This window comes from Phacochoerus africanus, chromosome 1 (assembly GCF_016906955.1).
Source record: "Phacochoerus africanus isolate WHEZ1 chromosome 1, ROS_Pafr_v1, whole genome shotgun sequence".
NCBI lineage: Eukaryota > Metazoa > Chordata > Mammalia > Artiodactyla > Suidae > Phacochoerus > Phacochoerus africanus.
Genome location: NC_062544.1, coordinates 214,402,199 through 214,473,234, shown reverse-complemented (window position 1 = coordinate 214,473,234; position 71,036 = coordinate 214,402,199). Strand labels below are relative to the sequence as shown.

General features: G+C 49.7%; 1 protein-coding gene across 19 annotated transcripts; it reads right to left on the bottom strand.

Annotated features, from left to right (window-relative positions):
• Positions 1-18,319: 18,319 nt before the first annotated feature.
• Positions 18,320-60,354, bottom strand: TNK2 (tyrosine kinase non receptor 2). Of its 19 annotated transcripts, none has more exons than XM_047790002.1 (16): positions 60,172-60,354; positions 37,460-37,640; positions 36,405-36,475; positions 34,295-34,516; positions 33,044-33,196; positions 32,292-32,569; positions 30,553-30,679; positions 30,034-30,180; positions 29,857-29,951; positions 24,761-24,955; positions 23,305-23,396; positions 22,693-22,737; positions 20,600-21,945; positions 20,405-20,500; positions 20,108-20,235; positions 18,320-19,134 (listed from the first exon to the last, which is right to left on the bottom strand). In XM_047790002.1, exons 2-16 carry the CDS (start codon positions 37,620-37,622, stop codon positions 19,128-19,130), a joined length of 3,165 nt encoding a protein of 1,054 aa, XP_047645958.1. In that variant the 5' UTR covers positions 37,623-37,640; positions 60,172-60,354; the 3' UTR covers positions 18,320-19,127. The 19 variants fall into 19 exon arrangements, with proteins under 19 accessions (XP_047645958.1, XP_047645889.1, XP_047645899.1 ...); XM_047789933.1 differs by lacking the exon at positions 60,172-60,354 and adding an exon at positions 43,858-43,958; XM_047789943.1 differs by lacking the exon at positions 60,172-60,354 and adding an exon at positions 43,858-43,926 and having other exon boundaries at positions 20,085-20,235.
• Positions 60,355-71,036: the final 10,682 nt, after the last annotated feature.

Below are 71,036 nucleotides of genomic sequence, written 5' to 3'. Positions count from 1 at the left end.
ACCTGGCTGGCCCTTTAGAGCTGTCTCAAACTGACAGAGGCGGCTGAGCTGCCATGCTGACTCTGAAGGGTTTGGTTCCCTGTTTGCCTATCCTTTGATTCATCCATTTGCTCATTCATTTATTCATTAAATTCCTACTGAGTGCCTGAACCCACTTGGGGCCTCTTTCCTTCTGTGGCTGTCCCTCTACCATGCCCCCTGCCCCCAGGCCTTCACTGACTCCTTCCTGGGAGAGATGTGCAGAGACCAGGGCCAGGGAGTCTCTGGGTGTCAAGGAAGGGAGGGGCTGGCCCTGAGCAGAAGGCCAAGTGCTCCCTCCACAGCAGCCTTTTCTGCCCGCAGTTGCACTGGCCCTTCCTAGGGGCAGTCCCCACTCAGTCTCAGCCCCAGAGCCCCCAGGAGAACCAGGTGAGGGCCCAGGCTGGGGGACAGAGTAGTTATTTTCTGTACAAAAGGATGTGTGCAAACTTTTCTGCGTTTTTACAACTGGGAACCTGGAAGCCTGGGTTTCCTTCCAGACTCCTCCACTGACCATCTGGGGAATCAGAATCCATCAACCCTGAATAAATAGCCTAACCTGCTAATAACTACAGTTATTGCAAGGGGTCGGTTTCCATAATGGTTGTTTCCCTCTGAGTATAAAATCATATACACATGCATACATGATACAGAAAATCAAAAAACTGAAAAAAATATTAAGAAGAACTTAAGATCACCCATAAATTTTGTTACCCACAGTCAGGCACTGCTAATTCAGCATGGATAACCTGGGTTCTTTTCTCTGCGGAGTCACAGCTGAACTGCGATCAGTAGCCTCTACCATTATGGGTGCCTATTTATTAAGGCCTTAGCATTTATTCAAGGAACATGTGTTTCAGCAGCATTACTTTCCACTGACTAGGAGAGAGAATCCCATTGCAGTGCCCTCTTTTGCATCCCTATTCTCCAGCTTCTTCAACCAGCAAAAGGAGAAACAGCCATCTTTGCCAAGTGCTTTATATTCTTTTTCTCATTGAAGCCTTACAACCACCTTAAAATTTATGTTTTATTATGCCCATTTTATGGATGAAGAAACTAAGGTTCAAACAAACAAAATAATTCACCAGGGGTAGCCAGTAGAGAACCCAAAACTCTGGGTTCCAAAGCTCATGCCCTTTGCACAGCAGCGTGCAGCCTGCTAGAAGGCCTCTGGGACTCTCCAGGCTGGAGAAGAAGAGGCCAAGGGAAGATTCAGGAAACCATGTGGAGGTTTAGTTGGAGGAGCTACTGCCCATGCTGAGAAAAAGGCTGAGCACATGGTCAGAGGCATGGCTGAGCATCCCTCAGTGGCGAGCCGACACTCTTATAATCTAGGATCTGTCCTGGCACACATTTGAGAGTGAAAAGGGATGCTGTTTACACGGGAGCAATGAGCATGAATGGACTGCTCCAGAGAAACCTAGAGGGATGGTCATTTTGCTCAGTGCAGGCAGAGGGTGGCAGAAGGACTCTCTAAGGGGATTTCTCAGAGTGGCCAGAATGTACAAGCTTATCCCTCTGGGCAGCAGGAGAGGTTCTGGGGAGTCACGTGGTTTTGACTCTCACACTCCTCAACCACACTGGGTGTTTATGCAGCTGGTAGCTGTGTGGGATCTGGGGTCACACAGATCAGCATTTGGGTTCCAGTACCATCTCCTTCTATGCCTTTGAGAAAGTTACCTAACCTCTCTGAGCCTCAGTTTCCTTGACTGTAAAATTCTAATAAATTCTAGTCCATTGTATGATACAAGATAAGGTCTGTGAAAGTGCCGACTGCTTAATAGGTGCTCAATAAAAATAGTGCCAGCCTCTGAAGTGGGGTTAGTCTGTGAGTGGGACTGGGGGTGTTAGGGTGATGTTAAAAAAAGTGTCAAGGCCAATAGCACTTTTCTAAGCCAGGGTAAATCTCTATGGTTTTCTCCTTTATGTACACCCTCAGAAGCACTGGCCTTGGAGGCCAATCCTCGTTTTGTTCTGAGGCCTGCGATTTGATACTATAAGTAAATGGGAGCAGGTGGATAGGGAAGAAAACCAGAACCTGGAGTAACATCAAACCAGCAGTGAGTTTTCCTTTTTTCTCCTCTAGCATCTCCAGGCCTGGACTAGGACAGCGGACTTGGATCTGTGGTCAGAAGGAGCGCCAAAGAAGCCCTCTGCTTCTGGTCAAAGAAGCAAAAACGGCTCCTATGGGTTAGAGTGAGTGGAGGATGGTTCCTACATTTTCTGTTGTTTTTTTTTTTTTTTCATTCTCTTCCACCTCAGTTCCCCAACAAACCTGCAGCAGTAGCCACAACAGCTGGATAGGTACCTAAAGCTCCAAGAGAGAGAACTCATCTCTCTGACCAGAGAATCTGCTTTCCCGACCTCTCCTTTTTCTCTGTGCGTGGTCAGAGGCAGTTGCCGTCATAGGAAGTGTAGGGTAGAGCAGGGAAGCTAAAGCCCTTGAAGGCCAGAGAACCTGAAGGGGGCCTCTGGGAACCAGAAAGTACCAAGGAGATTGTGAGGAGGAGGGGGCTCCAGAATTTGATTCTATACAGTTATAAAGGGACTCCTGGGCTCATGTCCAAACTGCGCATGCCCGTATCTGTCCCTAAACAGCACACCAAAGGAAAGGGGCAGTCTGCCAGCCAGGTCCCAAACTGGCCACTGGGTGATGGATGATGCACATATGAGCAGATCTGAACAGCACTAGAAGGCCCTAGCAAAGATTTGAACTGATACTGGAACTGCAGCTCACAGGAGGCAAGCCAGAACTTGCAGTTGTAAATCAGTTGCCTGTTAAAACAAACAAAATATTCTCCGTAGGTCTCACAACATAATATTCAAAACAAAAAATTCACTGGAGGGATACACTAGGAGGGGCCATAGGCCATGGACTCCACAGGCAGCCCAAGATCTCCTCTGGTTCGGAAGACTAGGGGTGGGGCAGTAGAGCCAGTAAGAAACCAAGTGGCTTTGGCTCCAGAACCATCTGTGCTGCCGCCCTGAGGGCTGCATATGTCTAAATCTGTCCAGTCCTTCCTAGACCAGCCACTAGCTCCCACTCAGATCCTGGTTGTGCTTGCCCTCCAGTCCTCCACTATATTTGCTTAACCACCTCCCCTAAGAACCCCCTCCTTGGAGTTCCTGTCGTGGTGCAGTGGTTAACGAATCCGACTAGGAACCATGAGGTTGCAGGTTCCACCCCTGGCCTCGCTCAGTGGGTTAAGGGTCCAGCATTGCCATGAGCTGTGGTGTAGGTTGCAGATGCGGCTCAGACCTGGCATTGCTGTGGCTCTGGCGTAGGCCGGCGGCTACAGCTCCGATTAGACCCCTAGCCTGGGAACCTCCATATGCTGCGGGAGCAGCCCAAGAAATGGCAAAAAGACCAAAAAAAAAAAAAAAAAAAAGAGCCCCCTCCTTGTATAAGCTCCCTGTGGGAAGGGACTGGTGGTTTTCCTCTCTTGATGATGCTCTGCACACAGTGGAAGCACAGGAGGACTTATCTCCAGCTAGGACTCTGCCGGGAGAAGCAAAAGTTAACAGGTAATAAGATCTCAAAGCTGGAACCCCTGACATGTTGACTCCCTCACAATTGCTCACTGCCATTTCAAGATGAGAAACCAATGCTCCTGAGACATTAAAAGCCAGGAATTTATTGAATGTGAGTAGCAGAGCTGAGGTTCAGAGGAGGGCTTCTGCTTATAACCTTCAGCTCTTTAGACAGAGAAAGCAAGAGGGACAAGGAGAGGAACACATACAGCAGCTGTGAGCAGAGTTAAAGCATCTGCCTTCTCCTCCCAGGAACAGAACATAGACTAACAGTTAGGGATGAGGAGCCTCTCAAAGGTGCGCCACTATGAACCCTAGGTTGTAATAGAACTGCATTGATGTGGCTGTGGTACAGGCTGGCAGCTGCAGCTCTGATTTGACCCCTAGCCTGGGAACTTCCATATGCTGCAGGTGTGGCCATAAAAAGAAAAAAAAATGCTGTTATGATTAAATTCCTTGTATACATTTTTTCCAAATTTTTAATTTTTATTTATTTTATTAAAATATGGTTCATTTACAATGTTTCTTCAATTTCTGTTGCAGAGTGATGCAGTCACACACAATTGCCTGTGCTGTACAGTAGGAACCCATTGCCCATCAATTCTAAATGTTAGTTTGTATCCACCAACCCCAAACTTGCTGTCCATCCCGAATTTTTTTTTATTGAAGTATAGTTGATTTACACTGTTGTGCCAGTTTCTGCTGTACAGCAAGTTGATCCAGTTAAACACACACACACACACACACACACACACACACTTTCCCTTTCTTGTACTATATTCTATCATAGTCTGTCCCAAAGACTGGATAGTTCTCTATGCTACACAGTAGGACCTCATTGCTTATCCATTCTAAATGTAATAATTTGCATCTACTAACTCCAAACTTCCTGTCCATGCCACTCCCCCCCTCCTCCCCCTTGGCAACCACAAGTCTGTTTTCTATTTGAGTCTGTTTCTCTTTTGTAGATAGGTTCATTTGTGCCATATTTTATTTTATTATTTTATTTTTGTCTTTTTAGGGTTGCACCTGCAGCATATGGAGGTTTCCAGGCTATGGGTAGAATTGGAGCTGTAGCCACCAGCCTACACCACAGCCACAGCAACATGGGCTCCAAGCCACATCTGCGATCTACACCACAGCTCACGGCAATGCCGGATCCTTGACCCACTGAGCGAGGGCCAGGGATCGAACCCAAAACCTCATGGTTCCTAGTCAGATTTGTTTCCGTTGTGCCTCGACAGGAACTCCTGTGCTGTATTTTAGATTCCACATATAAATGATAGCACATGGTATTTATCTTTCTCTTTCTGATTTACTTCACTTAGTATGAGAGTTTCCAGTTGCATCCATGTTGCTGCAAATGGCATTATTTCATTTTTAATGACTGAGTAGTATTCCATTGCATTTTTATACCAAATTTTTGTTTTTTTAATTTTATAATGATTTTTATTTTTTCCATTATAGCTGGTTTATAGTGTTCTGTCAAATTTCTACTGTACAGCAAGGTTACTCAGTCACACATACACATATACATTCTTTTTCCTCACATTATCCTGCTCTACCATAAGTGACTAGATATAGTTCCCAGTGCTATATATAACAGGATCTCCTTGCTTATCCATTCCAAAGGCAATAGTTTGCATCTGTTAACCCCAAATTCCCAGTCCATCTCACTCCCTCCCCCACCACCTCCCCCACTCCCTCCCCCTTAGCAACCAGAAGTCTGTTCTCCATGTCTATTATTTTCTTTTCTGTGGAAAGGTTCATTTGTGCCATATATTAGATTCCAGATATAAGTGATATCATATCATATAAGTGGTATTTGTCTTTCTCTTTCTGACTTACTTCACTTAGTATGAGAGTTCCTAGTTCCATCCATCAAGTTGCTGCAAATGGCTTTATTTTGTTCTTTACATACCAAATTTTCTTAATCATTCATCTGTTGATGGACATTTAGGTTGCTTCCATGTCTTGGCTATGGTGAATAGTGCTGCTATGAACATAGGGTTGGATGTATCTTTTAGAATTGTGGTTTGTCCGGATATATGCCCAGGAGTGGGATTGCTGGGTCATATGGTAGTTTTATATTGTTTTCCGTGGAACCTCCATACTGTTCTCCATAGTGGTTGTACCAATTTGCATTCCCACAAACAATGTACAGGGGTTCCCTTTTTTCTACACCCTCTCCAGCATTTGTTATTTGCGGACTTGTTAATGATGGCCATTCTGACCGGTGTGAGGTAGTACCTCACGGTAGTTTTGATTCTCATTTCTCTAATGATTAGCAGTGTTGAGCATTTTTTCATGTGCCTACTGGCCATCTGTGTATCTTCTTTGGAGAACTGTCTATTTAGGTCTTTTGCCCATTTTTTGATTGTGTTTTTTTTTTTTCTGTTTCTTTCTTTCTTTCTAGTCATATGAGCTGTTTGTGTATTTTGGGAGATTAAGCTGTTGTTGGTTGCATGGTTTGCAACTATTTTCTCTCATTCCCTAGGTTGTCTTTTCATTGTTTTCTTTTCTTTTTTTTAATGGTTTCCTTTGCTGTGCAAAAACTTGTAAGTTTGTTTAGTCCCATTTATTTATTTGTTTTTATTTCCATTGCCTTGGGAGACTGACCTAAGAAAACATCTGTAAGGTTGATGCCAGAGAATGTTTTGCCTATGTTGTTGTCTAGGAGTTTTATGGTGTCTTGTCTTATGTTTAAGTCTTTAAGCCATTTTGAATTTGTTTTTGTGTGTGCTGTGAGGATGTGTTCTAGTTTCATTGATTTACATGCTGCTGTCCAGTTTTCCAAGTACTGCTTCCTAAAGAGAGTTTTTGTCATTTTATATTCTTGCCTTCTTTGTCAAAGATTAATTGACCCTAGGTGTCTGGGCTTATTTCTGGGTTCTCTGTTCTATTGATCTATATGTCTGTTTTTATATCAGTACCACACTGTCTTGATTACTATAGCTTTGTAATATTTTCTGGAGTCTGGGAGAGTTATGCCTCCTGCTTTGATTTGGTTTTTTCCTTAGGCTTGCTTTGGTAATTCTGGGTCTTTTATGATTCCATATAAAATTTTGAATTATTTGACATAGTTCTATGAAAATATCATAGGTAATTTGATGGGGATCACAGTAAATCTTTAGATTTCTTTGGGTAGTATGCCCATTTTAATAATATTAATTCTTCCAATCCAGGAACATGACATATTTTTCCATTTCTTTGAATCCTCTTTAATTTCCTTGATTAATGTTTTACAGTTCTCAGTTTATAAGACTTTCACCTCTTTGGTCAGGTTTATTCCTAGGTATATTTTTGAGGGTATGGTTTTAAACGGTATTTTTTATATTCCTTTTCTAATATTTCCCTGTTTGTATACAGAAATGCAACCAATTTCTGAATGTTAATTTTGTATCCTGCTACTTTGCTGAATTCATTGATCAATTTGAATAGTTTTTGTGTGGAATCCTTAGGGTTTTCTGTATATACTATCATGTCATCTGTGTAGAGTAACAATTTTACCTCTTCTTTTCCCACTTGGAAACCTTTTATTTCTTTTGTTTGTCTTATTGCTGTGGGTAGAACTTCCAGTGCTGTGTTGAATAAAAGTGGTGAGAGTGGGCATCCTTGTCTTGTTGCAGATTTTAGTGGGAACGCTTTCAACTTTTCTTGTTAAGTCTTAGCTGTGAGTTTGTCATAAATGGCTTTTATTATGTTAAGATATGTTCCCTCCATACCCACTTTGTTAAGAGTTTTTATCATAAACGGATGTTGGATTTTTTTTTTGTCTTTTTGCCTTTTTTCTAGGGGCGCTTCTGCGGCATATGGAGGTTCCCAGGCTAGGGGTCAAATTGGAGCTGTAGCCACTGGCCTACACCAGAGCCACAGCAGTGCGGGATCCGAGCCATGTCTGTGACCTACACCACAGCTCACGCAACGCTGGATCCTTAACCCACTGAGCAAGGCCAGGGATCGAACCCATAACCTCATGGTTCCTAGTCGGATTCGTTAACCACTGTGCCATGATGAGAACTCCGGATGTTGGATTTTTGTCAAATGCCTTCTCTGTATCTATTGAGATGATCATGTGGTTTTTGACTTCTCTTTTGTTAATGTGGTGTATGATGTTGACTGATTTGCATATGTTGAACCATCCTTGTGAACTTGGGATGAATTCCACTAGGTTGTGGTATATGGTCTTTTTGATGTGTTTTTTGATTCGTTAGCTAAACTTTTGTTGAGAATTTTTGCATCTATGTTCATCAAAGATATTGGCCTGTATTTTCCTTTTTGGTAGTAACTTTGTCTGATTTTGGTATTAGGATGATAGTGGCTTCATAGGATGTCTGTGGGAGCGTTCCTTCTTCAGTCTTTTGGAAAAGTTTAAGAAAGATGGATACGGGTATCTTTGTATGCTTGGTAGAATTCACCTGTGAAGCCATCTGATATTGGACTTTTGTTTGTAGGGAGTGTTTTTATGACATTTCATGTCATTCAATTCATTTAATTCAATTTCGTTTCTAGTGATTGGTCTACAGATGATCTATTTCTTCTTGATTCAGTTTTGATGGGCTGTATGTTTCTAGAAGTTGTCCATTTCTTCTAAGTTGTCACATTTGTTGGCATATAATTGTTCTCTTATGGGCTTTTGTATTTCTGCAGTGTCAGTTGAGATTTCTCCTTTTTCATTTCTTTTTTTGTTTATTTGGGTTCTCTCTCTCTTTTTGGTGAGTATGGCCAGAGGTTTTTCAGGTTTTTTTTTACCCTTTCAAAGAACCAGCTCTTGGTTTTATTGATTTTTTTTTTTTTTTCTATTTCTTGGGCCGCTACCACGGCACATGGAGGTTCCCAGGCTAGGGGTCCAGTTGGAGCTGCAGCCACCGGCCTACGCCAGAGCCACAGCAACACAGGATCCAAGCCGCATCTGCAACCTACACCACAGCTCACGGCAATGCCGGATTGTCAACCCACTGAGCAAGGGCAGGGACCGAACCCGCAACCTCATGGTTCCTAGTCGGATTCGTTAACCGCTGCACCACAACAGGAACTCCTGATTTTTTTTTCTAATGTTTTTTCAATCTCTTTTTGATTGATTTCCTTTCTGATATTTATAATTTCCTTCCTTCCACTGACTTTAGGGTTTTTTTGTTCTTCTTCTTCTAATTCTTTTAGGTGGTAGGTTAGATTGTTGATTCGAGGTTTTTCTTATTTTTTGAGGAAGGCCTGTATTTTATAACATCCCATAGATGTTGTATGGTTGTGTTTTCATTATCATTTGTCTCCAGATATTTTGTAATTTCCTTTTTTTGAGGAAGGCCTGTATTTTATGACATCTAGGACCTGTTTTTATGACATCCCATAGATGTTGTGTGGTTATGTTTTCATTATCATTTGTCTCCAGATATTTTGTAATTTTCTTTTTTATTTTCTCTTTGACCCATTGGTTTTTTTAGTAGCATGTTGTTTAGTCTTCATGTAATCAGTTTTTTCTCATTTCTTTTCCTGCAGTTGATTTCTCATTTCATGCCATTGTGGTCAGAGAAGCTGCTTGAAAGTATTTCTATACTCTTAAATTTGTTGAGGTTAGTTTTGGGCCCCAGTATGTAGTCAGTCCTAGAGATTGTTCCCTGTGCACTTGAAAAGAACGTGTATTCTGTTTTTTTTGTATGTAATGTCTTGAAAATATCAGTTAAGTCTAACTGTTTTATTGTGTCATTTAGGATCTCTGTTGCTTTGTTGATTTTCTGTCTGGAATATGGAAGATCTGTCTTCCATTGAAGTGAGTTGGGTGTTAAAGTCTCCTACTATTATTGTATTCCATTATTTTTATAGATATGATTTTTATATACATTATTTTTATATATATGATTTACTGATTTTGATTTTTTTAGGGCTGCACCCACAGCATTCATTTTATTCTCATCAATTTCTCCTTTTATGTCTATTAATATTTCTTGTATGTATTTGAGTGCCCCTATAGTAGGGGCATATATATTGATGAGTTAATAGCCTCTTCTTGAATTGATCCTTTTATCATTAAATAGTGTCCTTCTTTGTCTTTCTTATGGCTTCTTAAAACAGAAGTCTATTTTGTCTGATATGAGTATTGCAACTCCTGCTTTCCTATCATTTCCATTCGCATGAAATATCTTTTCCATCCCTCACTTCAGTTTATATGTGTCCTTTGCCCTCTTATAGGCAGCATATCATAGGCTCTTTTTTTTTTTAATCCAGTTCTGCAACTCTATGTCTTTTGATTGGAGCATTCAGTCCATTGACATTTAAGGTAATTATTGTTAAATATGTATTTACTACCCTTTTAAACCCTGTTTTCCAGTTGATTCTATGTTTCTTCTTTGTTTCTTTCTTTTTCTTTTTTGGTGGGATGATTTCCTTTTATTTTATGCTTGTGTCCTCTTCTTTTTAGTTTTTATGAATGCATTGTTTGGTTTTGATTTGTAATTGCCCTCTTTTTTTCAAGTATATTAACCTTTTCCTATTTCTGCTTGCTTTAGGTTGATAGTCATATAGGCTCAAACACGTTCTAAAAAAGAGGCTAGATTTCTTACTCTCCTTCCCCACATTTTGATGTCCTTTTTTTGTCTTCATGTTTATCCTTTTGCTGTTCCTTGTGTTTATTATTGCTTTCACAAATAGGTGAGCTTTCCCCCTTTTTAATCTGTATACTGGCTAATTTAAGTGATTGCTTTTCAGTTTGTGATTTCCTCCATCTCATATTTTCTTGCTTGTTTCCTATTTAGAGACCTTTCAGTATTTCTTTTAGAGTGAATTTAGTATCAATGTATTCTCTCAGTTTTCTGTTTGTCTGAGAAATTCTTTATTTTTCTTTCTATTTTAAATGATAATCTTGTTGAGTAGAGTAGTCTAGACTGCAAATTTTTCCCTTTTAGAACTTTGAATACATCTTGCCACCATCTTCTGGCCTGTAGCATTTCTGCAGATAAATCAACTGATAGCCTTTTAGGGGTTCCCTTATAATTAAGTCTTTGTTTTTCTCTTGCTGCCTTTAGAATCCTCCTCTTATCTTGAACTTTTGCCATTTTTATTACAATATGTCTTGGTTTCAGCTTGTTTGGGGCCCTCTCTTCTTCCTGTATCTTGATATCTGTTTCCTTCTTTAGATTTGGAAAGTTTTCAGACATAATTTCTTCAAATATATTTTCAATCTCCCTTCTTTTCCATCTCCTCCTGGAATTCCTATTATGTGTAGTTTGGCCCCCTTTATATTATCCCATAGGTCTCTTATATTGCTTTCATTTTTTTTTTATTTTGTTTTCTGTCTGCTGTCCTGATTGGGTGATTTTCATTATTCTATCTTCTAAGTCTCTTATTTGTGATTCCACGTTATTCATTCTGCTCTTCATTGTCTTTAAGTCAGACTTCATCTCTGCAAATGAAATTCCTAATTTTTCTTGGCTCCTCCCTATAGTTTCTAGTCCCCCCCCCTTTTTTTTGCATTTTAGGGCTGCACCCGCAGCATATAGGAGTTCCCAGGCTAGGGGTCATATTGAAGCTACAGCTGCTGGGCTACACCACAGCCACAGCAATGCAGGATCCAAACCACATCTGTGACCTACACCACAGCTCACAGCAATGCTGGGTCCATAACCCACTGAGTGAGGCCAGGGATTGAACCTGCATGCTCATGCATACTAGTTGGATTCAGTTCTACTGCACCACAATGGGAACTCCCTCTGATTTCTTTTTAAAGTAATCTGCATTACTGTTGATATCTGTTCTTAATTCCTTTAGTATTTTCATTACCTCCTTTTTGAACTTGATACCTGTTAGACTGCCGAGGTCTGTTTCCTTGTTTGCTCCTTCAGGGGAATCCTGTTCTTTTAACTGGGAATGGTTCCTATGCTTCTTCATTTTGCTTATATTTTTCTTACTCTGTGAATTTAGGGAAAACAATTATCTACTGTAGTCTTGGAGGGCTATTTATTTACCGGAGTGCTTCTGGGTAGCTTGTGAGGGCTTACTATTTTTTTGCCGTGAGAGCTGCTTTTGGTTTGGATGCTTGCTGTCTCAGTGTGTGCAGACTGTTATCCCCTTAATAGGGGGTGTGCAGATGCATGGCCTGCCTGTGCTGAGGTGGGTGCAGAGGAACGCCCTGCATGTGGTACCTGATTACCACGTCCTTGGCAGTGGTGGGGATCCATGGGGAGGTGGGAGATGCAGGCTGTTCCTGGTTGCAGAGCCCTCTGTGGTGGCAGTGACTCTGAGGGAAGTAGGGCCCACACCCAGAGCCCTTGGTGTGGCCACAGCAGGATGTGTGCATTCACAGGGAGGTGAGAACAACAGTTGGTGTTCGGTTGCAGAGCCCTCCATGGCAGCGACCCCTGAGGTGACTGGGGCTACAGGTGGTGCCTGTTCTTGGGACCCTTAGTGGTGGCAGGCCTTAGCCACCTCTGGAGTTTGAGATGACTGCAGTGGTTTGCACCTACTCCTATAGTCCACATAAGAGGCACCCTGCTGCCTGAGAGCCCGTTTGTGTGTAGAGAAAATTCCCATGCTGGTCCTGCCCCTCTGCCTCTTACCCTCCCAAAAAGTGGTGCCTTGCTTCTCTCATGGTCCCAGGCTTCCTCACACTGTGTCACACCACTCCCTACCCCACTCAGGCTGTTTCCACACAGCTAACTCTAGTCCTCTCCCCGATAGCCCGAGAGTCCCTGCCCAAATGTCTCAAGCTATAGTGTGCTAGGTGGTGGTACAGGTGGTCTCTGCCATTCGCTCTCTGCCTTGCCCTCTTCAGACCTGCTGCTGCTCTTTTCTCTGAGGCGTTGAGCCTCCCCCTCTGTCCCAGCTGATCTCCCTATCAGTTAGGTGGCTTCCCAGGCCCCAGATTTCTTTCCTCTTTAACAGCTCCCTCTTAGGAGTTCTGGTCCTGTCCTGATTCCTTTTTTTTCTCTTTTCTCTTTTCCCCCCTCTTGTTCTACCCAGTTATTTGGAGGGTTTCTTGCCCTTTTGTCTGAGGTCTTAGGCCAGTTCAGTAGATGTTCAGTGAAAATTGTTCCACATGTAGATGGTTATTTTTGATGTGTTTGTGGGAGAAGATGAGCTCCACGTCCTACTCCTCCACCATCCTGACCCTGCTCCCTGTGTTTATTTGTATTGAAGTATAGTTGATTTACAGTGTGTATTAATTTCTGCTGTACACCAAAGTGATCCCATTATATTTATGTGTATACACACACTCTTTTTAAAATGTCCTTTTCCATTATGATTTATCATAGGACATTGAATATAGTTCTCTGTGCTGTACAGTAGGACTTTGTTGATATATATGTTTAAATGATTAATTGTTTATTCAAGAGGGGGATGTTACAGTGGTGATGGTTCATCAGGGAGGATGGGTAGGGAGGACATCCCCTTCTGGGAGAGGATCAGGGGTCCTTGGACCCAGGCATGGCCACCCAGGGCCCACCAGCTCTTTGGGATTAGTGGAGCTGCCTTACTTCCAGGCTTTATTTACACTCTTGATCATGTGATAGGCTCCTCTGGGAATGCTGGTAGAATGGAGATTCCAGTTCAGGAGGTCCAGGGTAGGGCCCGGCTTCTACATTTCTAGCAGGTTCCCAGATGGTGCTAACACTGCTGTTCCTACCTCATGCCACCCTTTAAGTAGCAAGGATAATGATACCTTAGGATAAAGGGTGAACACACAAGATGCAGCCTGTGGTGAGGCTAGTGATGATGGGACTAGAGATGTTTCCCTCAGAATTTGGTCTAGTGGTTTGTAAAGCTCCACCTTGTCTCTACCTCACAAAGGGCAGCAGCAATTCTCTCTACCTGGTGCCAGAGCCATAGAGGAGGAAACCATGCATCCTGGGAGCCATCTTGGTGGTGGCAGCAAGAACCAAGGGAGAAAACTCCAAAGAGACAGCTTCAGAGAAGACAGTTGGGACAGTGAAAATGTCCCCACCTGAAGAGTGCATATATTTTTGTTTAGCTTTTTACCCTGGAACAGTTCATTCACCCTCTTAAGTAGAATGAGCCCTCATATTCCATCCCTAGCTCCAACAATTATCAATTCATGGCCTATCTCTTTCAACCATCTGGACTATTCTCAACAGGTCACTTCATTCAGAAGTATTTTTAAACAGAGCTCCAAAATATAAGCCCTCTCTTTAAAAACATAGGTTTTGGAGTTCCTGTCGTGGCTCAGTGGTTAACGAATCCAACTGGGAACCATGAGGTTGTGGGTTCGATCCCTGGCCTTGCTCAGTGGGTTAAGGATCCAGCATTGCCATGAGCTGTGGTGTAGGTCACAGACGTGGCTCGGATCCCACGTTGCTGTGGCTCTGGCGTAGGCCGGCGGCTGCAGCTCCGATTAGACTCCTAGCCTGGGAACCTCCATATGCCGCAGGAGCGGCCCTAGAAAAGGCAAAAAGACAAAAAAAAAAAATAGGTTTTTTTTTAAATAAGGGAGACAAATCTTTCTGAAAAGCCATTTAGCAATATCTATAATTTGTCACAAAACAAAAATGTTAACAAAATAATGTGTTAATAGAGAATTTTTATATTTAATTTTGATAGAATGAAAAAATGCAGTGTTTAAGTATCCTTTGAGAAAATGAATTTAAAGATACAGAAAACTGCTTGTGGGAGTTCCCATTGTGGCACAGCATGCTAATTATCCAGCTTGTCTCTCTGGGGGTGCCAGTTTGATCCCTGGCCTGGCACAGTGGGTTAAGGATCCAGTGTTGCTACATCTGTGGCTCAGATTTGATCCCTGGCCCAGAAACTTCCATATGCCACGAGGTTGGCTGAAAAAGAAGACGGCTTATGGTATCAAACGTTAAGTAAAAAAGGCAGGTATATAACAGTACAAGCCAAATTACCTTATTTTTATAAAACCACAATAAAGACAATATATATGCACAGGAAAAAAAACTAGAAGAAGATACATCAAAATTTCGAGTGGCTTTCCGGGTAATTTTAATTTTCTCATGCTTTTCTGAAGGTCTTAGTTCAACAATGCACACATATGACAATCATAAAAACAACGTTAAAAAATACAGTGAGGGTAGGGGCTTCTCAAAGGGCACCTGCATCCTTCTCGGAGTTTTCCTTGAGCCCCCAGCATCCTTCCAGGTAGCCCAGAGTTTCTTTCCTTGGTTAGAGGTAGGCTCCTTCAAAGCCCCCACTTGGTCCCTTTTCTTGGCATTTAATCCTAGGTGGCCGTTGTTTGGCTCCAGATGTTGGGTAAACTGTTCTTTCCCTCGAAGCTTTTCTGGAATGAGTCCCTTTAAGCACCCAAGAACCTGGGCCAGGACCTTTTGGACCTAATTGATTTATTGGGCAATGTCTATACAGTCTTATCCCTCCGTCCCCTTATCATGACATTTAGCCCAAGAGACTGTAATGTCACATATTGCCAATAGGTGGTGCTCCCCAACACAAAAGCACTCTAGCCCAGGCGTTATGAAGATAGATTTCAGGCATCATGGTTTACACAATAATTTCTTGAGATGGTGTGCGGACATAGCATTGCTATGTAAGGGCATGGAGACAAATTTACCACCTACCATCACCACCAAGAATAGCCATTCCAACACCAAAAATGTAGGAAGACAAAACGATCTCAGAATAAAGATAGTCCTTGCAATTTTAAGAAAAACCCAGTTTCTTGGTTCTTATCATTTCACCACAAGCCAGTGAAAATTCGACCCTAGTCCAGCACTGGCCCTGGACTGGCTTTCAGGAACCCCTGCTTTACCCAAGGATTCCAGGAATTGGTGGTCCCTCTATTCCCAAAGTTCAGATTTCTGTAAAAGTTAATTTAATTTGCTTCAGATTAAGAACACCTTTATTTTCCGAGTGTGCAGTAAGGCACATATGCTAAATCTTCCCTCCACTTGTAATTGCACTGGAGAGGCAAGCCACTTTTAAGCACAGCCATCTCTCTTCAAAACACAGGTCCAACCACATTATTCCTCTGCTGCTGCTTCTCTGCCATCTCCCTTTGTCTATAAATCAGGTAACTCAGCATTTCACACCAGCGGCTTCATGATCCAGGCCTGCCTCACTCACCAGGATCACACGAAAGCTCCCTGCAACCACTCCAGATGCTTAACAGAAGGACTGGTGCTAGCCTTGCCAACTTGAGTACCCAGGACAGGCCAGTTTGTCTCCACACCTTTACATGTGCAGTTCCCCACACCCACCATGCTTTCATACTGCCTCACCTTCCTGGCACAAGCCTGTTCTTCTCCATCAGGTCAGCACAGTGTCACCTTCTCTGGGGAGCCACCTCCTCTGATCCCAAGGCACTTGGCACATAATGATCTGAGAGCACTCATCATCTTGCTGCAATGTCATAATCCCCTGGGACATAGACATTGTTCAACTTGTATCCCCTCTTCAGGGCTTGACACAAAGAAGGTACCCAATGAATTCTTACTGAGTTATTGATTCTCCATGTTGGCAAACAAACCTGGGTCGACTTTTTAGTATTTTCCCTTACCATCTTTTCACTAAACCTAGGAGATGCTGGCAGAGCTGGCAGGCTGATGGGAAGTGAGAAAAACAGCAGGAAACCCTAGGGTTTAGGGAACTGTGTGTTTGACAAGAAAAGTACCTTGGGTCTCCTGACCCCCTGAGAAACCCCCAGATACTTCCATATCCCACTACAAAAAATATTTCTGAAATGTGTTAGCTCTGCTTTCGTCCACCAAAAAATGACTTTTTTTGGCCATGCCTGCAGCATTCTCAAGTTCCCAGACCAGGAATCAAACCCAAGCCACAGCAGGGACAATGCCAGATCCCTAACCCACTGTGCCACCAGGGAACTCCCCCAGTGACATTTTTTTTAATGGGGTAAAAAATGCCCATGATCTATAAATAGGAATGACTTTGTAGCAAAAGAACAAATTGTTTCCACAAAGGGGGTGGGTCAGAAAAGAAGACAGTTGTACACACAGAATTGTTCTGTGTATAATGTAAACTACTGATTGGTAGGGACAGGCAGGAACATGAAGAAATAGAATGTATTATGATTATAATTTATTGGGTGCTTATCATGGCCCATGCACTTAGCAAAATGTTTTACCTATGTGACCTCACTTAATCCTCACAACCATTCTATAAATACTCTCCCCCAGTTTACAGGCTCAGAAAGGTTAAGAAACTTTCCCAAGAATAGAATCCAGGTCTAATAGCAATGCCCAAAGGTAACTTAATACTTTGCCCATTCTATATCACATTTGACTGATTTTTAAAAATTGCAGCTAAATAGAATTTAATTCCTGCCTTGGTGAATAGTGTACACAAAACACATTTGGATCTGAAGGCTAAAGTCCTCCCAAGCCTCAGGGCCCACCATGTAGGCCAGCTTTGAGCCCCAGACACTGAGAGCAACCCAGACCCATCCTGAATGGTCTTTGTTTTTAATAAACCCAAGCTGTTAGCATCCTTTCTTATGATTTATCTCTTTTCCTAAAGTTCAGATGATAATATGGCAAAGCACAAAAGGCTAAATGTCTTGATCCAGTAAATTCCTAAAAACCAGTAAGAAATGGATTATTAATTTAACTTTTTAGTAGGTCAGGGCTATCAATAGGTATCTCATAGAAAGGAAATATAAATGGCACAACATTTTTAAAAAAACGTTCATTCATTCATTAGAGGGATGCAGATTAAAAACTACAGACACACCATTTTCCACTTGTCAGACTATCAAAAGTCAGAAAGTTCTGGTACCATGTGGAAAGCTCTCACATACTCTGGTGGCTGTGATACTGGGAACAGCCTCCTCCATGGGGAGAAAGTTGGCAGGATCCCTTATTACTGCACACTCTGATTCAGGAGCACCACTTCTGGGAACTCATCCTTCAGATTGCCTTCCAAATGAAGTATAACCCACATCTGCCATTTATTGCTGAAATGGCTGTAACTGCAAAGGACTGGAAACCACCAAATATCCATCAAAAGAGGCCTGGTTAAATAGGTTATAGTACATCCATATCCATGCAACCCTAAACAACAATGGGGAAGATCTTCCAGTATGGCTACAGAGCTCTTCAAAATACTGTAGATGTGGAGTTCCCGTCGTGGAACAGCAGAACGAATCCGACTAGGAACGATGAGGTTGAGGGTTCGATCCCTGGCCTTGCTCAGTGGGTTAAGGATCTGGCGTTGCCCTGAGCTGTGATGTACGTTGCAGACGCGGCTTGGATCCTGTGTTGCTGTGGCTGTGGTGCAGCCGGCAGTTGTAGCTCTGATTTGACCCCTCGCCTGCGACCCTCCATAAGCTGTGGGTGTGGCCCTATAAAGCAAAAATAAATTAATTACTATAAACAGAATACTGTAGATGAAAAAAAATAAGAAACATAGGAGAAACTGATGAGAAACAGCCTCTGGAGAGGGGAGCTAGCAGCTGGAGTGGGAAATGTCACTGTATAGTTTTTGGTACTTTTTGAATTTTGAATCACATGAATTATTAGAAAAAGAAAATACTTATACATATTCAGGCCTTTCATGTTATGGCTTAACTCCAGTTAATTGTGCTAGTGTACTCTGTCATGCAGTATATCCTGCCTCAGGGAAACTCCAGAGCGAAAACCTGGGGATTCTGAGTCCATGACTCCATCAGGCCCTCTGCCAGCCCCTTACGGTAAACTAGGCATGCAATCCCTCCCTCTGTCTATATAGGTGGTGCTACAGAGCCTGCTATCCAGGACAAATGGCAGTGGGCTGGGGAGCCCAGGAGCCTCAGGTGGCTGGACAAGAAGGAAAGAAACAGGCAGACACAAGTAAGTAACATAAAATAGAAACTAACTTTATTTCTCTGGGAGAAGCAGATATTCATGGCTGGGGCAGCAACTTTGGCGACAAAGACTGGTGGGAAAACATGTAACAGCACAGGGGAAAAGCTGAGTCAAGAGGAAGCACTGGTGTCCCTCTGGGGCAGCTGCCCCCTTGGTCTCCTTCCAACCCTGGGGCCTTGGGCCCTGGTCCCTGCCAGAGAATGATCTGGCACCCTTTCTCTGTTACCTGAGCCACCTCAGGCTATCGCCAGGCACAAGATCCTAAAACCAGCCATACCAATCCCATACCATGTCCATAGTTAGGCCACAAGTCACATTCTGTCTGACAACCCCTCTGCCTGCCAGGGGCTCCCTGGAAAAGGCCCAGCCCTGGGCCTGGTACTGGCCCACCTTTCTGTGTGGCCAACACATCCTTCTTGCCCCGGATCAAGCCTGGCTTCCTCGCCAGCAGGGCTTGGTGACATACTCCAGCCACAGACCCCACCAGGGGACTGAAGCCAGAGGCAGGTCAGCTGCAGGGTCTGCTGAGGCTGCCCCCAGGCCTGCCTTCTAGAGGCTCCTTCTTGTACCTCAGCAGGGGGGCACTGAGGGCTCTGAGGTTGTAGGGACAGCGCCAGGTGAGGAAGGGACAGGCAAGGCAGGGTTCCCAGCCTCCTGCTGCCTTAGCCTCACTCTGCCACTGGGAGCAGCAGGTACAGCAGGTCCTCCAGACCTAGGCAGGGCATCTCCCTGCCCTTGTGAGATGGACAGGCTCAAGTGATTTCTTCAGGGCAGAGACCCTCTGGCTTTCCAGATATCTCAGCGCCTAAAGGAGGGAAACAACCAGAAAGCCCTCCATCAACAGGGGATAGTGCAACAATCTTGGGTGTGAGAGGGCCTCTCAGTGCCAGCCAAATTCTATCGAAAACTGGCAGTTCTAGGCAATGATTTTAGAATTTATCATCCTAGAATGCCTTCTTTACTTTGATAAACTGAAAATAAGAGAATAACATTATAAATTATTATGCACAATGTTAGCAGTAACTAATCTGTAGTTACTGATGCAGATTCGTAAGAATAACCATGAGATAATGGCTAACTTCAGTGATGGTCTCTCCTTGGGCCAAACATTTGCAGTGTGGTATCAGATGCCACCCTCATTCATTCCTCTAACCACTTCTGTGAGGTAGGCACTATCATTTACACACATTTTACAGATGAGGACCCTGAGAGATCAGGAAAGGAGCATTAGCTGATGCCACGTGGGAGCAGAAGGCTGGTCCTAACTCAGGCTGTCTGCCGCCAGAGGACTCTGAAAGCCCACACCCTGCTAGTGCCTCCCGGGGGGGATTTCACCACTTTCTGACTTGATAAAACATTCATTTGTATGTATTTATATTCTATATTCCATATGTTATTTACATTATATATATATTTTGTTATATATATATAAATTTTTATAGCAAAGTAATAGGATTTTTTAAATTAGACATTTCAAAAGGCATTAGAACCCTGTTATTTTAAACTGAAATAGGAAATGAAGACGGAAGCCGTTTCTGTTTAAATCAGTGAGTCCTACCTATACTGCTGCTCACTGGAGCCGCTCTCAGGAAGCAAGCCCCTGCACCCAAGAGAGGCTCCAGTTCCTTTTACCATTACTGTTTCTGCAAAGAACTGCCCATCCTGGGATCAGGCCCCTCCCTCCTCCTGGCTGGGGACCCCTGAGTCTCTGGCCTTGACACCCTCAGGGACAGGAGGTGGCAGGTGCAGGCTCACTTGTGGAGGGTGGGGCTGCTCACTTGTGGTGGGCGGAGCCGCAGGAGCCCAGCAGGTGACAGCCCGCCTGCTCCAGGTTCCAGTCGAACATCTCCAGCACTTTGTGGCACTCGCCTCGGGGCCGCAGACCCAACCCAAAGAGCTGCTCCACCTGAAGAGCAGAAGGTGGTGCCATGGGACACGCTGGGGCTGCGGGGCGCCAGACAAGGGCAGGGCCGAGGAGAGCCAGGGAGCGGGGTCGGGAGAGGGTGAGTGGGAGGAGAGCTGCAGACCCAGTCTTCAGGGTCCCTGAAAGCCAGAGCAGGCAGGAGGTGTGGTACCTTCAGATACTGGGCAGCCCTCTGCACGCTCCAGCTGTGGCTCTGCAAGGCCGCCTGGCACTCCTCTGTGGTCACCCCATGCACCATGGCCTGTAGCTGGGCACACCCACCCACCGTCAACACGACTCAGGCCCCTTCTGCCGGGTCCCTTGGGCCCCTGACCCTCCTCACCCTGCAGCCAGGCCCGCTACTCACCATCTGGATCTTGTCTGCTGGGCATCCAGCCTCTGGCCCTTCCCCGGGGCAGACCCTCTGTGGCAGACGAGCAGTGGCCCTCAGGGCTGGTGGCCGGGCCCCTGGGTTGCTGTTGTTGGTGGAGAAGTTGGCCTTGGGGTCCGGGGCTGCCTGTGGCATTGGTCGAACAGTGGCAGTGGGGGCAGCAGGGGCTGGGGTGCTGGGAGGGGGCAGCAGCAGGGGCACAGGCATCGGGTCTGCCTCTTCAGGGCTCTGGGCCTCACGTAAGAAGCGCTGGTAGCGCTCCAGGTAGGGTGGGCGCTCAGGTAGCAGGTAGTAGTGGGTGCTGCTGACCTTCTTGCCATCTCGGACAATGGGTAAGATGCAGGGGCCGGCCCGGGGGCCAGGTGCCTGGATCACCTGGGGTGTGGCATACTTGGGGTCTGAGGCAAAGCTTTGGGTGGTGGGCATGGTCTTCCCAGGTGAGCTTGAGAGCCGGGGTGGCAGCGGGGAGCTGCCAGGTGGCACCAGGGGACTAGGGGTCCTTGAGCCTTGTGGGGACAGGGGCTCCCGCGGAGGCACCCGGGGAGGGGAGGCAGGTCCAGGCCACCGCCCCATCTCCTCCTCAGTTGAGGGGGCTGGAGACAGCTCACCACGAGGGCGTGTGGGTCTTGGGGGGATGGGTACCCGAGGGGGCACCTGGGGCTTGTCATCAGCCCCAGGGCTGGGCAAGGGGACCAGAGAGCTGGCAGGGACCTGTAGCTGCCGCATGCACTCCTGCTGCAGTGCCTGGAAGATCTCTGCTGTCTGGGCTGAGTTGGGTGGCTTGCCCCCACCCTGGGGTGGGAGGAACAGATTGTCCTCCAGGGGAGGGAGAAGCCGTGCCGGCTCAGGCACGAAGGCGTAATTGGTCTCACCCTGGCTGGACCCAGCAGAGACCTCTGCACCCACCAGGGTGCTGTTGATGGAGCAGACCTCAAAGTCATCCTCATCTTGGGCCACGTCATCATAGGTGGGAGGTGGGGGCAGCGGGCGTGCATCCCAGTCCACCACAGGCGTGGGATGCAGGGGCCGGGGCAGTGCCCGCGTGGGGCTCTGCGGCGGGGTCTTATCCAGCAAGGAACAGGCGTCCATGGCCAGCTGCGCCAGTGAGGGTGCACAGGGGCGAGGGGCCGGGGCCACAGGCTCCTCGCTGAAGTCAATGAGCGTGATCTCACCGCTGCCACGGCCTGCCTTGGTACCCGGCACCCGGGCTGAGGGCTTCGCTAGCCACAGCCCACGGGGCAGCCCTGGCTTCTGCAGGCTCAGCCTCTTCAAGTCACTTGACAGGGGGTCTTGGTCTTCACTCACAGGGTCGTAGGTTGGTTCTGCGATGGAAGGGAGGCCCCCAACAGGGAGGCAGGGTTAGGTGGGGGGATAGGAAAAGGTGGGGTGTGGGGAAGGCATCCAGGTATCCCCCACCAGCTCCCCACTCCCAGTTCCCCTGGAGGTCAGCCCTCAGCTGCCAGCGTTCTCTATGCTCACAGACCCTTCTCAAACAGGAGGGCAGAACCTACTCTGGATACTGGCAGCCCTCTAGGGGGTCTGGTGAGCTCCTGCCTCCATCTCCGCTAGAGCAGGGAACACCGCACACCTGCCTGCCTCTGACACCCCCTGTCAGCACGAGACCCCAAACACCCCTGCTCCTGAGCCCTAGTTAGTAATCCCTACCCGATTACGGCACACAGTTAGTGCAGGCAGGGTACCGTGGGCAGTCTCCCACCATCAAGAGCAACGGGAGCTATCCTTAAGAGAGGACGGAGCTCCTGATCAACTGGCACGAGAGCCCACACAGCCTCTGCAGGTCCCACAGGAAGTGAGGCAGGGCCAGGCAACAGTGGACAGAGGCGAAGTGGGCGCCAGGATCATACACTTGTTCCAGAAGCCCAGACGTTTGGGGGTGGGAGGAGAGGCAGGCATGCCGGGCCAGGTCAGCAGCAAAAGCTCACAGCACACACCCGCTTCCCCTCCCAGCCAGCCGGCCGGCCAGGGCTCTGTACCTTCCAGGAGGAGAGGAATGAGAAGTGAGAGGGGGCGGGGACGGGGGCCAAGGCACCGAGAGCAGCCCCACTTACTCTGAGTGAAGATGGCAGGCTGAGGAGGGCGAGGTGGAGGCTCCCCTGTAAGAAAGGCCATGCGGAGAGTAGAGGGGGAGAGCAGGAGAGACAGGACAAGGGAAGGGAGACAGCCAGACGAGAGGGCAGAGTGTGGAGAGAGAGAGAGAGAGAGAGATGTGAATAGGGGCGAGTGCAGTACAAACTCGGCAGCAATGGGAAGCAGTGGGGCGGCAGGATGGGAAAACCGTGTTCCGGAGCGACAGGCCTGGGATCCGGGAGATGGATGAGGCTCTGGGCCAAGATGGAGCCCGTGGGGTGGTTTTGGCTCAGGAGTGGCGAGCAGGATTAGGGGGAGTGAGGAGAGCCAGGATCTGAGCAGGGCAGGGAGGGAGGAGGGAAGCCGAGCCGGCAGGCCAGCGCAGGACTGCCTCAGGGTGCCCACCTCGGCGGCGGATACAGCTGCCTCTCCTTGTCCGCCCCACCCCCAGCCTGAGCAAGGGACACAGCTGTCCCCCTGCTGCCCTGACCCAACCGTCCCAGAGCAGGAACAGTCGGCTCAGGGTTGCCTGAGGAGACAGCACCCCTTCCTAGCTGATGGACTAGGAGACCCAGGGGTGTGGAGACCCTTACTTTTCACCCTGCCCAGGTGCTGGGGGGGTCTGGAGGTGCTTAGTTCCACGCTCAGCAGGTCGGGAGGGTCCATGGGGTTTCCCAGATAGAGTCTGTGAGGAGAGAACTGAGTCAGAGGTGGGGAAGAGTGTGTGGTGTTGGCAGTGACACCCTGGAGAAGGTTCTGGGCCTGTCCCTGTAGGGTCAGGTGGAAGACAGAACCATTTCATCCAAGCCCTTTGCAAGCATGGGTCTGCGGCACAGGACTTTCCCCTCCCAGGAGCTCCCTTCTGTAGATCTAGCTGTGACTGGGAGGGGTACCATGGGGAGGGAGAGGGGGCAGAGAAAGAAAGAACTGATCACAGGTTGAAAAGCCTGGGACTGTAGGGGCTCCAAGAATACCCTACAAGGGCAGAGCTGGCCCTCTACAACTCCCACAGCACCCCAACCCATGCCTGGCAGCCACCACCTGCTCGCACACTCTCTTGTTTCCCACCAGGCCTGTGGCATCTGGGCCACACTGCCCCAGTCAGGATCGTAGGAGGCATCCTTCTGTCCCACTGCCAGGAGGGGGAGTAGGGGCTGGGCCACTGCCTCACTCCCAATTCACCTGCAACCCTTGTGCTGACTGTTAGGATCTATAGGACTTAGTCACTGGGGCTGATTGAAGCTGGGAGGAATGGGGCTGGGCTGGCCACCGCACGCCAGGAGAGGGCAGAGGGCACCGGCCTCCTGGAAGGGCGTCTGTGCTCGCTGCCCTCACCTGGCTCTTAGGAGGCAGCCATGGGCACCCTCCCAGGGCTTAGTGCTCTGGTGTGTGGGGGCAGGGATGCAGGGCCTGCTGCACCAAGTCCCTCAGGGCAGAAGTGTGTCAGAAGTTAGAGGAGAAAACGCTGCTGCCGAGAGCCCTGTGGGGCTGGCAGAGGCTTGGAGGCCCTGAGGGAGGAGCTCTGGGTGGCTCCCTGGGGCGGGACACCCAGGAAGTGACTAATTCTCCTGTGTGTTATCCCTAGATACCCCCAACGATGTCATCCTTTCACTTAAAGGAGACTGAACCCCCCCACCCCATGTCCAGACTGAGCAGACAGGCAGGGTGCAGAGCTGCTGCCTAAATCCCCTCTGAAGTTTCCCCACAGGGAGCTTTTTCTGGGCCTTGTGCCCCTGGGCCTGAGCCAGCAGCTCTGGGACTCTGGTACTACCAGCCGGAGAAGGGAAGCTGCCTAAATGCTGGGAGTCATGAGAAACTTTCCTACCTAACTACTTCCAAAGCCTGTTTCCTAGTCCGTTTTCCTAAGACCAGTGTGCTAGGGGGCCTTTCCACCAAAAGAAAGAGTGGGCCCATCCTTTGAAGCTCCAACCCCAGTTCTGCCTACAAGGAAAAGCTGCTGGATGAGAGACCCTTGGCCCAGAGTTAGGACAAGGACCTTGGAGGCCTGGAGAGCCTGTGTGCCCGAGGAGGAGCCCTGCTGGTACTCACTCATCAATCTTGTCGGGAAAGCCCCAGCAGTGGCGGGGGTCGCTGTCGCCATGCCCTGTGTGGATGAAGCTATTCTGCAAGGGCTGGCTGATGTCCTGGGCTGAAAGGCCAGCCACGGAGGTCACCACGTTGCGAGGGAAGGGCCCCACGCACAGCGTCCGCGTGTTCTGCCCACGCCACCAGTAATTCTCAGCCCTGCTCAACAGAAGAGACATGGTGAACCAGGGTGTTGTAGGATGGCCCCAAGGATTGGGACCCTTTTCATACCAAGCTCTCTAAGCCATCATATCTGACCATCTTGGCAGAAGGGAGCACGAGGGCTAAGGCCCCTGGATCAGAGTAGGCTCCCATGCCTGCCTTCTCCCAACCGCCCCCCAGGACCCCCAGGTTCCCCAGTACAGGGCTTGGCATTTGCACACAGCCTTACCCTGAACCACCTTGGTGGGTCAGACAGCTTTTCCTACAGTTTACAAATAAGGAAACAGGTTCAAACAAGTGACATGAGTTGCCTAGTTACCAGAAAGAGTGCAGCAGACCCAGGATTCAAACCCACTTGTCTGTGAAACCAGCACCCTTCTCACAATACTGCCTCACCTCCCTCCCCCCGCAAGGCCTAAGCCCTGATCCTCTCCTGGCCACCCAATCTCACTCTTCAGCTCAGTTCCAGAGGTTCTGAGCTGTAAGGGTCCAAGGGAATATTATGGCCTTAGCACTAGGCTTGGGGCCAAGCCTCCAACCAGTCTATCTCCTGCAAGCAGCCCTTCATGGGTTTGGAAGCACCTGGGGCAAGCCAGGCTGTCACATTACCAGCTTACGTATCTCTAGTGCCTTCCACCACCTCCAGGCACCATCGAGGCCCCTGTTCCCCGCCCCGTCCAGGTCCCATCCATCCACCTCCTTGGGAGGAGAGCTCTACTCTTGTATTAAACAAAGGGTCAAGAAGAAAATTCAGCCCCCCAGTGTGGCTGGAATATGGGACCACCAGCTCCTGGCTCTGATCTCATATGCAAAATCTGTTGACACAGCCTAAGTCTGAGCCTGGGGTTGGGGTGGGAGCCAGGCCACGTGAGCAAGAAAGAACAGAGCGCCCTCCTGGATGCTTTGAATGCCAAAAAGCCAAGAGGCCACAAGGATCCTATGTCTGCCGCTGGGATCACTCACACCTGAGGACAGGTACAGACTCTGGGCTAAGGCAGGAGTGATGGCAGCCTCGTGCTGCTGTGGCAGATACCTGTGGCACCAAGCTACATGCCCCTGACCCATACATCACCTGTCCAAACAGGAGTGTAAAGAAAGGCTTCCTCTAAACTGCAGTCAGACAGAGGGGCTAGGAGAGACAGAGGCTAGAAGCAGCAGTGAGGCTCCAACACCTGGATCCTCCTCTGTGAGGTGATGTAGCCACTGGGGCAGCATGACCCCCTAACAGCCTGTTTCAGAGACTAAATGTTGAACCCCAGGAGCACAGCAATCCTTGGGGAGCCAAGAGGTGTGGCAGGGGAGGGCTGGGAGCCCAACCTCATTGTCAACAAGGCTGCTGACCGGCCACCACAGACACTGCAACCCTGTGATTACCACCCTGCCCTCTGGGTGGGAAGGGCAAGAAAGGAAGGAAGAAGAGAGGACAACACCCAGGAAGGGACAAAGCACATCCAAAAATAGGGCCATTCCAAGGAGAGAAACGCCTCCCCATCCTCCACCCCCAGGCTGGCAGAGGCCAAGGAGGCAGGGTGGGGAGTGCCTGGCACCCGGACCCTGCTGCTGCTGCTCTCCCCCAACACCCATAGGCCCCCTGGGGCCGGCATGCCCCTCCAGGGACAGCCTCAGACACCAAGCCCATGGCTGGACGCTGGACTCTGCTCTCCACACCTCTTCCGAGATGCTCATTAACTGAGGTGGAGAAGCCGAGCAGAGTGGAACAGACTCACGTCCAAGGCCAGGATTACACTGTGATAGTGCCCTCCCAGTGGATTCCAAGCAAGGCCAGAAGGCAGGAGGTCACTCCTTCCACTCCTTCCCCTCCCCCAACACAGCCAAGGCCCTCACTCACAAGCCTCCTTTGGATCCCCTTCTGGGATCAGAATCAGAGCCAAGCCCACCTCCCTTTGTTATAGGTGACCAAAGCAAGAGCCAGGTCTAGAAGAAAGGATTCCCTTTATCACTGCTGGGAGTCCTGACACCAAGTCACAAAAAATGCTTTGCTACTAGAGGAGGGGGAGCTGGGAGTACAGTGTATGTATCAGAAAGAAAGACCTCCTTGGAAACAACATCCCAAGCATGGAAGCAGCATCCTCCAAGCAAGGGTCAAACATAACCCCAAGATGGCCAATGCTACGTGTATCATGCTGTCCACCGGTCCCCTTCTAAGGCTCAGCGGGTAGAGGTACCTGCAGCCCAGAGAGGACCAGGCCAGCCCTTTTCCCAGCCTGCTCTGGCCCTATCTCCCTTCCCCCTCCAAGAACAGCCCAGAGTCTCCATGGCAACAGGAGAGCACAGTCCCTGATCAAAAACAGGCCTCTCCTGCAGGTGCCTGTCAGCATCCTGGGACAGGCAAGATGTGAAGCAGCTCCTAGGAAACCAGGACCTGGGTTAAAAACCACCTATGGCTGCCCCAGCACTACTGGGGACTAGTCCCTGGAAACCTCAGCACCCCCACTCCCAAGTCCTGGCCAAGGTTGTCCACAAATGGCTGACAAAGGTGGATGAAACATTCTGCTCAAAATACCACCCCACGCACTTCTCTCTGGGTGTCCCTGGGAGCCTCTGGCCTTGAGGAAAAACACACACCCTTTGTTTCCCCCTCCCCCACCTACCACAGGAAGCAGAGGCTCCAGGGATCAGGTCCGGCCAAGGACCTGCATGCACATGGATTTCAAAACTGTCCTCCTTAACCAGTTTGTGAAAACAGAACATCAAAGTGCTGTCAGCCATCCCAGCCTCCAAATAAGAGCCTCCTGGAAAAAGGTCAGTCATCACTGGTCTCACAGCCTAGACAGAGCCTTGCAAGCTTGGCTCACAGAATATCTAGTGTCCTCTCTCTGTCCACTGCCTGGTACCGCAAGAAGCACTGAGTCTGAAGAAGGGGGCTCCCGGATTGGACTAAGAGCTTCCACAGGAAAGAATCGCAAAAAGAGCACAGATATAAAAGAGCCAACAACCAAGCTAAAGGAAAACAGAACCAGCCTGAGACCCACACATACAAACCCAGACCCAAAGGAACACCCACGAACAGAGAGCCCATCACCCGGAGACATGGAGACGGAGCAGGACAAACAAACACACTTCAAGCACTGAGGAAGCAAGGCGGCAGTTGGAGCTCTGGTACCACCAACACGGAGGCCCACTCCCAAAGCCCCAGCGGCTGTCGTGCCTCCTGCCCCTCACCTCCCACCTCCTGAGCCGCTCCAGGCACCAAGGGCAGGCACTGTGGTCCAAGTTGGTGGCCCTGGAGGAGGAGCCCAGTGAGCCCACACTGGCAGGTGGCAGCCGTGGAGCCAGCAGCTGGGCCAACCCCTGCCTGTGACGCAGGGCAGGGCAGGGCCCGCCCACAGTGGCCTGCCAGGAGGAGTGGCTTCCCTGATGCCCCTGTTCCTCGCCTTGCTCCAGCGGTGCCCCAGGCCACCAGCTGGGGACACATGCCCCAGAAACACATGAAGCCTCTGAGCCACACCCTGCACACAGATCCCCACTGAGAGCAAGGGACGGGGGAATGGAAAGGCCTGGGGCCTCAGGTCCAAGGCCCTCTGGCTCAGGGAGGTGGGAGTGGTTAGAGGCTCAGGCTCTAGCTGAAGGTCCTGCCATGTGCCCCCCAAAGAGCCCTCACCCTAATCTTTCTACTTCCAGAAAGCTCCCAGCCTGCCCTGCCTGCAGTCCTTTCTCTGGCCCCTCAGCTCCAAACCACAGACTGCATCTTCCTCCCTGTCCTCCAGGCGTCTCTCCTTCTAGAAGCTGTTTTTGGCCACCACCACTAACTCCCCAACCTTAGCTCCCCCTCCCAACTTCTTGGTCTGTCATCCTTATTTACAGATCCTGGGCCCAGAGGTGAGGGGAGCCCTGGCCTAGGGAGGAGGTGCTGGGGCCACGGCGGGTGCAGGCCATGCTGCTTACCAGTCAGCTCCAGGGCCTGCTCCATCACTCTGACTCAGACCCAGGGGTGCTTCCTCTCATCGAACCCCTTGAAGCACAAGCTTTAACCAAAGGTCCCAGATCCCCAAACCCCAAACCTCAAGTCCAGGTAGAAAGGGCTCACCCCCATCCCTGCCTGGCTCTGAGTCAGAGGAGCGGGGAGTGCAGGGAATTTCCTTGCTCTCGATCCTCTTCCTGGTCCTCCAAGCCCACCCCCTACCCCAAAGGCACCTCTAGCCCGCCCCAACCCATTCCTTAGACACCCTGGGGATCAGATAACAGGGTGGGGTGAACAGTGGGTGAGGTCTCCACAGCATGCAGGCCAGAACTGCAGGGCTCAGGTAGGAGATGTGACTCAGGAGATGCTACCAGCAGGCAGATGAGGGTTGCCAGGTGAGGGGAGGGAGAGGTCGGGAATGGAGGCCCTGCTGAGGGCAGCCTCAGGACAAAGAGGCCAGAGTGGGAGGCCCAGCAGAGGATGGAGGGGAGTCCTGGGAGAGAGCAGTGGGGCTCAGTGGGAGGGCAGAAGCTGGCAGGAAGAGGCAGGGTGGCTCTGGGTTACTGAAGGGCACCCAGGTGGGCGTCCAGAGTCCTTACCCGGTGGGGGGAGGAGGAAGAAGGGCACGGAGAGGATGACTCTCTGGAGTCCCAGAGTCCCCGCTTGGGGCCAGAGGCCAGGCTGCTCTACTTCCTACCTGGCCGTAAAGGCAGTTTGGCCCTGACCCACACACCCAGGCTGGAGCCTCATGGGGAAAGGGTGACAGGAGGCGCTGGGCAGGGAAAATCCCCTCTGAGCAGCGGCAGCTGCATACTTGACCCCAAGCACTCGGGAGTGGACCCAGGCCTGCCCGCCCCTCTCGCTGCGGGAGCCTGTGGGTTGCCCTGGAGACCCGGGAGGCAGAAGGGCTCTTGGCCCCGGGACCCTTCAGCCTGCGCCTTTTGAAGCGGTGCTGGCGCAGCCCCGCGCTCCCTACCTCCCCTCGATGACGGTTATGACGTCGTTCATCTGGATATGCAGCTTGTCCGGTTCCTCAAAGTCCTGAAGGGCCCGCATATCCGTGGGCTGTGCCTGGAGGCAGAGACAGGTCACTGCCTGTTCTGGGATGACCCCACTCTGCTCCCCCTGCCCCCACAGGCAGACCGGCCTTCACCTCCAGCAGGAAGTCCCTCAGGGCCACAAAGGTGGGTCTGTCCTCCGGCTTGTGAGCCCAGCACTGGACCATGACATTGTAGACGTCCTGGGGGCAGTCCTCAGGCCGGGGCAGACGCTCCCCTTCTTTGTCAATCTTATGCAGGATCTGGTGGTGGGATAGTTTGAGGACAAGCAGAGCACCCAGCTCTTCACTCCCCACCGTCCCCCCAGCCCACAGAACAGCTGGAACTGCAGGCTACCATGCCTGCACCCCAAAGAAGAGCTCTGCCTCTGCCCCAGGTCTCTGACCCTTACCCCCAGGTCTGGGGCCTCCAGAATGGGGCCACAGCAAAGGCAAGACTTCAAGCAAGGCCCAGGCCAGCCCACTCCTAACCACTGCAAGCCCATCTTTGCTCAGCTGTCTGAGGAGTCAGGCAGACACAGGCCATGGCAGACAGGGACACCAACAGCTAAGAGCCAGTTCTAGAAGGGCCAGGTTGGGATCCAGGGTCCAGATCACCCCCCCGGGCCCCCTCACCTGACTGCCATTGAGGCCAATCCAGGGCTCCTGGCCGTAGGTAAACATCTCCCACAGCGTTACCCCAAACATCCAGGTGTCGCTAGCGTGGGAGAAGGTGCGAGTCTTCAGGCTCTCAGGGGCACACCTGGCAGAGACAGGGGTCAAAGAGCTGGCCTCTCAGAGCCCCCTGCCCCCTGTACCAAGCGTGGTGTTGCCCCACATGCCCAAATTCACAGTTAAGTCGTGGGGACACGGTGCGAAGTGAACAGGACTTCTCGCTCTGGGTGCAACAGACTCAGACAGCTTCACCCCCACTCAGCCTGGGCTGGGAGGAGGGAGAAGAAGAAGGGCAGAGGCTCCTGGAGAGGTAAGGTGGGGTGGGGGCAGGGATGAGATATTAGGCTGTTTTCTAATCGTGGGAGGATGACCATTTCCAGATTTGGGGCAGGATCCTAGGACTTGGGTCATTTCAGCAGGATGGTGTGGGTGGGAAATTTGGATAAGGCCTGGGAAAGAACCAAAATGGGTGAGAACAGTCAAAGTGGCTTCCCCCCACACTCCCCATGGGGCTCCCTCTTGGGTGAGGAAGACAAATGCCACTGCAGTGAAGCTGGCAAAGGGTATGCACTCCAGAGGAGGCTGAAGCACAAGGAGCGAGGAGGAAGCCGTCCTAGATGGAGAAGCAAGGATCTCTTGTGGGACTGGAGAGTTGGCCTTGCCATTCAGAGGGGGTGGGACCAAGAGAAATGAACTCTCTAAGCCCTGTTCCTCATCTGCCCAATGGGAATAACAGTAATCTGCTCACTTCACGGGACTTACAGGGGCTGCATTTGAAAAGGTGACCTTGGAGTTCCTGTTGTGGCGCAGTGGAAATGAATCCGACTAGGAACCACGAGGTTGCGGGTTTGATCCCTGGCCTTGCTCAAGTGGGTTAAGGATCCGGCGTTGCCATGAGCTGTGGTGTAGGTTGAGATGTGGCTTGGATCTGGTGTGGCTGTGGCAGAGGCCAGCAGCTGTAGCTCCAATTGGACCCCTAGCCTGGGAACCTCCATAAGCCATGGGTGCAGCCCTAAAAAACAAAAACAAACAAAAAAAGTGACCTTATAATTGACCGTTCAGACCAGCATGCTTGAGTATGAAAGGGGGTGCTATTAATGACTCCAGGACATGAGGCATAATCCAGGATGTACGGTCACCCTAGGTCTGTCAGTCAGTCAATTAGGGTGACCGTACATCCTAGATTAGAAGGGTTTCTGACAAGCAGAGCTGGACTGACTCCTCCCACCCCAAAGCAAGGAGACCACGCTGCTTTGGGTGCCTCTGACAGCAGAGACCACGATGGTCTCGGCACATGATCAGCTCACACAGGGGCTGGCACGGCACCCTGTACTTCGCCACGTGCAGATGAACACTCTCATCAGTCTGCAAGGCCCTGCCTGCCCCCAGCTCTGCCTGGAACATGCTTACTATGCAGCCTCTGCCTGGCTCACTTCTGATACTTCAGGAGCTTAATACTGGGTCCTCCAGGAAGCTTTCATGTGTCCCCATAGCACTTAGCCCCATGTTCCCAGCACCTGGCACACAGGCCCTCAAGAAGTCCCGGCTGGATAAGTGAATGGCTGGGCCCTCAAGAACAGTACCCCCAAGCCCAGAAGGGACAAGAAGGCCCCAGAGGCTCTGAGGCCTTGGGTGTACAGGGACTAGGGTGGGGCAGGGTGGGGTCCAGGCCCTGGAAGCCAGCAGCGCCTGCCCCTCACCAGGCGAAGGGCACCTTGCGATGCTCCTGCATGACGTAGTGGTCGTCATTCTGGGGTAGTGCTCGCATCAGCCCGAAGTCCCCGATCTTGACCAGGTCACGGGTGGCCAACAGCAGGTTGCGGGCGGCCAGGTCACGGTGAATAAAGCGCTTGGACTCCAGGTAGCCCATGCCCTCAGCCACCTGCACAGCATAACGACTCAGAGTACCCAGGAGGAAGTGGCCCTGGTGCTTGCGCAGCCGGTCCAACAACGATCCCAGAGGTGCCAGCTCTGTCACCTGAGGGCACAGAGGAAGGAGGAATAAGCTTGGCTGTGCCCTGCCCCTCCCTCACAGCCCTCCCCTGCCCGCCGAGACCTGCTGCACACTCCTTCCTGGCCTGTCCCCAGGACCTCCAGGAGTCCTACAGCTTCCCAAGCCTCTTCCTCCAGGCAACATGGGAAACTGAGGCCCAGAGAAGCAACCCATAGAGGCTCAGATTAGCAATGCCAAAAATTAAACTTGGGCCAGCCCCTCCGGTGGGTGCAACTCTCAGCCAGTGAACACAAGCCAAACCCAGAAGTGGATGTGAGTTCCAGCAGACCCAGTACCAGGGGAGGCCTGAAAACCCCTCTGCCACATGAGGTGAGAGACCAAGGCAGGATCCGGAAGACCTCTAACCCTTGTCAGGACGGAAGGAGTAACCGCAGCACAGGCCGGAGGCGGGACCCAGTGGTCCAAGACCACAGGCCCCTCCCAGCCCAAAGCACTCACCATCTTCATGGGTGGTGTGAGCACCACACCGTAGAGGCGAATCAGGTTTCGGTGGTCAAGCGAGTGCATGGCGTTGACCTCCCGAATAAAGTCATCCATGGCCTCTGGCTGGCTCAGCACATCGGGCTTCAGGCACTTCACAGCTACACTCACCTGGCCGGAGCAGGGGTTGCAGGGAGTTAGGACAGGCCCGCCCCACAACACTCTGGGCCAGCCTGCTCCTCTCCAGCTGGGCTCAAACATTTCCGCCTCAGGTCTGCTCATCCAGGTGGGTGAGCGTGTCCCAGGTGCCCGTGGCCTGGCTGAGGGAGGGCAGCGGCTGACCCACAAGGGCCATGAGCTGGGTCTCCCCTTCCTGAGGACATGCCCAGGTTAAGTGGTAACCAGAAGGCGAGAGATGACCGGTATGATGATGGAATATTAAAATGTCACAATAAAAAAATGTTTTGGCGTGGAAGGAAAATGCTTTAAAATGTAATGCCATAAAACATCTATGGTGACAGAAATCAAAATAGTGGCTTCCCTTGAAGGAAAGGGATACTCAGTGGAAGAGACCTGAGGGCGCTTTTGGGGGGCTGGGGGTGCTCTCTGTATCCCGACCTGGGCCGTGGTCACACGGGCTCATGCATATGTGAAAATGCACTGAGTGGTACACTCAAGAACTGTGTGCTTTACTGCACACATGCTGTCTAGCCCTCTGAGGAAAACTGTTTAAATACAATATATTAAGACGAAAGGGCGAGAGTTAAAAAGTTGTGTCCAAAATTTCCGTCTAAAAGAACTTCAACAAAATACCTGAGGGAGAAAGAAGGCAGAAATGCTAACTTTGCTTCTCTGAGCAGTGGGATTACAGGCATTTTTTTTTTTTTTACTTTTAAAATAGCTTCCTAACTTTTATGATAAGTAAATCAGTTTTTTTTTTTCGGCCACACCCTTGGGATATGTAAGTTCCCAGGCCAGGGATGGAACTGGAGCCACAGCTGTGACCTGTGGCACAGATGCAACACTGGACCCTTAACCCACTGTGTCATAGTGGGAACTCCAGTAAATTAGTTTTGTAATTGAAAAAAGAAGCGTATATATGCAGTTAAACCTGAGCATGGACTCCAGGGCGAGCTACTCTTGACCTGTCCCCAGCCCCCTTCACATCCCAACAGAGGAACTGATCCACCTTAAGGGGCAGGGCAGGGCAGGGCAGGGCCTCTCAGGAGCCTACCCCTCTGCACGCATCACAGGACCCAGAGAGCTCACCGTCTTCCCCGACGGGGCGTCCCACTCGCCCCTGCGCACCACGCCAAAGGAGCCATCTCCTAGCTTCTCGAAGAGATGCAGGTCCTTCTCCCCAATGAGGCAGGTGAGGCTCTGCAGGGACCCCTCCCCTGCTGGGCCTCCCGGGGTGGGCGAGGTCTTCCGGAAGGTGCTCTGAGAGTGATGAGGGGGGAACTCAGCCTCCAGCCGCTTTCCACTGAACACCTGTTTGAAGGCAGCCAGGGGCCAGATGGAACCCTGAGGCCCCAGAGTTAGCCGCTCAGTCCTGCCCCACTGGGTCCTGGGCTAGGCCGCCAGATAGGTCCTGGCTTTGCTAAATTTCTAGGGGGCAGCCTGCCTGGAGCTCTATGCCCCCCCCTGACCACACTTCAAATGAGAACCCACAGCCTCAGTGTGGCCTCAGGATATGTGCCAGAAATGGACTGCCAGGCATATAGCTTGTGGCTGCTGTGGCTCCACACCCAGCTGTGGGGTCACAGAGAGCCCAGAGCCACACAAGGCACCACCTCCTGCCTCACCCATCCCTCTCTGTACCCCCTTCCCCAGCACAGACTCCAGCCCCTCATCCCAGCAGACGGGCAAGAGCCTGAGGGGCCCTCACAAACACCTCCTGTCCATTTTTAGCCCTGGCCCCTTCTCTGGGTTGCCCATTTGGCGCTGTCTGTCTCTACCCTCCCCAGGGAGTCGGCTGCCCTTCATCCTGCCAGGGGAGAGGATAATTTGAGCCTGAAGTTGGACCGTGAGTATGTGTAGGGGGTGCAGATGCAGCAAGGCCGTGCTGGGGAAGGGCCTGGAAAGACAGCTGGGCTTCTGGAGGGAGGCCTAAAGCTGAGGGCTCAGAAAGAAGGCAGGTTGGAGGGGATTCTGCAACTTGGGCTGGAGAGGGAAGGGGCCAAAGGTCAAGGGACAGAAGGGAAGCCCTGAGAGTCAGAGTGTCCCATCAGTTTGACCTGCCCCCCGATTAGGACTTGCAAAGCCTTGACCTCAGGCTGCAGAACCTGCCCAGTTGGGCCCCTGGCCTCTAAGCTTGGCAGAGCCTTATCTATTTGGGGCAGGGGGCTGTCTAGTCTGAGGGCTTCTTCTGGCCACTGCTCTGTCCTCCCTCCCAGCAACTGGAATCGCTTACACTGGAAAGCAAAGTTCAGCTGACAAGGCCCTGCACAGCCTTTTCCTCCAGGGACCCTCCCCATGGCCCTGTGAGGTGAGCTGCGCAAGTGTGGCCAGCATCATTTTACTGACAACATCCTCAAGTCTGGAGAGGTTCACCAACTGGCCCTGGGACTTCCTCAGAGTCAGTGGTAGATCCCAGACCCCTGAATCCCTCCCACTGCACAGCTCTTACTGCATGCCTTCACCCACCCCAACACACCACTCATCCTTCCTTAAAACCTGGGCAAGGGACCAGGACAGTGTCCCCAGAAAAGGCCACAGGATCCCAAGAGACAGCTCCTTTGCCAGATCACAGCCAGGAAATCTCTGCTGCCCAATCCCAGTCCAGCTGTTCTGCCCGGACTGTCCCCCACCCCAGCCCGGAGGCCAGAAGTGGGGAGGGAAGGCCCGGCTGGTTCACTTCCTCTGCATTGTCTTCCAGACAATGGTCAAAGTTCCACTGAGTCAGAACAGGGACTCAACCACTCCACAGACCCAAATTAGGGCAAGGGGGGTGGGGGCAGGCTGTGGGGAAGGAAGCTGTCCGTGGGGCCCAGTTGGCCAGAGAAACCCTCCACAGACAGGGAGGTGGGGGAGGAGGGAAGCAAAGATGTCCTAGGTCCAGACAGTCTCACCGCCCTACAGTGGTCACTGGCCCCAGCAGACAGGGCAGGGGCTCAAGTTACAGCGCACTTGTCAACGAGTGCCTGTTCCATGCCCCGCTCCACCACCGCTCAGCGGGAGGGGACGCAAAGCCACTGCTGTACACAGGCCACTGGTGCCGTCTCTGGCGGAGACAGATGCTTAGCCAGGCAGCTCTACAAGTGCCCTGTCAGATAAGACCCGGAGGGGGGAGGTCTGTACAAAGTGCAAGATCCTGCTGCGGGGGATAGGGGAGGCCCCCCCACGGGCGCCCCTCCCACCTCACTCCCCACCCACCCACCTTGCTCATCCAGGACCTGCGTTTGCATGCAGCCTTGCGCCTCTTCACAGCCTCCCACAGCCGCCGCTGGCCTGCGGGAAGGAAGGGGACTGTGCTGCTCAGGTGCTCACACCCCCACAGAGGCTGCTGCCTGTCATGGGCTTCCTTGGTCTCCCTGGGGGGGAGTCCGCTACCACACACTGCCTGGCACAATGCCACCAAAGAAATGCACCATCCCCACAACCGGGGGCCACCATGAACCAGATGGTCCCTGCAATCCACTTCTAGGCAATGCTTATTGAACTGGATTGGAGGTGTTTAACCACCACAATTGAACAGGAGTGTTCTTATGCCAACTCTCAAGAAAAAGAAAGAAATTGAGGCAATGGACAGAATTTTCCCAATTTTGAATTTTTCCTCCCATAAAATTGCATGATGTTACTGGCATCAGATACCGACTCTCTAGGCTAAAAGCAGCATAAGTCAGTGTCTAATGTAGCACGTTATTATTTAGCTGTTTTAGGCTGAATGCACTAAAAAGTTTCTTCTAATGTTCCAAGGAACACTAGGACCTCTAGATGCTACAGTCACTACTTTTAGGATAAATACGTAGAAAAGAAATGAGTTCAACTTATAGAACAGATCTTTGTGAGAGAGACAGAGACAGAGAGATAGGAGAAAAGCAGCAAACCGGCTGAGGATTTTTATCTTCCCTTCTCTACACAGACCTCTGGACACTGACCCCTCTGGGGTGTTTGGAATGGTGAACAGAACAGACTCAATTCTACATTTAAAAAGGTGGAGGAGATGGGAGAAACACATCCTACAGACGTCTGCACAAACAAAACAGAGTGTGTAGTTAGCCCTGGCTAAGACTCCGCAAACTCCGCTCCCCCCCTCACAGCTGCAAACTGTTCTCACGCTCACTGTGCGCAGCCTCTACTGATGCCCCGCTGCCCGCCGCGGGGGCTCTCGGACAGGCAGGCAGAGTTCTCAGCCCTGCCACCCCACCGGTCCTGAGGACAGAGGAAATGGTCAGTGGGGCGCGCAGAGGCGAGGCCAGCGCCCCCACCTACCAGGCCGGCCCATGCCAATCTTCTCCAGGTCCTCATTCTTGACGTACTCAAAGTGGGACAGGCGGGTAACGTTGAGGTCGTCACGGAGCCGCAGGAAATACTGTTGCAGCTGCACCTCGGACAGCAGCTCCAGCAGCCAGCCTGTGCCCTCCTCCGGCTGCATGCTGCTGCTCCCCAGCCTCTGTGGGGACAAGAAAGTGGCTCAGGGACCACAGGATGCAGGGAGGTAACAGGCGACCCTGCCTTAAGCGCTGTCCCCCCCCCCCCCAATCCTACTATGTTGCTGCAAAGAAGGACTCAAACCACCTTCTTGCTCTCCAAAGCATATGTACAAAATAGCCTGTACCCACCTGGTCCCGCTTCCTGTGGCAACAAGGGTAGAATTAGGGCAGCTGGGATACAGCCCAGGCCCTGGAGGGGGTGATCTTAGCCCCCAAATCTGTCATCCATGGCTCGTAGCCGGAGATCAAATTCTGTTGTCAGGTTCCCTACTGGCTTTTTTTTTTTAAATTATAGTTGATTTACCATGTTCTATCAATTTCTGCTGTACAGCCACCCCCACTGGCTCTTAAACTCTCCTGGTGTCACAAAGCTTTTGAGAATCTGATGGAAACTATCAGTTGTGCCTCCAGGAAAATACATATTCTTGTTCATAAAGTTTTATTAAAAAAAACATGTGGGGGTGCAGTGTCCTTTGAGACCCATCCATGAGCGCCCCAGACCTGACCGACCCCACAGGGACTAGATGAGCTCGAGCAGCATTCCTCCCGACGCCTGACATGGCAGGGGTCTCTCCTCCAGCCCAAAGACCCTTCCACAGGCCGCCACCCCAGCACCTCCAGGACCACAGGAGGGTAAAAAGAGAGGGAGGGGTGGAGGCTGGGGCAGGCTTTCAGATGGGCCGAGGAAGCAGCACTGCTCAGCTGCAGTCAGCGTTTCTCACAACAGACCGTGGAACAGTGCTATTGTCAAAGCTTTCAATTTTTTCAAGAAATAACAAAAACTTAAATCTATGTGTGAAATCTCACCATTAAAAATTTTTTGAGGAGTTCCCATAGTGGCTCAGTGGTTAACAAACCCGACTAATATCCATGAGGAACGTGGGTTTGATTCCTGGCCTCTCTCAGGTGGGTTAAGGATTCCGGCGTTGCTGTGAACTGGGGTGTTGGTTACAGACTCGGCTCAGATCTGGCATGGCTGTGGCTGTGTCGTAGGCCAGCAGCTACGGCTCTCTCCCCTAGCCTGGGAACCTCCATATGCTGTAGGTGCGGCCCTAAAAAGACCAAAAAAAAAAAAAAAAATTGAAAAGGTAACATGCACATAGTGAAATATTCCAAAGGTACACAGAAGCCATAAAGTCTCATTCCCTCTACTACACAGCCACCTCACTCCCCATCCCCAAAGCCAGCTGCCATTAATGACTTTTACACATCCCTCCAGACTTGTCTTCCCCACACAAACACTCACCCATTACCCACACCATTCCGTTCTTTGTTTACACTAGACATTTGATCCTTCTCCTGACTTCTGAGCTATGTTCACTAATTCAAGTTTGAAATACACACACGCGTGCACATGTGTACACTGTGCTGGCCAAACAAAACCATGTGCAGGCCATCATCGGCCAACGGGCTACCGGTAAGTGAGCTCTGACCTGCACCCTCTGGGGCCCAGAGAAAGAGGCTGGCGGCCCCCTCAAAGCTAGGCAGCCTGACTCAACAAATGCCACAACCATCCTTGTCCCAGTAAGACCCCTCTGGGCTGAGGGCTTGGCCAGCCCCTGACCCATGTGCAGTCCCCACTGAAGAAGATAGGCTCGAGGGAAAAGGCCAGTTACACCGTGATCCCCTCCTCCCAACTCAGCAGCAGCCTTGTCCCCCAACTCTCGTCACAGGCTGCACTAAGTGAAGCAGGAGCTCATAGCCTGGGCCCAGCTTCAGCCTCCTGTCCCCTCAGTCCCCAGGGGTGCTGCCAACCCAGTGCCAGGAGCTCAGACTTTCCCAGGAGGCTCAGGGCAGTACAAAGAGTGACAAATGGGAATGAGACACCCTCAGTTCCAACCCTGGCTCCTCCACTAAGGTGGCTGGGCCAGAAGGGGGTTTCCAAACTTTAAGCCATAATTCTTCATCCGATGGTTCTCACAAGGGCTGTACAGTCCCCCCAGGGGCATTTTTAGTTGTCGCAACGTTGGGGGACCATGAGTGGCATTGAGTGGATGGTTAGGGGACTCACACACTATCCCAAATCTCACACAACATAATTCATGCGGGTGAGAAATTTGTTTATCATCATCTGAACTGAGAAGTGCTCTTCACTTTACACATGAACCAGAAAATATTCCTGCAGTTTTCACACACACTGAATCTTCCTGGATTGGAACTACTGTGCAATTGGAACGGAGGGAAAACTGGCTTTTTGCTTTGCTTAGGACTTAGCAGAAAGTTGTCCACTATTCAGGAATGTGTCACTGAAGGCAGCCCACCCTTATTATTTCAAAACTCTCCTCTCAGTCAGCATTTGTAGATGTTGTCTTCATGGTGATTCCACCTAAGGTCTTAGCATCCGACTACTTCATAATGTTAAAGTGTAGTGACGTGTTAGAATACATGAAGTGTTAAATTTATTTCCTTTTATTTCTCCTTTAAATTACATGAGGCGTTATGTTGACTATACACACACACAAAGTAAACAGGTTATATTTCTATTAATTTTATTTAAGAAGAATATAAACAACTCTGATATTTCAACTACAGTTAACTATGTGCTGGGCGCAGTTCTAGGCACTTAGCTGCCTTAACTCATCCCCAACAAAGCCTTGTTACAAACAAGGGGGTGTGGGCTTAAGAGGGCAGGGCACTCCTGCTTTCCAGAAGAAAGCCCCAGAGTTGCCCTGTGAAAATCACGGACCTAGGCAGCATCTCTCCGCCGCCTGACCAGCTAGCACGTCCACCATCACTCTCCCTGGAGCAAGGTGATCCCACCCCCTACCCAGCTCAGCCCAAGAAGGAGCTGGTCACCAGGGCAAGAGGTCTGAAGACCCCCCACTGCTTCGTCCTCAGCCAAGTCCCAGGCTCCAGGCCCCTCATTCCCACCACCCCCATCTCCACTCCTGCGAAGGGCTCAAAGCCCTCCTGCCATGTGTGGAGGGGCCTGGGGGAGACCCAGAGGCGCCTCCCCTGAAGAAGCTGCTTAAATAGCACCATCTGGCCTGTTCCTTTCCTCTGAGACACCAGCTAACAAATCTCCCTGCTCGGCTGAGTTCTCCCCTCCCTGCTCCTCAAGCCCAAGAACAGGGCTGCTCTGCGTAGGGGTGCGTGTGGGAAGACTGGCGAGAACACTGGGATCCCAGTGACAAGAAAGCAGCCTGGCTCCCAGTCCCGTCTCTACCAACAGCCCAAGGCGACCCTGGACCAGTCCCTCCGTCCCCAGCCCGTGCATTTGTTGCTGAAGCCCAGAGCACCCCTGCGGCTTCCCCCAGCCCTGCCCGTCCACACACCTGTGTCTGACACGTGGGGCTCTCGTGGCTGGCACGCACACTTCCCGCACGCGATTTTCTGACACACGCACCACCAAGAACACAGCCGCCACCGGAGCGAGGAGGCCCTGCACCCCTGTGGAGCCTGCACTCAGCCGTCCCCAGCCCTCAGAGAAAGGCTGGCTGCGAGGAGCTGACTCAGTCCCGGTCAGTTGGACTCCCGCCCCCAACCCCCCACTCACTGTGTACAGTCTCCGCCGGAGTCTGGCCAGAAGAGGGAAGGAGAGCTCTAGGCCAGGGAACCGACGAGCTGCTGGCATCTCCGCGGAGCTGGACCCTCTGGCGGGGTCACAGAGGGGCTGTGGCCCGAGAAGTGGGGAGGCCGGGATAGGGGACAGTGGTCTCAGCTCCTGAATTCAGGTTCTTCCCAGAAATGAGACTGGGCAGAAGTCTGCCCCAGAGGTCCCCCAAATCCCACACCAGGGGTGGGAAATGGGACAGAAGAATAGGGCGCTCCCCCTTTCTCTCCTCCACAGCTGTTGTCACAGCTGGCGAGCCTGGCAGGAGCGAGTTAGTCTTCTCTCGGTTGGCTACAGTCTGGGCCCTCTGTCCTGCTTCTCTGTCTTCTCTCCAATGCAGTGGTCACAGCTCCAGCCCTACTCCCTGGCTCCCCCCACCCGACTGCCCGCCCTCCCTCCTCCCTCCAGGCTGCCTCCCTCCCTCCCCAGCTGAGCAGCTCTGACACTGGCTGAAAAAGGACCTTTCTGAATCACTGCCAAGAACGCGGCGAGAATGGGGGGAGACTCTTCCTTCCAGCTACCCCCACTGCCCCCGCCACCACCTCCCCATACACAAGGCCCCTGTCTCTGGCTTCCACCCCAGCCCCCATGGTTGCAGACAACTTCTGGGATTTTAGGGTGGGGGCTATGTCAATCAAGCGGCAATATACAAAGAGGGGTTGCATGCCTCTATATGTGTTTGTCTGGGCTCCGAGGGCTAGTGCACAGTCTGAGTTGGGGGCTTGGACACCAGAGAGTCATTCCTAGACCTTGCAGGCCGACCCTTCAGAGACCCTCCCCCTTCTCCTAGTCTCAGTCTTGGCTGGGCGTCTCCTGGCTCAGGCCCTAATGTGGCCCTGTTACCCTGGTGCCCGACGGAAATAGGAGTCCGGCAGACTGCCAGAGCAGGGCAGTCCAGCCAAGAGTGAGGGGGGTGAGGAATCTCCCCCTCCCCTAGGGATGCCTTGTCTGCTGCCCACAACGCCCAGGGTGCCTCCCCCCTAGACCAGCTGGTCAAGATCCAAAGCCCCCTCAAAACAAAAAAATATGCCCCTAAACATTGCAATGTCCCCACCTTAAAGCTATAGGATTCCAGGCTATAGGATGTCTCCTGAATAGCACCTACACACAAAGACAACGGCCCCAGCTAAAGAGAACTGGAAACACTCCACAAGCCCCTGTGGGCCCCCCCACGTTCCTAGAGCTGACAATTGATCCCTCTGCCCCTTCTCAAGGGCGCCAGCTGCTCTCACACCCCCCTCACTACAGCCCCCAGACACACCTGACAGCTGCAGGAAGTCCTCTCAGGCTCCCTCAGGCCCCCTCCTGGTCATGCCCAGGGAGCCCCTGTTTCTTACACACTGCTCTCTTGTCCCTATCCAGCTGGCCACCAGCTCTGGCAGTCCCAGCTGGCTGGTGCAGTAGGCAGCTGGGGTGAGAGTTTTGGGGAGTCAGCATCCCAGGCTCTTTCTAGGGCCTCCTCTCAGTGCTTGACCTCCCTGGCAGGGAGGTGCCTGAAGGGACAGCCGTTTCCTAATGTGCCCTGGGGGTGGGAGGGGGGACACCCCCAGCAATCAGTCTCTCCTTCCTATCCCTGTCAGCCGCCACCACCCAAAGCTTGTGAGGTCAGCCAGGTGCAGCCTCCTTTCGGTTCCAGTGAATCACCAGTCTAAGACCAAAATCAGAGCTAATGGACAGGATGAGGTCAGGCCGAGGTCACACTGGAGCTGACTTTCCCCCCAATCCCTGGCGCACAATGCCCACAGCACAGAGATGCCCACTGCCTATTCCTACCAAGCACCACTCTGAAGGAGACTCAGGGACCTGGCTTCAGGGGACAATTTAAGCAAGTTTACCCCCTCTACCAAGTTGGGGATGGGGGTTAATGGATTAGAACAGCCAGATTGAAAATTACAGCCACCCCCAGAAAGATGTGCCCCCAATTCATCAGAACTTCATGCCTGACTTTTCCCTTGGATGTCAGATCAGAACAAGCCTCAGCAGCTTGCTCAGCAATCCAGCTGTGGGAGGCTGTGAAGAAAAGCAAGGCATGGTCAGGGTCAGAGAGCTCAGGCCAGCTCCTGGACCCCCTTCTCCCAGCCCTGGAAAACAGCGGCCTTTCTCCCCACTTTAACCTATCAGTGACTGCCCTCTACTGGCCAAGAGAGAAAATGTTTGATGTCCAAGGGGAAGGGAAGCAACCCCATAAACAGGGTGATCCAAAGCAAACAGGGACATTTGCCTTAATATGCAGATTCATAAAGCTGATAAAAGGAAAAGTCCAGGGCACAGGCACTCAGTGCCCATAGAAGACTAAACCCACACCCTGCCACTGCTTCCGGGGCTCCGAGCCATGCAGCATTGAAGCAAGCCCAAAGGGCAGCTTAACTGGGTCCCAGGGGACTCTGAGACACAGAAGCAGATGTCAGCATCAGAAAATCACCCCCACTGACTCTCGCCCCACCTAACCCCACACACAAACACACGATCCTTCTTTACCCAGCCTCCCAGCCTCCAGGATCTGTCCTGGAGACCAGGATCATAGCCATTCCTCACTTCTCAGAGGCTGCCCTCAGCGCACTGGCAGACGATGAGGTGGGCCTAGGGCCCGGCTACCTGGCTATCCCCCAGGTTTCCCCTATTACCTGCGGTCCCTCATCTGCCCCAGTCAGGCGCTGATATGCAGATCTCTCCCCCATGGAACCCAAACTCCCTCCGTTAGGGCCAGGGAGGGGAACAGAGCCCTCCGCAGCCCCCGCCCCTCCAGCGCTCCGGCAGCGTCACTGCCCTGCGTCCTGAGGGGCCGGGCCTCTGAGCATCCTCCAGAAGAGCAGGAGCTGTTAAAGCGCCTCAACTGGGGAAGGCCCGGTGTCCTCCCCGCACGCACTCCACAGCCTGTATCTACCACCTGCAGCCAGAGCGGAAAAGGGGGGGGGGGGGTCCGCAGTCACTCTTGCGGGGCCTGCGGCTGCCCCTCCCCCAATCCCGCGCTCAGCCTCCATTCCAAGGAGCCGCCTCTCCGCAGAGCAGCGCCACCTGCTGCCCGACCCCCACTCCCCGCGAGCGCCAGGTGTTGGACCCCACCTTCACTAACCAGAGCCACAGCTCCTCTTGGTCTCTGGCCACCGATCAGATCCTGGGGTTTAAGGGCCCCCATATTCCATGATAAGAGGGTCCACACAAGAAGCTCACAGAAGAGAAGCCCCCATCCTGATTCCACCTGAGACCTCTCCCTCCATAAGCTGGGGCCTGAAGCCTTTCCTTCCACCAGCCCAGCATCCACCAGACTCCAAAAAGGCGTCCACCTGCCGGGCTCTCCGGGGCTCCGCTCCAATAAACTTGCCCAGCACCGCCCCCCCCCAACAGAGTGGAAGCCACGCCTCCAGCATCCGACCCAGGAGGGAGACCGCAGTCCGCCCAGCCCAGCAGCAGCCCTTGCCTCTCGCGGTGACATCTCCCAGCCTTCGTCAGCCCCGCCCCGCCCCCAAGACTGCGGAGGCCCTGCGCACCAGATCGAACTCAGGGACAAGCAGAGTACGTGGGCTGACCTCGCCAGCCTCAGAAGTGTGCCTCCAGGACACACACCTCTCCCTGGAGGAGCTGCTTCAACACGTGTCCACAAAGGGCTGTCACCCAGAGCCAGAGTGAGGACATTGCTAGTGGAGGAAGTCCCACTGCGGAGGCTCTTCCAATCCCTCCAGCCCCCAGGGCCCCAAGGTGCCACAAGCACATCCTCTCATTCTGATGGCATCTGAAGCATCCACTGACTCCTCAGTACCAGGTATTTAGAGCTGAGCTCGGAGCACCCTCACCCCTTGGGGGTTTGGGGCAGAGGAGAAGGGAGATGCTGAGACACCTCCTGCCCTCTTCCCTGCCCCCACACTCAACAGCAAGCTTGAGGAAAGAGACCCTGGGAGGGGCACTAGGTGAGTTTCCATAAGGCTCACCCTCTTCAAAAGCTCCTTCTCCACCATAAACAGAGCTGGGCTAGGGGATGACCTTGCCAGGCAGGGTGTCTATTCTATGCAGAAGCTCCTCTGCATCTCACTGCAGCTATAGCAGAAACTGGTTTGGGGAGCAGCTGCAGGAACCCACAATCAGGAGGCTGCGGAGAAAGACAGGCTGCAAATGCCAGGCCCACCCATTCCTTCTTCTCTTGGCTGGATAAAGGGTCTGATCCAAACCAGTCCCCCCTCCTGCTTTCTCCCTACCTCCTCCCTCTGTAAGCCCCAGTGCCTCCTAATGCCATCCTTTCACAGGACATTCACAAGATCCTAACTGCCTCTAGGATTTGGGGAATCATATACACCCACATGTACACCCTCTGGTCTACAACTTGCCCCCTTCTCTCTAAAGGAGCCTGTAATGGCCAGGAACCAGCCTGCCTCTGCTGTCCACTCCCCTCCCCCAGGCTCTCCAACAGCATCAGTGAAGTGACAAATCCACACTGAGGAGCAGACGTGACATGTAATTTCCGGCCAAGAGGATTTTTCCAAAACAATCTACCGTATTTTCGGGAATATATGCCAACCCCACCTCCAGGCCAGTCTTCTCTCACCTCTGCCCTCCCTTTTCTCCAAAACCTGTAGGGAAAACAACATGTTGGGGAGGAGTCGGTGGGGGGGGGTGGTGGTGCAGGGGGAGCTTATGGCTCCTCTCCCAACCAGAGGATTATCTTGCCTCCACATGAGGGCCCCATCAAGCCCTGTCAACCTCAACTCACCCCTCTGTGCGCAGAGCTCATGCTTCAGGACCAAGGCCAGGCTGGTTCTCCTTGGGACCTCATCCCAGAAGGCACTGCACTAGCTAATCCCACACCTTCAGGTTATCCCAGGTCTGAAATCACACTGGTCTGGGGAGGAGGCTGGCCAGGGGCCAAGGGAGAGAACAGGGTGATTCAGACACACACCATGGCTGTCCACACCCTCTCCATCTCCAGGACACAGAGGCCCACTCCCTTTCACGGGACCTTAGCAGCTGAGGTCTTGAGGACAGGCAAGGCTGAGGCACATTTGCCAGCAGTGCCAAGTCTAACCCTGAAAGCTCTTCCCCTTCTCTGTAACTATTGGTTTTACCTAAGGCTTTGGAACTCCCTTCTCTCCCTCCTCCCAGGGCTCCAGTTACCTCCAAGTGCTGTCCGTCTCCATACCTGAGCTCCTGAAGCTCCAGACCCACATTTCCAGACATTTCCAGCCAGTTCTGCCAGGAGGAGGATGCCCAGGTACCACAAATTCTGCGTATCCACACTGAGCTCATCACCCTCTGCTTAAACCTAGCTAATGTGTGCTCCTGTGCAAGACTGAAAACACAAGCCAACACCAGCCACCTAGGCTAGAAACCTCCCCCCTGGTTCCCCAATGGTAACTCCCTACTTTCCCCACTGGGCCGGCCCCCCAAATCTTGCCGTTTCTGCCTCCCCACTACCCCTCCCATCAAAACCATTGGGACAAGAGTCAGACAGACCTGGGCTGAAATCACAGCTGTACACTCTCCAGTCAGATGACTTCGGGGCAAATGACTTAACCACTAAGCCTCAATTTCCTCATCTCTAGAATGGGGGTAAATAATAAAGTACAAATTCAATGAGATCATGAATAAAACAGAACAGCATCTGGCACAGCTGTTTATCGCTGTCATCTGAACACAGACCTTCAGTTCCTCTCCTGCTCATGCCCTTCGGCAACTCCTCAGTGACCCAAAGACAAGGCCCTTCAGGACCACCTTTGCCTGTTTACCCACCCTCAGCTCTTTTCATATCCTTCAAACGTCTCCACACTCCAACCACGTCAAATACTCGCACCTCCCTAGACACACCCTCTTCTTTCGCTTTAGTGTCCTGGGGCCTTTCTTTGTGATCCTCTTCCTCTTGGTCTGCATGATGACCTATGCATCCTTCAGACCCAAAGAAATATTAGCTCCTTTGTAAATTTCCGTTTCCTAGTCCCAAATGGTTCTTTCTGCCATGTTTTCCATGTTATTTTGTTAAAGTATGTTTGAAAACAAGAGGAATATAAACGCATGACTGTACTTGTGGAGAACAGCCAAAAGAATGAAAAAAAATTTAATTACCCGTCGTGCTCTGATCCTTAAAGGATCACTATTTCTGTAGCACTCTGTATTAATACATAATTCTACTGTATTCACCTCTACTGTGGTCTGTAAATGACTGTCTGGTTATATATGTCACCTAGAAGGCAGAATGTGGCAAGGCACCTGGTCGAGAGAGTTTGCTAAAACAGACATCAAGCCTTTGTGATGGACACTGGAGAATGGAGGCCTGTCTCGTTTCCAGTAAGCTGGTGCCACCTTATATCCAGTAACTACCAGGAATAAGCCTGAATGCCTTCCTTAGTCCTACGCATTATTCCTTATCTGGAAAAGCAAGCACATTCATGGGGAGAGGGGCTGCCAATCTCGTTACAGCTCCCCCTGTCTCAGACCCACTGAGCTACTTCAGCCCTGGGGACAACATGGCCAGTCCCTCAGGGCAGAAGAAGAGCTCTGACTCTGCCTTCTCCAGGAAAGCTGCCTTAATGGAGGGAGAGCTAGGGTACAGGATACCACAGAGTGGAAGGGAAGGAGGGCTGGCTTGTCAGGCACCCCAGCCTTACAGAGAAAGGAGGCCACAGTGAGAGGGAGTGAAGAGGAGTGGGAAGCAGGGGCAGACCCACCAGGAACAGGGACCCTCCTATGCCTCATCTCTTTTGACGCCAACAGAGAAGGAGGTTTAACTTTCAGAGAGCAAAGAACCTGACTCGACAACACAGGCCTCACTGAACCTAACATCTCCCCACATCTACCAACTTGGTCTTGCAAGTATTTTGCAGCTGTTTCGTGCTCCACCCGCTAAAGACTGGCGTGCCGGCCCTGACACCCAGAGACAGGACACTGACAGCCCTAACACATTCCTGGAGCATCCCGCCCCCGCACATAAACACCACTCGTGGATGACAGAGGGTCAATTCCTGCAGCTGCCTGGGTCCTGTGCGCACATGCGCCCCACACGTGCCTGAGTGTCAGGGCTGGGATGCAGGGTACGCAGTGCACCACCTCTCACCAACCCTGTGGCCCAAGCATCGTCACAGCACCAGGGCCCGGCAAAGACTCCCGGGAAGGGAGGGAGGATGTGGTGTGGCTCCCAGCAGCCGGCCACTCCTGGAGCTCTTCCAGGGCCCGGGCAGAGGCCACCCAGCAGGTCACCCTGCCTGCGGCTCAGACCTCGCTCCACCCCCATCCCCTCAGCCTAGAGCTGAAGGGGCCTATTGTTGGGCCCTGGAGGTGGGGTGGGGAAGGAAGCCAGAGCTGTGAATTGGACAGCATTTACTCTTCGAGAGGGACTGCTCATCCCCTTGGGACCTAGTCCACACCAGAACCCCGGAGCTAGGAACAGCCAGCACAGGGCGGGCCCCTGGGCCAGGGAGAGGGAGGGTCCAAACTGGCACTGAGAGAGAGGTCAGAGACTTCAAAATATTTAAGATATCTTAAATGCCACCTATTTTGGCGATAAAGACACTGAGACCTTGAAAGGGAAGAGACATGCCTGGTCTGAGGCACCTAAGAAGCTGTCAGAGGGAATGGATCCCTGGGAGCCAGGAGAGATTAACAGCTCAGAGCAGTGGTGATTCCTTTCTGGCCAGGGAGGGGCAGCCCTGCCAAAGTCAGGGACTAACAAAGGTTGGGGGCCTGAGAGGAGAACCTGTCTCAGCAGGAGACACAGCATCCAGGGGAGAGGCGGAGACAGGAACCACCCAGAGTTTTCACATCCAGATGCTGAAGGGAGACTCCAGGCCCCACCTCTCAGCCCACCCTCCTCTTCAGTCACTCACAATGCGACTATGTGCTCACCCTGTAGGGTCTGCAGGAATATAGGGGAGAAGCCACAATCCGGGTCCTCAAAACAACAACACGCGCGAGTTCTGTACTAAAAGCTTTATCTTTATTGCCTGCTTAAACTCCACCCCCCACTAACCTACATTATCCCCATTTTTCAGATAAGGAAACTGAGGCTCTGGAGAGGTGGCCAGGGTCACCTAGAGAGCAAGAGGTGAACCAGATTTCAGCCCACATACAACTGGACACTAAATTCTTCGACTCGAGGATTCAGGCCCATGGAGGGCAGAACTGGAGTCTTATTTGTTAAATACATACTGGATACTGAATGAACTCATGGAGTCTAGAGGTTTCAGGAAAAGAGAGCACACAGGCACATAATGTCACTCTTTTCCAAAGCCCCACCAAAGCTACGATTCCCAAAAGAGCCATGCTGTGAATGGCACAAGTCCCTAAGGATGGGAAGAAGAGTAGAGGAGAAAACCACAACGAAGCTGGAAAGCAGATGAGCCAGTGACAACAGAGACCTGAGAAAATCCCCAAACCCAAAGTGAAAAGCTCCTGTCTGGCCCCACAGGATCCTCAAAAGGCCTTGGGAACTAGCAGCCTCAGAAACCTCTAGAAAAACTGGTGACAGAGATAAGTGCTAAAAATACACGGGATTAGTCAAAAGCTGTTTAAGAAGCAGTAAGACCCCACCCCACCCCACCCAGGATTCCCTCCCCAATACTAAGCCCCTGGGTGGCTGCCCTGGTACCACCTGGCAAAGCAGGATTTGCCTTCAGGGGTAAACCGCAGGCCTCTGCACTGGCACTAGAGGCGTAGCTGAGAACAGGGTGCCACGTCCCCAACAAGGAAAGCACGCACTGATGGGGAGATCCCTGTCCCCTTCTTGATTCCCTCCAGGAACATGGAGCCTGGACTCCATTTCCCGGCAGAAGACAAGAATGTCCTTTCTGGGGACTCTGATCAGGCCAAGAAAGATATAAAGTAACCAATACCGGGAGTTCCCAACAATCGGCCCAGCCAGGTCACCAAACAAAGAAGCTCTGTCAATAAGGCAACCCAGTGCTGTGATCTCTCACCCTCACTCAAGAGCAGAGGACAAAAAATGAGCAGATACTCAAGGAACAAAAGAGAGTGTAAAACACAGAAAGAAAGCAACTGAGAGGAAATACACTATGCAGGAGAAAAAAAAAATCAGATAGAAAATCATTAATATCTTCAGAGAGACAAGATGCTGTGTCTACAAAGAACAGGATACTATCATTTTTTTTGTCTTTTTTTTTTTTTTTGTCCTTTTAGGGCTGCACTGGTGGCATATGGAGATTCTCAGGCTAGGGGTCCAATCAGAGCTACAGCCACCAGCCTACACCACAGCCACAGCAATGCCAGATCCGAGCTGCGTCTGCAACCTACACCACAGCTCATGGCAAAGCCAGATCCTTAGCCCACTGAGCAAGGCCAGGCATCAAACCCGCTACCTCATGGTTCCTGGTCAGCTTCGTTTCCACTGTGCCACAATGGGAACTCCAGATGTTATCATTTTTAAAATGGGAGAGAAAAAATTACAAACATGAGAGGAGACATAAAAAATTCAACAGACCTATCTGCACCCCACTAGGCCAAGTCTAGCCCGCAGCAGGTGTTCATAAATATTTGTTGAATGGATCGATGAGACAGCATTTCCCAAACTTTAATACCCTACAGATCACCTGGGGAAATCTTATTAAAATGCAGATTCTGGCTCCATAGATATGGGTAGGGCCCAAGTCCTGCCTTTCTAACAAGTTCCTGAGGCACCATACTGGTCCTGAGACCACATTCTGAGAAGCAAGGGTCTCTGCTAAACTCTGGAGCAGCGGTTCTTTGTCCTGGTTATGCGTTCACATCACCTGGCAGGAAGGAAAGGTCAGTGTGTGGACCCCACCCACTGAGATTCTAATGAACTTGGTCTAAGTGAGACTCAGACATCAAGCCTTGAAATCTCTTCAGAAGAATCCAGACCAGAATTGAGAGCTGTTGCTCTGGAGAAACCCTGTCATGGCTGTAACTGGGCCAATCACTGGTCCTGGCCAGAACCGTCCTGTTTTCAAATATTCTCTCTCATTGTCAATACTGACCACTCTTTCAGAAGGCCCTTCTCATCAGGGCCATGAGCATCAGTTTATGGGATGACTTATTACACAGAGGATAATTCTCAGGGCGAAGTCCCATCAATGTCAGTGCATGGAGCAATCATTCTACTAAATAGCCAAGAAACTCATGCCGAGAATTTTTTCCTTATTAAATTCACACGCTTATTCTTAGTTTTTCTAATTAAAAAATGTAGACCTTAAAACTTTAGCAAGTCCTCTAAAAAAAAAAAAGAAGAATTTTTTAGTGAAATATGGATATTTCCCTAGCCAAAAATCCTAACCCATTTTCCCAATGTTTCTGTTAAAACTTGAGTTGAGTTTAGCAGTTTTGTGTCTATCTCATCCATGCCACACATGGGATAAAATAGTACCAACATTTACTGCTATTAAAATTGCTAAAAATCACCACAGAAGGAATGGAGGATAAAATTCAGGGAATCTTCCACACAAAAAGCCCACAACAAGCTATAGAATTGGAAAATCATTAGGAAAGAGATTACTGAAGAAAAGAAGCTACAAACTCCTCAACAAAGGTGCAATACAAGTCCCATACAAAGGATTCAGAATGATTTTAGACTTCGGTGTTAACTCTGGAGCCTAAGAGCAATGTCCTTAAGATTCTGAAGGAAAGCCATTTCCAGCCCAGATCTCTATATTCAGCTAATTAACTGACTACCAGACTGGCAAGGTCTCAAAATAATCTATCACCCTTTCACCCTCTCTCTCTGGAAGCTATTAAAGGATGTGCTCTACCAGACTTGAGAATAAACCAACAAAGGGGACGACAGGGGCTGCCACGCAGAAGGCAGTGAAGAAAACGTCCAGGATACTGATGGGAGATCCCAGGAGGACAGCTAAGCATCAGTGATAGAGAGCAATTAGCCCATGCAGCTGCAGGGCACAAGGCTCTGAAAGAGACTTCTTCAGAAAGATGAATTTGACAAGATGAACTGACACCCTGAGAAATTCAGACAGCTACTGAAGAGTAGGACTAATTCAACAGCACACAGAAAACTAAGCAAATGAAAAAAGCAACTCCAGGAAGAACAAAAAGGTGTGCAGGAAAGGAAAAATCATCACAGTTTACTACACTATAATAATATAAACAACAAGCAGTAGACTAAGTTAAACACGAGACACATCCAGAGTGGATGGACTGGAAGGCGGGAAGAGTACCAGGGTAGGAATGAGGGAATTAAAGTAAAATCCTCACCCTTGGCCAAGATCACACAGACGAGACTTACCCTCCTGGCTACGACGACAACAACAACAACAAATGGACAAAATACACAAAATGGTTTGGAAGCCACCAGACATCAAGATATAAAGGATAGTGATAGCTATGAGACAGGAAACAAAGGAGGTCAGCCTTACGGTTGCGTGTCCAGGCTACAGAACAGGGAAGGGAATCAGATGGAACCCAAAAGACTCTGAGATGAGAAGATGGAGCTGAGACTCTGGGGAAATTCAGGTGGTCAGAATTCATAGAACAGAGCACCACAGAGGTCTGTAAAAGCTCTCCCTCGAGCAGCCCATTGAGTCCTAATCACCACATGAAATGTACAGAAACTAGCCAGGGCTGGAGAAAAGAACCACCCAAAAGGATTAGATGTAACAGTGCCTGGTACTCATAGGGCTGGGAAAAGTGGCACTGGTTTGAATAAGCAGGTGGGTCTTGCCTCGGCAGTAAAGGATTATTAGCCCTAGACTGAGCATGGCTCTGGTCTCACCTAACAAACCTCAAAGATGAGACCCAAGAGGCTCAAACTGTTCCCAAGTCACTTTGCTGCATTCCAGAACAAAACTCAAGAATATTTATAGGAATGCAACCAATGAAGTAAAATGCATTGTCTAGAATCCAAAAAAAAAAAGCACTAGGCACAAAAAAAAAAGCAAGAAACTGATCCATGAGGAGGTAAAGCAAATCAAAACCAACCCAGAACTGACACAGACATAAGAATTAGTATAACTACATTTATAAGACTATAGCTGAACTTTTAGAATAAAAACTAGACTGTAAGAAATGAAAAAAAAAAGTGAATGAAATTAGTCAGATTAGACAGTGCAGAGGAAAAACTGGGCAAATCTGAAGACAAAGTAATAGCACTATTGCTGTAGTCATATTACACTATCTAAAATGAAACACAGAGGAAAAAAGATTCTTTTTTTAAATGAAAAAAGCTTCAGTGTGCAGTGGGACAATTTTAAGTCACTTAATATATGTATAATTGGATTTCCCAAGAAAAGGAGAGTTGGGAACAGAAAACATATTAAGAAATAATGACTGAAGTTTTCCCAAATTTGATGAAAACTTAAGAGCTCACAGATTCAAGAAGCTCAAGGACTCCAAACACAAGACACATGAAGAAAGCTACACCATTGCACATCATAATCAAATTGCCCCAGATCAGTGATAACATCTTAAAAAGTAGTTGGGGAGGGCATAGGAGACATGCTACATACAGGGAACAAAAATAAAGATGACAACAGATTTCTTGCAGGAACAATTAAAATAAGAGGACAGTAGCACATCATTAAAGCTAATCTCGAATTCTAGTCCAATGGAAATACCTTCTTAAAATAAAGACTAAATACTACGGAAAAGAGTATGGAGGTTCTGCAGAAAACTCAGTATAGAACTACCATGTGATCCAGCAATCCCACTCCTGGACATACATCCAGGCAAAACTTTCATTCGAAAAAATACCTGAACCCCATGTTCACAGCAGCACTACTCACAACAGCCAAGACATGGAAACAACCTAAATGTCCATCAATGGATGAATGGATTAAGAAGATGTGCTACATAATACACAATGTAATACTAGTCAGCCATAAAAAAAGAACGAAATAATGCCATCTGCAGCAACATGGATGCAGTTAAGACATTCTCATACGAAGTGAAGTCAGAGAAAAAGACAAATACCATATGGAATCACTTATATGTGGAATCTAAAATATGGCACAGATGAACCTATCTACAAAACAGAAACTGACTCATAGACACAGAGAACAGATTTGTGGTTGCTGGGGGTGGGTGGGGGGAGGGAGTGAGATGAACTGGGAGTTTGGGGTTAGTAGATGCAAACTATTACATTCAGAATGGATAAGTGATGAGGTCCTGCTGTATAGCACAGGGAACTGTATCCAATCACTTGCAATAGAAAGTGATGGAAGATAATATTAGAAAAAGAATGTATATGTATGTATGACTGGGTCACTCTGCTGTACAGCAGAAACTGACAGAACACTATAAATCAATGATAATAAACTTTTTAAAATATACAGAAGTTGAAAGAATTCAGGATCAGCAGACCTGAACTATAATAAATGTTAAAGGAAGTCCTTCAGACAGAAAAAAAATAATAGCACATAGAAATAATACATAAGGAAATGAACAGCACTGGAAATGACAACTATATGGGTAAACAGCTATGATATTTTTCTTACTATTTTAATTACATTAAAAGATAAATTGCTTAAACAAAAAGCATACCAATGTAGCGTGGGGTTTATAGCAATGTATAATTTTTGTAATAATTGCATAAAGGAGAAAAATGAAAATATACTATCTTAAGGTTCTTCACACACTTGAACACAGACTATGATAATTAAAGATGTATGTTATGAGTCCTACAGACATTACAAGAAAACTATCCTCATGAACACAGATGCGAAAGTTCATAAATTCTTTTTTTTTTTTTCCTGTCTTTTTAGGGCCACACCTGCGGCATATGGAGGTTCCCAGGATAGGGGTTGAGTTGGAGATACAGTTGCTGGCCTATACCACAGCCACAGCAATGGCTGATACAAGCCGCATCTGCAACCTACACCACAGCCCACGGCAATGCTGGATCCTTAACCCACTGAGCGAGGCCAGGGTTGGAACCCGCAACCTCATGGTTCCTAGTCAGATTCATTTCCACTAAGCCATGATAGGAACTCCGAAAGTTCTTAAACTCTTTAGCAAACAGAATCCAACAATATACATAAAGAATAATAATCGTGGAGTTCCCGCTGTGGCACACTGGGTTAAGAATCCGACTGCAGAAGCTCAGGTTGCTGTGGAGGCAAGGGTTTGATCCCTGGCCCTGTGCAGTGGGTTAAAGGATACGTTGTTGCCGCAGCTGTGGCTCGGATTCAACCCCTGGCCTGAGAACTTCCATATGCCAAGGGTGCAGCCATTTAAAAAAAAAGGAATAATAATCATGATCCAATTGTTTCAGGAATGCAAAGTTGGGTTAGCATTTGAAATAAATCTATCAATGTAATTCAACATGTTAACAAAGAAAAAAGGAAATCCTATGATCATTATGATAAACAAGAAAAAAACATTTGACAAAAGCCAACACCCATTTCTATTAAAAATCTCAGTAAAATAGGGACAGAATGGAGCTTCTTCAACTTGATAAAGATCCTTTATGAAAACCTACAGCTAAATCACTCAAAACGGTAAAATACTGAATGTCTTCCCCCTAAGGTCAGGAACGAGGTATCTAATCCTCTATTCAACATATACCAGAGGATTAACGAGCGCAGTCAGGCAGAAAAAGAATAACAGACATAAAGATCGGACAGGAAGAAGTAAAACTGTCCACTAGCAGATGACATGACAGTCTAAGCATAAAATCCAATAGAAATTACAAAAAAGCTACTAGAACACGTCTGTTTAGCAAGGTGGGAGAATATAAGGTCAATACACAAAAGTCAACTGTATTTATATGTATACTAACAACAAACAACTGGAAATTGAGATTTAAAAAACACCACCATCTTCCAGCAACATTATTGGCAATGGCAAAATAGTACTAGCAACCATAGATGAATGAAAACATGGCATATTCATACTGTCGATTACTATTCAGCCTTAAAAAAAAGGACATTCTGAGACACGGCCACAACATGGATGAACCCCTTGAATACTTTATGGTAAGTGAAAAAAGCCAGTCACGAAAAGACAAATACTGTATGAGTCTACTCCCATGAGGTATTTAGAGTAGTCAATTTCATAGAGCAGTGGAATGTGGTTGCTAGGGGCTGGGGTACAAGGCAGAATGGGGAGTTATTGCTTAACAGGCACAGAGTTTCAGTTTTGCAAGATTAAAAAAAGTTCCGGATGATGATGATGACTGTTGCATAACAACATGAATGTACCTAACACTAGTGAACTAAACACTTGAAAAAATGGTAAATTTTATGCTGTGTCTATTTTACAATTAAGGTAGGTAAATTCTTTTAACAAAAAAAACCCTGAATTCCATTAAAAACACCATTTACAATAGGCATCAAAAAAATGCAATACTTAAGGATATATCTGACAAAAGATATAAAAGATCTGTACACTGTAAACTATAAAATGTCAATGAAATTCTTAAAAATTTAAATAAATACAGAAATACACATTCATGGGTCAGGTTCAATACTGCTAAGATGTCAGTTCTCCCCAGGCTGATCTATAGAGTCAATGCAATCTCAGTTAAAATCCCAGCAGGCTTTTTTTGTAGAAACTAAAAAACTGATTAAAATGCATATGGAAGGACAACAAACCTAGAATAACTCGAGTGGCTTTGTAAAGGAAGAACAAGTTCAAGATCTTCCCATGATTTCAAGACTTACTATAAAATCTACAGTGATCAAGATAGTGTAGTCCTGGGATAAAGACAGACAACAGATCAATGGAATGAAACAAAGTACAGAGTTAGATCTACACACGTTCAAATGATTTTTGACAAAGGCACAAAGGCAATTCCATGGAGAAACAAGCCTATTCAAAAAATTCTGCTGGAACAATCGGACCACCACATGCAAAAAACTGAGCTTTGATTCATACTTTACACCACATACTAACCCAAGAATTAACCCAAAATAGATCGTAGACCTAAAAATGTAAAACCCATAACTATAAAAGTTATAGAGCAAAACCACTGTGTTTTGTGTTAGGCAGAGTTCTCAAACACCAAAAGCACAATCCACAAAAGAATGAGTTGGTAAAACGGAGCTCATTAAAATTTAAAACTTCTGCTATCCAAAAAACACTGTTAAGAGAATTAAAATGCAAGCCAGAGTCTTGAAGAAAATATGTGCAAATCACATATCCCATGGAAGGCTTGTATCCAGAATACAAAAGAACTCTCAAAACTTAGTATGGAGAAAAAAAAACACACACACAATTAAAAAAATGGGTAAACAATTTGAACAGACACATCACCAAAGATATACAGATGGCAAATAAGCACATGAAAAGATGCTCAACATTAGTCTCTACAGAAATGCAAATTAAAACCAAAACGAGATACCATTACAGACCTACTAGGATGTCTAAACTTAAAGAGACTGATCATACCAAGTCCTGACCAAGGAGTGAACAGCCTGGAACTTTCATACCCAGTTGGTGGGTACATAAAATGGTACAACCACTTTGGAAAACAGTCCAGCAGTTTGTTAAAAACTAAATGTACACTTACTATATGACCCAACTATTCCAGTCCAAAGATTTAATCCAAGAAAAATAAAAACCTATGTCCATACAAAGACTGACACAAATATTCAAGGTAGTTTTCCATGTAATAACCAAAAACTGAAAACAACCCATTAAAAGGTGAATGGATATACAGACTGTAGAATGTACATACAAGAGAATACTACTCAGCAGTAAAAATGAATAAGCAGTTGTTACACACAACATGTATGAATCTCAAAATAATTGTGCTGAGTGAAAAAAAAAAACAGACAAGAAAAGAGCACATACTGTATGATTCCATCTACATAAATTTGAGACAATGCAAACTCATGTATAGTGACAGAAAGCAGACCACTGTTACCTGGGGAAGGGGGGTGTGCAAAGGAGGAGTAAGATGGAGGGATTACAAAGAGGCACAAAAAACTTTGGGGGGTTTAGGAATAGTGGGTATGTTCCTTATCCTGATTGTGGTAGTAGTTTCACAAGTATACACATATGCTTCATTATGTTTTAAATATGTTCCATTTACCATATATCAGTATACCTCAATAAAGCTGTTATGAAAAACAAAAAAGCAAAGTTCCTTTTGTGGCTCAGCAGTAATGAACCTGAGTAGTATCCATGAGGTTGCAGGTTCGATCCATGGCCTCGCTCAGTGGATTAAGGAAGGTGCTGCCAAGAACTGTGGTCAGACATGGTTTGGATCTGGTGTTGCTGTGGCTGTGGCAGGCCGGCAGCTGCAGCTCTGATTCGACCCCTAGCCGGGGAACTTCCATATGCCGCACTTGCGGCCCTAAGTTTAAAAAACAAAACAAAACAAAACAAAAAATCATCTTCCAGATTAGAGCAAAGGGTAGGAGGATAATCATGGGCTTAAGAGCCAGAGGAAAAGGTCTGGGAGCACCGACCCCTCCTCCCCATTATCTGCCAGCCTCAGCTCCCAGGAAGGTGGACACTAGGCTGGCAAAGCAGGGTCTGAGCCCCCTGCACTCAGGACAGTGGAGGGAAAACCACAGTCCACCTCACAGATAAGGAAACTGAAGCCCAGAGACATTACCCTGCCTTAGAAGGTTACACAGCTACTAAGTGGTCTAAATCCAGATCTGCCAAAGTCCTCCCTCTCTTCATCTACCACAAATTCAAGAACCAACCTGCAATAGGGTGAAGATGCGTGCTGTGTTCAAAACAATTCTCTCCACTGAAGCCCAAGTGCCAGAACAAGTCTGGCCATCCCAGAAGAGCCAGACACCATGGACACAGCAGCTGAACTTCCGGTGCCTGAGTGTTTGGCGTGGCAGGATGACAGGCAGGCATGGGAAGAAGCTGTCGGTCAAGTTTGCGTATGCATGGGAAGCAGGCTAACCGGCTCCTCCAGCAGAGTCCCCACAGCTGCCTGCCTAGGATGCCACCACCACTCTCTGTGGCCCGAGAGGAAAGGAACAGCTCCACCCAGTCCAGCTGGGACAGGGGTCTGGGTCCATCTGACTCAGAGCCACTCCTTGGGCTGGGGGAGAGATGGGTCTCAGCTAAGGCCCTGAGACAGAGAGCAACTCTGCACCCACTCCTCCCACAGGGCTAGAGAAGCAAGAACCCAGACAGGGCCAGGTAAGAGGTGAACAGCCCTAGGAAGATGAGGCCCACAAGTGGCCAACCAAGCCCATATGGGGCAGGAGTGAACAGGCTTGGCATCCAGGCCATGAGGGTCAAGAGAAAGCCAAATTTAGCCCCCACCCCTGTAAGCCCCACCTCTAAGCTGGGCTGGGAGCTGGCCCTGGCTGGTAAAGAACCCATAATGCCACAGCTGTCCATGTCGCCACCTCTACGGGGGTGGGCTGGGTCTGAGCCACAGAGGATGCCCAGAGTTGAGCACTGCAGATACCCTTTCCTCTCCCACACTTTCAGGTTGCGGTCCTCACCACCAGCAGCTCTCCGCCCTTTGGCCCACTATTCATCCTTGGCTCTGGGCCCTCAGTATTAATCAAATGTGACAAGAAGGTGTGGCGGGAGCAGGTCAGGCTCGTGCCCAAGTGACTGGCTGCCACACTCATATCTCAGCTCACGTGGCCGACAGGGTTACAAGATAAGGTCCTCGTAATGCAATGCTGCCCCTTCCCTTTTTTGGAACGTGTTTTGAGGACCTGAGGCAGCCTGTGCTGATTGCACCACCCCAGCTATGGCATAGAGGCACCCCTACCTCCACTGGTAGACTGGTGAAGGGGTGACTACCTCCTCTACAGCCTCAGCCTGGGGCTACTCCTCTCTTCCTCTGCCCAGGCCTGGCAGCCACCCAGACAGTCTCGCCACCAGTCTAGACTCTAAGGAAATGTCCCATCACTCCAGTTGGCATATACAGTACTGGGGGGAGGGGTCCTGCCTTGCTGTTGAAAACTGCACTGCTTCCTTCCTTGCCAGGTTTAAATACCGAGAAATAAAAAAAAGGCAGTTTGGAGACCACGTTCTCCTGAGATAACTGCAGCCCCCTCCTTCCAAACACAATAATTCCAGCTGAGAAGAGAATTGGGCTTCCTTACCTGCTGCCTTCCACTGGCTCTCTGCAGACACAGCTTCTATGATGACCCGGCTGAGGCAGAAAAGGACCAAGCACGACACTGCCTGCTATCCGACAGTGGCTTCCAAAGCTCCGAGGTTCTGCTCTCCACTCCCCAAACCCCTACATTCTTCGCTCACTTCGGCCCTGGCCCGACCCTGGTGCTGAACAGCCAGCCTCTGGGTTACCACCTCCTCCTCCTCCTGCGCCTCCGGATTCTGTGTCCCTCAGGGGGCTCTTCTCCCTCCTGAGACCCCTTTCCGTCCAAGTATGTTTCCTGGACAGCCCGCACCACCTGTCCTTCCTGCACCCCAGGCAGCCAATTTGCTTCCTGCACCCCAAGGCGTCCCTCTCCCTCAGGCCCCCGGGGCCCCACTGGCCGGGCCCTCCCCACCACCTCCAGTCTCCTGCGTCGTGCCGGGGCTGCTCCGAGGACCACTGCCTCCCGTCTGAGATGCCCGCAGCTCTCCCAGTTCTGCTCCCCCAGCTCTCTGGAACTTTCAAGCTCCTCTCTGCGCTCCCAGGAGCGGTCCCCGAACTCGGACAGCTGCTCGGGCTGCTGCAGCAGCCTGCGTGGGCTCCCCTCCCCCCGTTCCTGCACCCCGGTGCGGGCCTCCCCCCGCTCCTGCACTGCGGGGCTGCCTCCCCCCTTCTCCTGGTGTTGCTTGCGGGGCCCCAGCCCCTCCTCCTGCACCACAGGCCAGCTCGCGGAGCCCGTCCACCGCGGAGGGTGCCTCCAGTCCGCGCCGTCCGGCGGCCCCCACACCACCCCCAGGCTGGGCTCGTGGCCCCGGCCGCCCCGCTCCTGCACCCCCGGGCCCACCCCGCCCTCCTCCTGCACGACCGGACCCACGCCCCCCTGCTCCTCCACGCCGAGCTTCAGCCCGCGAAGCTGCTGCGGGCCCCAGCTAAGAACCCCGACCCGCTGCGGCTGCTGCTCCGGCAGCGCCGGGCTAAGCCCGCCGCGCTCCTCCTGCGCACCCCGCCTGGGACCCCCTGCTGGCACTGCCCAGCGCACTCGCCTGCCCCCCAGAGGCCGCGCGGTCCCGCCCCTCCAGATGGTGCTGCCCTCCGCGCCCGCTTACACCGGCCCCCGCCCGCCTCCTTCCGCCCCGTCCCCCGGGGAGGGGGCTCCGGGGCCGCGTTTTCTCTCGCTCCGCTCCCACGTCCCGGTCCCGGCCCCCAGCCCTTGCTTTTGGGCGTCAACGTCCGCCCGCCGGGCGCAGCGCCCTGCGCCGGCCCCCGCAGGTGCTGCGGCCCCGCGCGCCGGCCCGAGAGCCAGGAGCGCCCGCCCTCCTGCCCGAGTTCCTGGAGCCCGCCTGCGCCTGCGCCGCCCCAGGGGGGCGGAGCCCCGAAGGGTTGGCCCTCCCCCTTAAGGGGCCCGGTCCAGTTTACGCCTCCCTCTCCCCGATCCCTAGGTCCGCTCCCGCTCCCGCTTCATCCCTCCAGAGGTCCTGCTTGAACCTTCCTGTGGAGCCAGAGGGAGAAGAGGTGAAGGGGGGAGTTCACATTGAGAGGTGTAGTCAACCAGGCCTATCGGAGGAGCACTGAAATAGGAGTCTCGAATTCTAAGTAGTTCAGCTACTGCTGAGTTGCCATTTGACAGTATAAAAAATTACTTCCCTCTGGCATCAGTTGCCTTGTTTTCCAAAATGAGAAGGCTGGATTGAAGAGTTTCCAGGGTCCCAATCCAGTGAGTGTTTTACTGCAGAGAACTCTAGTCCTAATCTCTCAGCAGCAGCCCAGAGGCTTATGAACCTGGGCTGGCCCTACTCTTTCCCTGGGGCCCAGGGAGAGGCCTATAACAGGCTTAGGCCTGGGGCACTTCCTGCTGGGTATACAGGTAGAAAGAGTCCCAGGCAAAGGGGGACTTCCTCCCTCCTCACTGTGTCCTCTTGGGCCTATGCCCTGAAAGGAGGAGAAAATTCAGAGCTCCTTCTCTGGGAGAGTGAGAGTGCAGCCTGCAGGCTCAGATCCTAGCACAGCTGGAGGTGGTGAAGCTTCGAACCCAAAGGCTTAGGGCAACTTGGCCCTGTTATTATTTGTACCTTATCTATAAAATGGGTATAATAAACACCTCCAGAAAGGACTGTCCCATATATCAAATATCAGAGAGCTGTGTGAGGGTGACACATTCTGCACTCCTGTTTTCCAGCATTTGTTCCAAGCGCCCCGGCCTGACCACAGTAGAGCACTTAAAAGGGGGTGGGTTCCAGACAGCCGGCAGGGGGGGGCGGGGGAAGGGGGTAGGTGGGCTGGACTGGGTGGATTTGGACCATGGCATCTTGCCCTATGAGGTAGGCAAGGCACCTTTCTACCAAATCCTCTGATAACTGTGTATAAGGGTTGCCCTTCACCGTGGAGCCAGGGCCAGTGAGCAGGAGGTTGAATACACCCCACCTGAGCCCAGAGTCTATGGCGAGCAGTTCTGCAGGTAATAGAACTGAGGCTCTACATAATTAAGTAATACCCGGTAGTAGTGAAACCAGGATTCAGGTCAAGTTTTCTGACTCCCAAGTCTGCTCTAACCACTAAGGCACAACAAAGCAACACCAAACCCAGGAGCTTTGGGAAGCATCAGATCTGACTAGATTTGGGGGATAATAGATGCAAACAACTGATTTGGAGCAAGTTTCTCGGCTGGTAAATCAGGCTCTAAATCAAACAAAGCAAGGAGTCAGAGTGCTGGTCGGGGTGATTCTCTTAAGAGAATGGACTCTGCGCCATAGACTCTGGGCTCAGGTGGGGTGTATTCAACCTCCTGCTCACTGGCCCTGGCTCCACCGTGAAGGGCAACCCTTATACACAGCTCCCCATTCTCCCATCCCCCCTCCAGTTGCTCAGGCCCGAGTCTCTGACATCCCTAGTGCAGGATTATCTGGAGCTTTAGACTCACAGGAAAGAGGTCTTCTGCTTCCTTCCTCCATCCTGCCTGATCCCAACTCCTGGACCTTCTCCCCACCCCAACCACAACCACCACTCTGTGCACTGGGGCAGTGATGGGAGTTGTCCCGGAGGATGTCTCTTCTCCGCACTGTCTGTGACTCTGGTACTAGGAGCCGGGAGACAGCTCTCCCCCAAGGGGGCTGACAGCAGAATGGAAGAAGTGAGATGCAGTCTAGAACAAGGCTCAGGAGATTCAGGAGGTGGCTCCAAGGATAACCCCAACCCTCCAACGTGCCTGTGCCAGTCTCTTCCCAGATGTGGACCTTGAAGAGAGCTGCCGACAGCCGAGTGACTCTGCGGGGAGAAGGGCTTGTCAGGTCTAGTTCTAAGCAGAGGCGGTGACCCGAGCTGCTTGAGGGAGGCCGGTGGCGATGCCCTTAAGAATCTCACCTGTGAGATGGTTGCACGTAGGGTAAATGGGAGGGCAAGGAAGGCAGGTGTGGGTGGTGAAGGCAGCCTGGCTCATAGCTGCCAGCAGGTGCTTGGCCAATAGTGGTGGATATGGCAGAGTGATTGCGCTGAAGGTATTCTGGTTCTGTTTTGTTTTTTTAAATGTTTTTAAAGCTACCATTGCAACCTATTAGGAGGTGAACTGAATTTAGTGGATTTTAACCAGATTTTTTTTTTTTAAGGAAAGAAAACAAGAATAGAAAGTAGCCAAATATAATTTTTTGAATTTTTCATTGAAGTGTAATGTATATCCAAAGATGTACAAAGATGGGCATTTTTTGTCTATTTGGGGTCTGCACCCGCGGCACATGGAGGTCCCCAGGTTAGGGGTTGAATTGGAGCTACAGCTGCCCGCCTACAAAACAGCCACAGCCACAGTCACGCCAGATCCGAGCTGCCTCTGCGACCTGCACCACAGCTCATGGCCACGCTGGATCCTTAACCCACTGAGTGAGGCCAGGGATCGAAACTGCGTCCTCATGGATACTAGTCAGATTCCTTTCCACTGAGCCATGACGGGAACTGCCAACATGGGCATTTTACAGAGTGCATATACCCAGCATCCAGATCAAGAAACACCAAAACCAGCATCCAGAAGTTCTCCCAAATCTGTTTTAAACTAGACTTTATTAATCTTTGAGCATGCCCTTCATATTCATGATTCACTTTTAATTTTCAGACAACCCTCCCCTCTTCCCACCCCAGAATGTAAACTGTACAATAACAGGGAGTTTTGTCTGAGAACCGACTAGCACAGGCAGCTAGAAGAATGCCCAGCACACAGTAGATGCCAACAACATCTACTGAATGGATAAGAGTGCATCACAGATAGTGGAACCAAGCGGGGCTAGAGAGCCTTCCCCGGACAGACCCCCTCCACCCTACCATATCTTCTGCCTGCCTCTTGTCTGCAGACGAACTTCAGCCTCCTAGGCCTTCCCCAAGTTCCAAAGAATAAGTTTAATTTGAGAAGTGAAAAAAATGCAGAAAGAAAGAAAACAGTCATGCAAGACAGAATAGTATTAGTTGAACCACCAAAGTCAAGGACCTTTAGTTCCTCCTCAAAACCTATAGATAATAACCTGAGCCATAGCCTTTGAGCTGTTTTGCAGACTGAAAGCCCTAACAGGTGGAAGAAGTTAACTCTCTGCCACTGACAAGCAGGTAGACACCCCAGACCAGCTGAAACCAGAAGATTGATGATGTTGACTCCCAATTACATCACCACCGACCAATCAGAAGGATGTCCACGAGCTGATCACGCACACGGCAACCCCCGCCCCCAACTCTGTCTTGAAAAACCTTTCCCTGAAAGCCATCAGGGAGTAGGGTTTTTTAAGCACTCTGTGGGGGCTCCTTGCTTGGCACCCGTCAATCAAGGCTGCGCTTTCTCTCACTCCAACCCAGCGTCCATAGATTGGCTTTAGTGTGCATGGGTGAAGAGACCCAAGTTTGGTCCAGTAATTAGTAAAGATCTGGTTTTTGTGATATTTTTGTTTCACTATGTAAAATGTGGGCACCCTACGTCTTGATATAAAATCTGTTTATTTCTCTAGGTTGTAAGCTAAAACTTCTAAAGGCCCGTTGTCCAACTGGAGAAAGTTGTGGAAGCTGTGGTTCAAGCCAGGGCAATGAGCATGAGTGAAGCAGAACAATAAATAGGTTGACTAGACCAGACCAACGCTTCTCAGCCTTCAGCGTGCCACTGAACGACTGGGGCATCTTGTTGAAAGGGAGGTTCTGATTCAGCAAGTGGAGAAGGGGATGCTGAGATTCTGTGTTCCTGTCAAGCCCCTATGCTTTGAGTAGCAAGGCTTTGAATCCAAGAGATTCTCAATAATGCTGCACAGGAGAATCACGTGGGAGGCTTTTAAAAACCCTGCTACCCAGGCCCCACACCAGAACAATTTAATTGGAATCTCTGGGGTGGGGCTCAGTATCTGCAGTTCTTAAAAGCTCCCCAGGTGATTGCAATGTGCAACCAGAAATGGCAGCTGCAGGTTCCCTGGAGTAACCTTAGTGCAGAGAACAGTGCCCGAGCTGAGGTGGGAGGGAAGTGAGGTGTGGGTTCAGGGACTGGTGTCTGAGGAAAGATTTGACCAAGGGCAAAAGATTTCCTAGGACAAGACCGTTTGCCTCTTAGTGGAGGTGAAGGGAGGGGTCTCTGATGGAATTCCTGGGCATGGGGCTATCTGCTAACCCAGGTCACATGTCCTGCCAGGACCTAGAACAGACGGTGCCTTCACCCTAATGGAACAAGTTAGAGCTCCCAGGAGCTTACTGGCAGCAGGGTTGCGGGTGGAGGTGGCTGGGGTCACATGCCCCCGGCAGTTCAGACAGTTTCAAAACCTTCCTAGGGCGTTCCGAGGAGGTGCTGCCAGCTGCTCCCACGCGCCTCCCCCCTCTGCCCAACCGGAGAAAGGGCCACTGAGCCAAGAGATTACAAACTCTTGGATCAACATGAGCGCTTCAGCATAAAGCGCCAGCGCCCTGGGTTCTGACGCCCCCTGGTGGACATCTAGTGTTGACATCGGTAACGGACGAACACGACCCTGTCCAGGTACACTTTTTTTAAATATAATTTTTAAAGGTTCCTTTACATTTACAGTTATTACAGAATATCACTATATTCTTCATATTGTACAATACACCCTTGAGCCTATCTTACATCTAGTAGTTTGTACCTCCCTTTCCCCCACCTCTGAATTACCCCTCCCCCTCCTTGGGTTCTGTATAACCACTAGTTCTGTATATCTGTGCGTTGGCTTCTTTTTTGTTTTATTCACTAGATGTATTTTTTAGATTCCGCACGTAAGTGATATCATGCAGTATTTGTCTTTCTCTATCCATTTATTTGTTGATGAAGGTATTTTTCCCTTTTTTTGGCCTTGGAAAATTTGTAATTTATTATTAGTTTATTGACTATAGTTGGTTTACAACGTTAGTCTCCAGTGTGCATGCAGCAAAGTGATTCAGCTATGCATACACATGCATTCTTTTTCAGGTTCTTTTCCATTCCAGTTTATACAGAATATTGAGTATAGCTCCCTGTGCTACACAGTAGGACCTTGTTTATCCATTCTATACATAGTAATTTGTATCTGCTAATCCCAAACTCCCAATCCATCCCTTCCCCTACCCTTTCCCCTTTGGTAACCATAAATTTGTTTTCTGTGTCTGTGAGTCTATTTCTGTTTCATAAGTAAGTTCATTTGTACCATATTTACAGATTCCATAAAGTGATACCATATGATATTTGTCTTTCTCTGACTTATTTTACTTAGTACGATAATCTCTATGTCCATCCATGTGGTTACAAATGGTATTATTTCATTCTTTTTACTACTGAATAGTACTCCATTGTGTGTGTGTGCGTGTGTGTGTGTGTGTGTGTGTGTGTGTGTATACCACAACTTCTTTATCCATTCCTCTGTTGATGGACATTTAGGTTGCTTCCATGTCTTGGCTATTGTGAACAGTGCTGCTATGAATGTAGGGGTGCTTGTATCTTTTCAAAAAAAATTTTTAGGGCAGCACCCATGGCATACAGAAGTCCCCATGCTAGGGGTCAAATTGGAGCTACAATTGCTAGCCTACACCACAGCCAGATTGGAGCTGCGTCTGTGACCTATACCACAGCTCATAGCAACGCCAAATCCTTAACCCAGTGAGTGGGGCCAGGGATGAAACCTGCATCCTCATGGACACTAGTCGGGTTCATTACCACTGAGCTACAACAGGAACTCTGCCTCTATCTTTTCAAATTAGAGTTTTTGTCTTTTCCAGATGTATGCCCAGGAGTGGAATTACTAGATCATATGATAACTTTATTTTTAGTTTTTAAAGAAACCTCCTTACTGTTTTATATAATGGCTGCACCAATTTACATTCCCACCAACAGTGTAGGAAGGTTCCCTTTTTGCCAAACCCTCTCTAGCATTTACTTGTGGACTTTTTGATGCTGGCCATTCTGATTGATAGGAGGTGGTACCTCATAGTTTTGATTTGCATTTCTCTAATAATTAGCAATGTGGAGCATCTTTTCATGTGGTTATTGGCCAACTGTATGTCTTCTTTGGAGAAGTGTCTGTTTAGGCTTTGTGCCAATTTTTGGAGAATAGGGTTGTTTGGATTTTTTGTTATTGAGTTGTATGAGCCATTTGTATATTTTGGAAATTAAGCCCTTGTTGGTAGCATCATTTGCAAATATTTTCCTATTCTGTAAGTTGTCTTTTCATTTTGTATATGGTTTCCTTTACTGTTCAAAATGTTATAATTTGATTAGGTCCCAGTTGTTTAATTTTGCTTTTATTTTTATTGACTTGGGGACTGACCTAAGAAAATACTGCTGTAATTAATGTCAGATAACGTTTTGCCTATGTTCTCTGAGAGTTTTATGGTGTCATGTCTTTAAGCTGTTTTGAGTTTTTGGTTTTTGGTTTTTTTTGGCCCCTTTCTCGGCCATACTCACAGATATGGAAGTTCCTGGGCCAGGGATAGGATCCGGTGGCTATGCTGGATCCTTAACCCACTGAATTAGGTCCAGGATCAAACCGTCATCACCACAGAGACAACACCAGATCTTTAACACTCTGTACCACAGCAGGAAATCAAGAGTTTATTTTTGAGTATGGTGAGAGAGTGTGTTCCATATTCACTAATTTACATGCTGCTGTCCTGCTTTACCAACAACAGTTGCTGAAGAGACTGTCTTTTCTCCATTGTGTATTGCCTCTTGGTTTAAGATTGATTGACCGTAAGTGTGCAGTTTGATTTCTGGGCTCTCTATTCTGTTCCATTGATCCATATGTCTGTTTTTGTGCCAACACCACACTGTTTTGATTACTATAGCTTTGTAGTACTGTCTGAAGTCTGGGAGTGTTATGCCTCCAGCTTTCTTTTTCTTCAGGATCACTTTGGCAATCCTGGGTCTTTCATAGGTCCATATACATTTTACAGTTATTCTAGTTCTGTGAAAAATGTCATGGGTGATTCGATGGGGGTTGCATTAAATCTGTAGATTGCTTTGGGTAATGTGGCCATTTTAACAAATTTATTCTTTTTTGCAACTGATTGCTTTATTGTCAGTTTTTTTATGTCATGCATTTAAAAATACTAATATTTTAATATTTTTCTTTGTTTAAAACAGAGGGACTGTTAAAACAATTTTATTGGAGTATAGTTCACTTACTATGTTGTGTTAGTTTCAGGTGTACAGCCAAGTGAATCAGTTATGCATATACACATATCCATTCCTTTTCATATGCTTTTCCCATATAGGTCACCACAGAGTATTGGGTAGCTTTTCCTGTGCTATACAGTAGGTCCTTGCTATCAATCCATCTTCTCTATAGTAGTGTGTATATAGTTCCAACCTCCCAATTTATCCCTTCCCACAACGTTTCCCCTTTGGTAACCATGTTTGGTTTTGAAATCTTTTGAGTCTGCTTCCGTTTTGTGAATAATTCTTTTTGTATCATTTTTATTAGACTTCACATATTAGTGATCTCATAGGATATTTGTCTTTCTCTGTCTGATTTGCTTCACTTAGTATGATAATTTCCAGGTCCATCCATGCACAGAAATAAACTTGAAGTGGATTAAACACCTAAATGTAAGGCCAGATACTGTAGAACTCTTAGAGGAAAACGTAGGCAGAACAGTCTTTGACATAAATTGCAGCAATATCTTTTTTGATCCACCTCCTAGAGTAATGAAAATAGAAACCATAAAAAAAAAAGACAACCCACAGGATGGGAGAAAATTTTGCGAACACTATTTATTCTCTTTTTTTTTGTCTTTTTGTTGTTGTTGTTGTTGCTATTTCTTGGGCCGCTCCCACGGCATATGGAGGTTCCCAGGCTAGGGGTCGAATCGGAGCTGTAGCCACTGGCCTATGCCAGAGCCACAGCAACGCGGGATCCGAGCCACGTCTGCAACCTACACCACAGCTCACAGCAATGCCGGATCGTTAACCCACTGAGCAAGGGCAGGGACCCAACCCGCAACCTCATGGTTCCTAGTCGGATTCGTTAACCACTGCGCCACAACGGGAACTCCTCCTTTTATTCTTTATCTGCTTCTTTATATCCCCAAATGCGACTCCCACCCTGGGACTCACTGTGCTAAGTTTGAAATGAGCAGCTGGGGCCTATTGAGATATTTTTTCACTTAACGATTTTATTTTTATTTTTAATTTATAATTTTTTGTTTTTGTTTTGTTTTTATGGCCAAACCTGTGACATATGGAAGTTCCCTGGCCAGGGATTGAATCTGAGCCGCAGCTGCAACAACTCCAGATCCTTTAACCACTGTGCTAGCCTAAGGATCGAACCTGTGCCTCCTCAGCAACCTGAGCTGCTACTGTTGGATTCTTAACCCACTGCTCCATAGCGGGAACTCCTGTTTTTTCACTCTTGGACCTCCCTGCTGCTCCTCCCTCCTTTGTTTTAATCTCTCCATTGGTAGTATAGACATAGCAGAATCCTTACCTGACTCTTCTTCCTCCTTCTGCTCCAGTGATGACCATCCCAGGGAAGCTCATACCTGTGGCTCTTTTTGGCCACCTCTCTAGCTTGGTCAGCTCATTTGCACTCACTGCCACCAACCTGCCCCCTCCCACCAACACACTTAGGCTCACAGGATGAGGCTCCCTGCCCTCCTGAGCCACAGTGGTCACATACTACTAGTCACTTCCTTTTGGTCACACCAATCTGAAGAAGTAGCAACAGAAACCAAACTCTCAAGTCCAGCCCTCTCCCCTGGACTCCTTGGCTCTCTCATTTGCCCAGGAACTGGATTCAGCTTCTGGTCCCCTCCTTCCCCATCCCCTCCTTTGGCACTGGCCCTGTACACAGACCCCGGACAGCACAGGGCTCCATCCTCCTGCCTCCTCCCCTGACTCACTTCCTGCCTTTTTACCACACCGGTTCCTCCTGTAAATGGTGACTCCGCCCCCTTTAAATGCCACACACCAAACTGAATTTACTTCCTTGTAAGATGGGACAAATCCTTTCATCATCGGGCCTCTGTTTCTCCCTGCACTGGGAGATTGTAAGGATTAGACCAGATATTGCTGTGGTGTTTATGCCCTTGAATTGTTTTAGCTGTCAGTGTTCTTTAGATGACCCCTCCCTGACTTCAGTCTCTGTGCCTCCTTGTTAATTCCCCATTAATCTTCCTAAAACGTCAATCCACCATGTCACTCCCTTCCTCAAGACTTAAATTTGCTCTCTAGTTCTCTTTAGCTGTTCCGTACCTAGGAACCTAGGTACCTCGCTGTTCCCTACCTAGGAAGGGTGGAAAATTGGGTCCAGAAGGGCCAACAAGCTGAAACTAGACATCAAGATAGGTCTGGGGGTTAGAACTCAAGGAAATTCTGTTTCTGGAGGACAAGGCCGTCAGTACGTAGAAATTGGAAAGCCGCCAGGTAGCAGAAATAAGTCACCATCA

What these genes read in the sequence shown, in the direction of transcription:
- TNK2 (XM_047789912.1), bottom strand. Translation starts at nt 41,254, where the DNA reads ATGCCAGCAGCTCGTCGGTTCCCTGGCCTAGAGCTCTCCTTCCCTCTT. An exon ending in GCACCTGGGCAGGGTGAAAA is followed by an intron (nt 22,738 to 23,304) that starts GTAAGGGTCTCC and finishes CCTTTCTTACAG; the next exon opens with GGGAGCCTCCACCTCGCCCT. An exon ending in GCCTGCCATCTTCACTCAGA is followed by an intron (nt 21,946 to 22,692) that starts GTAAGTGGGGCT and finishes CTTCCATCGCAG; the next exon opens with AACCAACCTACGACCCTGTG.